At 41.0% G+C, this 72,089-nt stretch overlaps 2 protein-coding genes and 1 long non-coding RNA gene across 4 annotated transcripts in view; 2 read left to right on the top strand and 1 right to left on the bottom strand.

The window, feature by feature from the left end:
* YAE1 (YAE1 maturation factor of ABCE1) overlaps nucleotides 1-3,246 on the top strand; it is a 5,369-nt gene extending 2,123 nt beyond the window's left edge. For both annotated transcript variants that reach the window (XM_084896424.1, XM_084896423.1), the window contains exon 3: nucleotides 2,643-3,246. In XM_084896424.1, coding sequence (XP_084752550.1) covers nucleotides 2,643-3,072 — 430 coding nt within the window. In that variant the 3' untranslated portion in view covers nucleotides 3,073-3,246. The remainder of the gene's footprint in view (nucleotides 1-2,642) is intronic.
* Nucleotides 3,247-21,117: 17,871 nt separating this feature from the next.
* On the top strand, nucleotides 21,118-51,143 carry RALA (RAS like proto-oncogene A). The gene is made up of 5 exons (XM_084896430.1): nucleotides 21,118-21,408; nucleotides 34,219-34,367; nucleotides 40,100-40,308; nucleotides 46,144-46,318; nucleotides 49,018-51,143. The coding sequence occupies exons 2-5, from the start codon at nucleotides 34,254-34,256 to the stop codon at nucleotides 49,138-49,140; spliced, it is 621 nt and encodes a 206-aa protein (XP_084752556.1). The 5' UTR covers nucleotides 21,118-21,408; nucleotides 34,219-34,253; the 3' UTR covers nucleotides 49,141-51,143.
* A 2,503-nt stretch (nucleotides 51,144-53,646) lies between these two features.
* On the bottom strand, nucleotides 53,647-57,495 carry LOC311628778. Its single transcript, XR_014796068.1, has 3 exons — nucleotides 57,361-57,495; nucleotides 54,368-54,444; nucleotides 53,647-53,964 (listed from the first exon to the last, which is right to left on the bottom strand). It is a non-coding gene; the product is annotated as an uncharacterized lncRNA (long non-coding RNA).
* Nucleotides 57,496-72,089: the final 14,594 nt, after the last annotated feature.

Raw genomic sequence — 72,089 nt, 5'->3', positions numbered from 1 at the left:
GCAAAGAGAGCCTTCAAAAAGTCAAGATTGCCCTAGCTGGTTTGGCTCTATGTATGGAGCGTCGGCCTGCCGACTAAAGGGTCCCGGGTTCGATTCCCGTCAGGGACATGTACCTTGGTTGTGGGCACATCCCCAGTAAGGGTTGTGCGAGAGGCAGTTGATCGATGTTTCTCTCTCATCGATGTTTCCAACTCTATCCTTTCCCCTTCCTCTCTGTAAAAAAAAAAAAAAAAAAAAAAAAAAATCAATAAAATATATATTTTTTTTTAAAAAGTCAAGATTATCAGTTCATCCACTTTAATATGTGACCCGGTCTCCTTTATAGCAAAGAAAAGATAGGAAGGTGTGTATTTTTTACTACCTGAACTATCACCAGTCTACACTATGTGCCCATATTATTATGATCTCTGAATGCATAATAATCTGGCCACTCAGTGTGTGTATATATGTGGTGTGTGTGTGTGTGTGTGTGTGTGTGTGTGTGTGTGTGTGTATTTGAGGCCCGGTGCATGAATTTGTGCATGGGTGGGGTCCAGCCAGCCTGCCAGGGGAAGGGGACATGGGCAGTTGGCCAGCCTTGTCTGCTGGTCAAACTCCTAGTCAAAAGGACAATTTGCATATTAGCCTTTTATTATATAGGATAAACACTGAGTGGCCAGATTATTATGCATTCAGAGATCATAATAATCTGGCCACTCAGTGTATATAATGCAAACATTGGACAAAAAAACTAATAAAGCTTGTATGTTAGCTAAAACCGGTTTGGCTCAGTGGTAGAGCATCGGTCTGCAGACTGAAAGGTCCCAGGTTCGATTCCGGTCAGGGGCATGTACATTGGTTGCGGGCACATCCCCGGTAGAGGGTGTGCAAGAGGCAGCTGGTCGATGTTTTTCTCTCATCGACGTTTCTAGCTCTCTATCTCTCTCCTTTCCTCTCTGTAAAAAATCGATAAAATATATATTTTTTTAAAAAAAACTTATATGTTAGTTTATCAATATATCAGCCAGTAAAGTAGACCTTAATACAAATAGTATTAGAGGTAATATATATGTGATATATATAATACATGCATAAACCTAGCATAAACATGCTATATATTACACTGAGTGGCCAGATTATTATGCGTTCAGAGATCATCATAATCTGGCCACTCAGTGTATATCTAAAGGTCATTTAAAAGATCTTCAGGTTTTGAATAAAGCTTTTAGTCTTGCACATGTGGCAAAACACAGCATGACAGAAGTCTATACTAGAAGTACATAATGAAAATTATAGCTGGTAATAGAGAAAAATGATCCCATTTACTTTAGTCCTGAACATCTAATACTTGTCAAGATTCCACAGCAGTAATGGCATATTTCAGAGCCAAGTGGCCAAATGGCACATGGAGCTTAATTGCCCTCAATAGAGAAAATGCTGCAAAGAATGGTTTTAAAAAGGGTAGAAAATAAGCTATCAAAACAACAAAAAATGTATTGTGTTTAAGGTTTTAGAAAATTCAGTGGTAAGAATCAGAATATGTAGTCTACTACCATAGGAAAATGATCATCTTCATCTTTACATCAGGTTAAATCTTTTATAAGCTAAGAAAGCTTATTGCTAAATCTTTTTCATCAATTGATTCCATTTTAAAATATCATTACTTTTCACAACCATTTTATGCCATGATTATCTGAACAATCTGAACTATCAAAAAACAAAAGTACTATCTGTACTAGAAAAGTAAAGAAAAATATTTCTTGCCCTAACTGGTTTGGTTCAGTGGATAGAGCGTCAGCCTATGGACTCAAGGGTCCCAGGTTCAATTCCGGTCAAGGGTATGTACCGTGGTTGCAGGCACATCCCCAGTAGGAGGTGTGTAGGAAGCAGCTGATTGATGTTTCTCTCTCATCGGTGTTTCTAACTCTCTATCCCTCTCCCTTCCTCTTGTAAAAAATCAATAAAAAATATAGCTTTAAAAATATATCTATTTCTTAGGAATAGAATGATTTTTACCTTCTTCAAGAAAATCATTAGTTAGCTCAGCAAACAGTGTGATTCTCAACCTTGGCTGCACCTTGATATCAGCTAGGCAGCTTTAAAAAATAATACCCCTAGAGATTCTGGTTTAATTGGTCTGGGGTATGACCTAGATCTTGATAGTTTCAAGAGCTCGCTACATTATTCTAATGTGCATCCAAGATTGAGAATCACTAGTTTAGAAGCTGTTTGATGTCTTTAAAGGAAAAACTAATTTTCCTGGTCTCTCTGTCTCTCTCTCCCTCCCTCCTTTCCTTTCTTTCCCCCCGCCCCCCCGCCCCCCCGCCCACGCTCTCTCTCTCTCTGTTGTATCCCTCTTCAACATAAGCTACACAGTCATAAGGGGAAAATCTAAAATGAGGAGAAGTGGATGTAGATCTGTGAAGGAGGGGTTATGATATAGAAAAGTTTATATGATTAAGCCCATTTGTTTAATTTCTGTTGAAAGATATATTTTTCAATCCTATTTTGCCATTATTACTTTCTTTATTTTGACTTGCATTATTTTTATTAATTCACTTTGCATGGTGTTATCTAGAAAAGAAAACGTAGCATAAAAAGTTCTAAAAGCCTATGATTGCTTAATTTTTCCCTATTTAACTCTTGTTTATATTTTCATTCAGTGCTTTGCTCTCCTGGTGTCACCTTCATGATAATAGCTCGGCTTTGATCAGTAAAATAAATAATCTTCTGGATGCAGTTGGCCATTGTGAAGAGTATGTGCTCAAACATCTGAAATCAATCACCCCACAGCCGAATGTTGTAGATTTATTGGACTCCATTCAGGACATGGACCTTTGTCATGTTTCTCCAGCTGAGAAAAAGATTTATGAAGCTGAAGATGAAAGACTCTGTGAAAATAATGCTGAGTTTAACAAAAGCTGTAGCAATAGTCTTAGCGGAGTAGGTTGTCCATCTTTAGAATGTTGTGGAACACAGGAGCATACACATTCTGAAAACCCAAGCCTCACTTGGATTTTAGAACAGACAGCTAGTTTGGTAAAACAGCTGGGAATATCGGTAGACATATTACAGCACCTCAAACGACTATGAAAATTATCTTCACTTTTCTGGTGAAAATAATGTTCAGGACATTCCTCTGGGCATTTTGTTTCTTAACAAGTTTACCGAAATTTGTACTGGTTTCTCCATTGAACACTTCGCCAGCCTTCGTGGAAGTTTGAAACGTCTTCAGAATTAACACTATTAAATGTAATATAAGCCTTTTTTTCTCTGTCACTGGTAATTTTTACAAAGTTTATTATATGATTAGAAATTCCAGTTATCATTGTCATTTCCAAATTTCTGATCAAAACCATTTTCAGACTCACTAGCAAAAGGGAATCAAACATTTGGTAAGGACCTAATCCTATTCTCTGCACTGTCGCCATCAGCTAGGACCTCATTTCCAACTAGTCAGATCAAGGTTACCAAATATAATGGCTAACATCATAAATAGATAAACACACAAAGATATGTAGATAATATATTGAAAATAAGAGGTCATAAGCTTAAGAAACTAAAGACATGTTTATACTGATGATTAAAACATGGAATAAATACTAAAATCGATTTTAATTTAATGTTAATTAAAAGTAAAAACAATACTGAAAAATACAGAAAATACATTTCATGCTCAAGTACTACTTAGTCTTTACAAGTATTTGGGAGTTAGTTTTGCCTATCAAATGTGGCAGAGGCTCTACTTTATATCCTCTTAGGAATAAAACACTGGAATCTCTGACTTGTAACAATATTCTTAGTCTGGCATAGATAAAATTATATTCAAACTTTTGTTCCATGACCTAAGCGTATAAAATTATGAGAAGGTTTTTCATCACTTGGTTGCCTGAAACATTTATGTGAGATACCTGACTTCAGAGACACCCAAACAATTGCCCATCCTGATAGCCTTCATTGTTTTTTCACTAAAATGTTTATCTGCAATCTACTCTAAAAAACAGACATCCTGGGATAGTAAGAGAAATTGATAAAATATGTCTTTTAACAGATTAAGAAAATGTACTACTGTGTTCTTACAACCTCCAAAGTTCACAGAACAGTAAGGAATTGAAACAAATTTGAAATCAGAACATCATACTGTTTTTCAGGATTTAAACATTTTATTGATTTTTTAGAGAGGAAGAGAGAGGGATAGAGAGCTAAAAGCATCGATGAGAGAGAAACATCAATCAGCTTCCTCCTGCACACCTATTGGGGATGTGCCCGCAACCAAGGTACATGCCCTTGACCGGAATCAAACCCGGGACCCTTGAGTCCGCAGACCGAGGCTCTATCCACTGAACCAAACCAGTTAGGGTGACAGCTGGTTTTTTAAAAGCATGTTTATCTCCAAATGTAGGCAATATTTCAAAGATTTACTAATTTTTTTCACATATAGATGCAGCAAAAATCTTAAACCTTCATGGAATATTTATTATAATCAGTTTCTAAAGTCATCATGTTGCTCTGCCCTGAGTATTAGATATGAAATATCTGGTAATACATCTCAAGAAAGACAGAGTAAAAAAATGTCATGAGTGTATCCAATTTTGAGATTTTAAAGGGTTCATTCTGATAAGATTCTCTGAAGATAACAGCCCTTGCCACCATTGGAAATGTGTTTTTGTGTAGATGTTCATAGGAAAAATCAAGAAAATTAGTTGAGTTGACGGGGCTTTTGGATTGAAAATATCCCTTAAACTTACTTTGCCTTTTAAAAAGCACAGAAGTTCCTGGAGTGCAAAAGAATATTAGTGGTATGCTCATTATTCCTATATTCTATGAATGTGAGGCTCTGCTATTTTTCCCCCTTTCTTTTTTTGTTTGTTCATTTTCCTTTTGTGTTTTTGTTTCTTTGATTACCGTATTTTCCAGCGTATAACATGACCGGGTGTATAAGACGACCCCCTAATTTTACAGTTAAAACATAGGTTTAGGCCTATATTCGCTGTATAAGACTACCCACCACTTCCGAGGCAACACCAGTTCTTTTTTTAATAGACCGCCTCTCTGACTCTGACCAATCTGAGCAGGCTTTTTACTAGAACACAGTGTAGCTTCGGATACAGGTAGTCTTATACAGCGAATATAGGCCTAAACCTATGTTTTAACTGTAAAATTAGGGGGTCGTCTTATACGCCGGAAAATACGGTATGTGAACCTCCTTTAGGACCAACCAGAGGGAGGGAAAGAAACCTTGCTCACCTTGTGTGTTGCTCTGTCTCACATGTAGGCCTGACAAGTTTTGCCGGAAAAGAGCCCTGACTGATCATAAATGCAAGGCAAAATTGCCTCAGGACAGGCAGCCAGAGTTTCAAGGCATGGGACACAGTCATTAGGTCTGGTTGATAGAGCTCCCTTAAAAACAGAACTTTCAGCCGGGACCGGTTTGGCTCAGTGGATAGAGTGTCAGCCTGCTGACTGAAAGGTCCCAGGTTTGATTCCAGTCGAGGGCATGTACCTTGGTTGCGGGCACATCCCAGTAGGGGGTGTGCAAGAGGCAGCTGATCGATGATTCTCTCTCATCGATGTTTCTAACTCTATCCCTCTCTCTTCCTCTCTGTGAAAAATCAATAAAATATATTTTTTTAAAAATTTCATCTCACGTATATTATTTCTAGATGCTGATATATCTGGCATTTTGTTGTTTTTCTAAAGGTGAGGGTGAAGAAGCCCATAATTCTAGGCTTTTCTGGCATTTCATTTGCTAGAGCTGCTGAGGCCGCCAAACTTTTTTGTGATTGACAGGAATTGGGCGACTAAATTCACCTACCTGAATCTTTATTTCATTTATATCCTAACCCTGCTTATTAACTGCTTGTGGTAAACCAAAATGAAAGCTTTGAACCAAATCCAAGTTGCGGTCCTCACCCATCTTCAAACAAAGGTTTGTGTTCTAGTCTAAGGGACTGAAGATATATTGATATATATAGAAATAGAGTCTAACTTAATTCTAAGTCATTCTTAATTTTAGACCAATGAAGTGAATATCATATGCTATGTTAATAAACTATCAACCAGACTTCTTGCACACCAGAAATTCTCAAAGCTCCATCATAAAGGTACTTCACAATCAGTTGGCTCTCTACTGCCTTTCCCCAGCAACTTACTCCTCTTCCTCATTCCTGGCTGTGCTGCCCAGAATACTAGGAAAGGAGTCTTGTCACTGTCTCAACTTGTTTTCTTCCCGTGCATATTCCTCAGCTTCCCATTCATATTGCTTCTGGCTATGGTCACTGGTGGCTAAAGTCACACCACTGCCCCTGACTTACTTTAGTTCTATCACATGTCTCCATCACTGGGCATGAACCATCTCTACTTTCATAATCCTTCCTTCTACAGCATTTTTTCTTACTATTATTACTACTTATTTCTACTGGACCAGTTATACACTTGAGTTTTTTTAGGCCCAAGCAACATTGTCATTCTGATCTCATCTTGCCTCCTGCTCCCTGATACACACCACACTTCATTATGGATGATAATGCAATTTGGATAATTCCCAACTTGCAATATTACTCATTTCTGACTACCATGCCCAGAATACTTTTCCACATCCCTCCTTACCAGAAAAGTCCTATTTATCCTTCAATTACAGCTCAAATTTCAACTGAGTGATTACTCTTCCCAGTGTTCCCTCTGCATTATTTTGAGAATCTCAGACTTCAGTTTTGTTTTGTTTTTGTTTTGTTTTTTTCAAGAAAGTGCCTTATTAATTGTTACATCACCAGTAGTACTTAGCACCATACCCTGTACATAGATGCATAGGTTGTATTTGGTGAGATAAAAACATATTTAAGTGCATCTACCAATGAAAATAAAAAATTTAAGATTCCAAAATACATCATGTTATATTTTTTACTTTAAAAAACAAAACATTTTGTTGCCTTTTTTTAAATGTTTATTTTCATTTTGCATGTTAATGAAAGTCCACTTCTACAAATTGTGTTTTATACCAGGCTAAATTATAACAGGCAATCGTATTTATCAATCACTAAAAGAATTGCACTAATGAATAATAATAATACAACAAATATGTAAAGATACAAAATTATGCTTATAATACAGTTTTACATAATAAAGAACAGAAGGAAACTTAAAAAAAAAAACCTGAAAGAACACCCAAAAATATTATTTTTTATCAGAATGTCTGGTGCATAGTATCTAATAACTGTAAGAAGGAGTTGGAAGAAATAGAAGAATGGAAAAGTAATAGCTAACACATGGTGTTAACAATATGCAGGCGCTATTCTGAAAACTTTACATATATTAATTTGCTTAATCCTCAGAACCCTATCAGCATAACTATTACGTATCCCCATCCTAGAGATGAGGAAACCGGGACACCGAGGAGACTGGGTAACTTGTCCATTTCACAGCCACCAAATGGTCCAGTTGAGATTTAAAGCAAGACAAATCTAGCTCCACAGTTTGCTCAGGATAGAGGCACACAAAATAGTGACAGTAGCAGTCCTTGTGTTTAGTAGAGGGACTATGAACTATATTTTCCCCTTGTTAATTTCTACTTTTGTGCACTTTTCAAATCTAACTCAGCCACAAGTATTGTTTATAATGTGTATATTAATCAGCAGCTACAAAGGACAAAAAAATTTACCAGGAGTTTGTTTACTATCCATTTAGAAAAAGAAATACCATTCCCTATTGGAAGGAGAGAATCTTTGTCATCTAGGAAGTGATATAGAAAGGTGTCTTGAGCTTATACAGAAGCCAAATTCTCCTTGGATGCCTTAGACTTGCCATACTCTTGGTGAAGAGGATAATTTGTGTCACTCATTTTGTGATGCTTCTTAGCTCTCATAAACTATTTAACTTTCAAAAACAGACGTTAGCTCATTACTTACAAAGATATGCATTGCCAAAAAGAGCCAAAAGTCCTTAACATAACCAAACTCCATTTTCTTGTCCTATAAACTGTCTGATCTTTCCATAAAGTAGGATAACAAAGTAAGATCAGAACTACCGACAATGGATTCAATTCTGCAAAAGTTAAATCCTGGTGCTTTCATGCATGCCTATGTAATACACCATCCAGAAAGGCGCTGGACTTCTGGGTCATATTGCCGAGGAGCTGCTAAATTCCTTCAAGGCCACTGGGTGGTGCTGGTGCATCCTGATTTGTAATGTGCTCTTTGCTGAGTTTTCATGGTCACAAAGACAAAGGCCAGTGATTATCCCTAAAACTGTGCCAAACAGTCATTTGTCAGGTTGGGTGGGTGAGGAGTTTTCTGAGGTACGTCCAAAAACTCAGGAAATTAGGGTACCCTTCATTTTTTAATTCTGGGATGAGAATTTTTCTAAAGCAAAGTAACCAATGATAAGGAAACCCATTCACAAAAAAAAAAAAAAAAAACACAAACCCTGAGGCCTAAAAATAAACACCTAGAATCCAAAGTATACAGCCTTTAATCAGAAATAACATAAAATTATAATTCCATATGCTTGAAGCATCTTTGTCAGGCAGGACTGTACCTAAAACTAAAAATCAGTCTCTCTCTCTCCTCTCTCTCTCTCTCCCTCTCTCTCTCCACTCTCCCTCTTTCTCTCATCTTCAGAAAACTAGATCAAAACTCAGCACAGCCTAGCCCATGTAGTTCAGTGGTTGAGTGTCAACCCATGAACAAGAGGTCTTCATATCTTTAAATTAGTTACAATTTAAAGATATGAAGAGACAAGTTATCTTGGAAACATATTAAATATTTCATAACCCTTCTATTTTAGTCTACAAATAGGTTTGCCTCACATCAAATACAACTCATTCCAACTAATATTTAAGCCTATTTCCCTATGAATTGCATAATCACCATTATATAATATTGCCTTGTTATTTATAAAATAATTATATGATTCTGTAAGGAATTTTTAAACAAATGATTTATCAAATCCCTTGTAATAATAAGAGAAATTTACAACAATAGTACTGACAGTTCTTGGCAATAGATGAAACTGGACTGAAATGAGGGTATACTGTAAATAACCTGAAAATAAAATACCTTTCTTTTTCTTATTTGGGGGCATTGCAAAATACGTGTGTGTGTTTTTAAATCAGATCCTAAAATAATCAGGAACTCTAATTTGTGGTTATAAACTATACTGTGAAACATCACATTATACTTAGGAACCTTCACTGATGAAATCATTTATTTGTTAAAAACTAACCATAGAAAATTTAATTTGTTAGCTGTACTAGAAATTACTGATATTGAGTTAATATGGAAGGAAAACTCATTTAATGAATTTAGACATTTAAATTTCAAGTGGGAGCCAATTAAACTATGTTAATTTGAAATCACATCACTTTGCTATTCAAGGTGCCAAATAATATATTGTTAGTCTGTGTTTTGTCATCTTATAGGCCTGTGTGAGGTTCAGATGATAGCTGGAATCTGGCACAGTGTTCATTATCACCCCATTTGTTCATTTCTTCCAGTATGCTAACACGGGCCTGCGCTCAGCAGCAGTGAGGTCAGAGATATGAGCCACGTTCACTCAATTGCTCACAGGCTCTGCCTCTTCACTGTGAACCTGAGACTTCTCACCTCATCACAGTTTACTGTTGTCTCCAAGGAGGTAGCCGAGGGATAACTGGAAAAAGTCAGGTAGAGTAAGTGGCCATTGACAAACGTTCAAAGTTGATGGAACGAATGAGCAGAGATGCTGACAAAGAAGAACCTTGATATAGCTTTTGGTCTGCTACAGCAACGTATGTATCAAATCAAAGATATCCCAAGAAATTTTATCTAAGGAAATAAATAGTTGATAAACACTTTTATGCATGGATTGACCCTCAAGTTGGCTGACTCTGAGGCTCAACCTTGACCATCACATGAGAGCTTTTGTGCAGATGCTGACCACCTAAAGCAGAATTTACCTTACCTGTGTTTGGTGCCTCCTGATATCACCCTTTAGAAATATTGCTTGTAAAGCTAATTAGATTCTGCTCTGATGTTATCTGATGCTGGCCACTGGGTGTGTTGGTTCTGGGTCTCTTGGGAAGGAATCTGGTGCAGGCAAATGTAAGATGCTGTCTGTGACTAGCCCTAGGCAACCTGTTTCTAGCTACAAGTGATCCAGAGTTTGTGGCTACCTCTTCAAGGTCTGAGTGTGTGAAGGAGGGAAGGATGAAGCTACACTGGCTTTTACCAGCACCAAGCTCAGGGAAAGGTCAGTAAAAATCTCAAGGCACTCAGAGATCTGCCTCTGCTGGCCTTCACCTACTTGCTGCTCTTAGGCTCAGTCACTAAGAGCCGCTGGCAGTACTCATATTGCTTGAGGTAGGTTCACAATGAGTCACCAGGTTGGGGGCAAGTGTTTGTTCTGTAAGGGGGAATGCTGGGCAGGCATCTGGGAAGATTGTGTTGTGGCCTCCAGGCAGATACTACTCATAGGGGAGTGTCCCACCCAAGAAAGATGGCATCTGAGGTATAGAAAAATGATTCAGCACAGGGATCCTGGTGCCTGTCCCTTCAGCTCTCTCTCTCTCTCTCTTTTTTTTTTTTAAACTCAAAGTCTTTATATATATATATTTTAATTGATTTTTTTACACAGAGGAGGAGAGAGGGATAGAGAGCTAGAAATGTCGATGAGAGAGTAACATCGACCAGCTGCCTCTTGCACACCCCCTACCAGGGATGTGCCTGCAACCAAGGTACATGCCCTTGACCGGAGTCGAACCTGGGACCTTTCAGTCCACAGACCGATGCTCTACCACTGAGCCAAACTGGTTTGGGCCCTTCATCTCTCTTGCCAGAAACACAAGCCCCAGACCCTGCTCATGCAAATCTAGTCTGCTCCACTCCTTTGCAGGAGCCCAAGGTGAGTGGCTGTGAGTGAAATTTTGTGTGTCAGCCTTTTGAGAGGGCACCTGTATCTCTAGTGGACTCTCATATCTCCTTGATGAACAGAACCACTAATTTTCACAGCCAGATGTTATGTGGGTACCTCTTCCTGGTGCTCTGGACTGGGAGCCCGGCTTAGAGTCTAGACTCCATGCTTCTCAGGGGGAATCCCCTTAGCTGAAATATTGCTCCAGAACTTCAGCCACTTCCCATGAAAACAGGGCCAGTCCTTTTTATGACTCTGTTCTTCCTATCAGTCTATATATGGCTTCTTCTGTGAGAGCTCTCTTCAGCTAGTCTTCAGTTGGTTACTCAGGATGATGATTCTTTAATTTGGTTGTAATTCCAGTTTGGTTTTGGGAGAAGGTAAGTGTAGCTTCTACCTATTCCACTGCCATCTTGATCTCTTGTAAGTGAATATTTTAATCAATTCCTTATTTTTTTAAATATATTTATTATTGAGAGTATAATTCATTTTTTAAATCTCCCAACTTCTCATGCTATTTATATGTTTATCATGCTTTTAATAAAAATAAAACTATTAAAAATATGTTTTCAACATTCTCGTAAATAATACATTTTTTAAAAGTAAATTGGGCCTTTCAGTCTGTTATATGATCTGAACATTGTTTTTAAAATGTGAGGCTAAATCTTCTATATTTAAATTTTTATTTCTCTTATTTACTGAAAATAAGAGGATAATCAATTTTGATCATTAATTCTGTTGTGAGCCTTTTTGTTTTCCATAATTAAAGGTAATTTACTAAAGTGCCTGACGTCTCTATAACAAAATGCCCTCCTGTTTGCCAGGATGCCTACCAAGGGTAATTTCAGAAATGTGAGTGGCAGCATCTACATCAGTAACAAAGCTACTGCGATCAGCCAGCATTTAGGGAACTGCAGCCTTGTTTCAGGAAGCTCTGCTTGGAGGCAGTAGGCAGATGAAAAGGTCACGTATCACCACAAGACATAAGACAATGACTCACCAAAATCCCCTTTCCAAACCTTGGAATTTAGAGACAGATAACACCTGACATTTGTCACTAGTAAAATATCTATGTGATTATAGAAGCAGGAGGTTCCAAACACAAAGGAATATAATTTCAGTACAGCTCACCCCATCAATGTGAAAATTTGTGTATATAAATGAATTATTAATGAATATATACTATGTAAGTTTTTAGTATTTTAAGTATTTATAATGACACTGTATTAAGTACTGTAACCATAATAGCATAGTTAACATCATAGTCAATCAAACATAACTTAAATGTTAATCATTTTATTTACTGGAGATATTTTTTTAAATATATTCTATTGATTTTTTACAGGAAGGAAGGGAGAGGGATAGAGAGCTAGAAACATTGATCAGTTACCTCCTGCAAACCCCCTACTAGGGATGTGCCCTCAACCAAGGTATATATGCCCTTGACCGGAATCGAACCTGGGACCCGTTAGTTCGCAGGCCAACGCTCTATCTACTGAGCCAAACTGGTTAGGGCACTGGAGATATTTTTAAAGAAATCATCATTTACATGATCTGAGTTGTCATGAAATTAAATGATAAAATAATGGTGCTTACTGAGCACTTAAAATGTGTCAAATACTGGCTAAGGGTTTTACATAGACTGTTATTTTATTCTTATTAAGAGATAATATTATTCCTATTTTCCAGATAAATAGCCAGTAAGATTGAACCCATATCTGCCAGACTCCAAAGCTTGTCCTCTTAATTACTATGATCTTTAGAAATATCCTCTCGGGTCTTTACAGTGGAGTGCCCACTTTGGCTGTTTACAGAGCTTAATATATCACTTGCATTGGCTGCCTTTCTTTCCCCTTCTTCTCTCCCTACTTCTCTACTGTTAAGCAAAAAAAAAATTTAACTTGCTGAACTGAAAGTCTTTTAAAAAATAAGGGTTAGGTCATTGCTAGCAAAACAAAAACAAAAAAATACCGGTCCTGAGTCATGGAGTCTAAACTACCAGCAGTTTGGCTAGGTAGGAAAGACATGTCCAACATCCAAGAGTTTTGCAAGCACTTTGATGCACAAAGTCATTCAGGAGGAATTTACGATGGCTGCTGGGGGTGGGAGACGGTGAGGCAGGGCTAGCTCTGCAGCAGTCTGCAGCACAATGAAGTAAGTTCAGGTGTGAAGATGTGGAGCTCCTGGAGTTTCCAAGGGCCTGGCTGTTCCCTCTTTTGTGTAATTGCAGACATAACCACCTGGAAATTAATCTTAAATTCCAACAGATATATATGTCCGTGAAAGACTGTTGTCAGAGTTGGCCCACAGCTGTTAACAGGCTAACAGGAAGGTGACGGTATCGGGAAGTACAGATTAGTTCTTAGGAAATAGTCATGGAGATGTAAAGTACGGTACAGGAAATATGGTCATTAATAACAATATTAATAACTAGAGGCCCGATGCACAAAATTTGTGCGCTCAGTGGAGGGGTGGGGTTCCTCAGCCTGGCCTGTGCCCTCTTGCAATCCGGGAGCCCTCGGAGGATATCTGATGGACCTAAACCGGCAATAGGACATTCTTAGCGCTGCCACGGAGGCGGGAGAGACTCCAGCCACCGCCACTGCACTTGCCAGCCGTAAGCCTGGCTCGGGGCTTCCGGCTGAGCGGTGTTCCCCCTGCGGGAGTGCACTGACCACCAGGGGGCAGCTCCTGCATGGAGCGTCTGCCCCTGGTGATCAGTGCACATCATAGCAACTGGTGGTTCTGCTGTTAGGTCTGTTTGCATATTAATCTTTCGTTGTATATGATAACCTTTGGGTACTGAAAATATCAGGGGAATATTGTAACGAATATGTCTAACCACTTTGTTCTATACCTGAAACTAATACAAGATAATATTGAATGTAAACTGTAAAAAAAAAAAAAAAAAAAAAAAGATTAAAATATAATCTGAAAGTCCAAGAGCACCTTGATAACAAATTATATAAGCAAAACAAGGCAGGTATATGAAGACAAACAAGTGTTTAAAAAAGGAAATGCAACCACAGTTCTCTGTTTGGCTCTATAATGAACAATATTTACATCATCATAATGATATAAACATTCATTATTGGTTTATTAAGAATAAGGATGTTACCAAATTGGAAGGAAGGGAAAAAGTGGAGGGGGTTGTTTATAACAGAGCCAAATCAATATCTGAAAGTCAACAGATAATGTTTACAGCTGATAAGAAATGACAGTGCGAGCCCATTATTGAGAAACATGAAGATAAATACTGGGGAGGGGGGGAAACAGTATAAAAGTTAAAAAGGGATTTCAATATTATTTTATCTTTTTATTTACAGTGTGTGTATCAGTTTGATAATGATTTATTGTGGTAGGCTGAATACTGCCCACACCCAAAGATGTTCATGTCCTAAAATTTTGGAACCTGTGAATATGTTATTTCATATGGCAAAAAAAAACAAAACAAACAAACAAAAAAAAAAAACTTGGTAGATGTGATTAAGTTAAGGATATTTAAATTGAGAAATTATCCTAGATTTTCTCATAAACCCAGTGTAATCATAAAAATTCTTATAAGAGGGAGGCAAGAGGGGCAGAGTCAAAGAGGAAATGTGATAAATCAGAGGTTGGAGTGATACAATTGCTGACTTTGAAGATCGAAGAGAACCATGAGCCAAAGAATGTGAGTGGACACTCTTTGCTGGAAAAAGCAAAGAATCGGATTCTTTCCTAAAGTCTGTAGTAGTAACACAGGCCTGCCAACAATCCACGTGACACTTCTGAGCTTTAGAACTGTAAAATAATAAATTTGTCTGCTTTAAGTCACTAAAGTTGCAGTAATTGTTACAGCAGCATGAGAAAACAAATACATTTATTTAGAAAATAGATAAAATAGAACATGCTAAGACATGAATTATAGAAACTTACCAGCTACTGGCAAAAGTTCAAAATGAAGGAATAAATTAATCTGAATTAGAAAGGGATCATTTGAATATGATTACATGATCACTTGTTATGCATTAGGACAAGGTTAGGAAACTAAAGGATAGTCATATGTGAGTCAATGCTTAGCCACATTCTAATATTCTTTCCCGTATATATTTTTCATTATTCCTCCTTCCTTTTTTTCTTCCCCACTCCCTATGTATCTTCTTTCTTCCTGTCACTGATATACAGTTGAGATAGCTGTCTGGCACCCAGTCCAGTGATTCTATCATATCCTGAAATGGTCCCTCTATCAGTCAGGGTTTTCCAGAGGAACAGAACCAATTACATAGAGAGAAATTTATTTTAATGAATTGGCTCACGTAATCGTGGGTGCTGACAAGCCCCAAATCCATATACTCATTGGGCAGGCTGGGAACTCAGCAGACGTTGCCATTGCAGACTTGAAACACAATTTTCTCTTTTCCAGGAAATCTTTTTGTTCTCAAAGCCTTCAAATTCAACCCACATTATCAAGAGTAATCTCTTTTACTTATCTTGATTAACATAGAGGGCACTTTCCCTCATAATTTTTTTGGCCATGATTCATTCATTTAAAAATAATATTGATCTAATATAGGGCCATTACAGTACACAAAACAGATCTAATTCCTGCTTTCCTAAGAATTACAATCCCAATAAAGTGTGATATGTGCCAAGAAAAGTACTGAGCACAAAGGGAGCTCAAGCTTCTGTCACCTATCACTTGTGGGAAGTTGAGGAGAAGTTTCCTGGATGAGGTGATAAAAAGATGAATGAAGGGGAAGTAGGGGGTTGAAGGGAGAGGAGTATGAGATTTTCCTCCAGGCAGAAAAAACAGCAGGGATAAGAGCACAGCAAGGTGGCATTGGACTTTACACATTAATCTCCTCCTTTCCCACCCTCTACTTTTTCTAGGCTGAATTGGGATCACAACACATCCACTGATAAAAAGTGAAGCTGTTATTACATAGTGGTAATTGTCAATGAATAATCTAACTTCAAAGTAATGCCACCTTTGCACTACATTATTTGTGCAATTATTTAAATATTTTCTGCATTTGAACTTAATATTTTACAAAACTTAATGAGAAAATTATAGTGCTGCTAACAACAGTATAGTTGAGACAAAGGCCAAAAAAAAAAAAAAAAAAAAAAATCATTAGGTTGGCTTAAAGTTGTGAATCTTTAGCCTAAATCAGATGCTTCTTGGACTTGAAATTGATTAAGAATATGTAAAAGAACTACATTAAAGAACATTTGGGAAATACTAGACAATTGTGTCTAAGACATACAATACAGTGACAAAAGAGATGGAAGGATCATTAAAATTATCAATTGATAATTACATCCATAAATATTCCAAAACTTAAACATAGAAAGAACATAGGATAAATGAAAATAGGGTTGCAACTTACTAAGGAATCTATCAACAGAAAGCAGGAATTCAAATTTTTCAGTAATTTTTCAAAGTTTATATAATAGGACATTGGAATGGGGGTTTGAGGACAAATAAGTGATACCTTAATCAATAAAGAAATTTTTAAAAAATATGGTAAATATATGCAATAAAAATATTACTCAGCCATGGGGGGGGGGGGAAAGACAGTAACAGAAATGGCACTCAATACTGCAAAATCTACATTATCAACTTCTTTCCAATGTGAAAATAAATTTCGTCTATTAAATGTCACCACAAATGAGACCATAATGTGAGTAAAGAAATTAATTTATGATATTTTATGTTTAATCTATGTTTTAAATATATATGTATACACATGGAAGGGATTAAAAACTAAAACTGTTTTAAGTATGTTTTTATTGAATTCAGAGACAGAGAGAGGAAGACAGAGATAGAAACATCAATGATGAGAATCATAAATCAGATGCCTCCTGCGCACCCCTTACTGGGAATCAACCCTGCAACCCAGGCATGTGCCCTGACTGGGAATTGAACCGTGACCTCCCAATTCATGGGTCGATACTCAACTACTGGGCAACACCAGCCAGGTAAAACTGAAGCTTAAAAACAAACAAACAAAAAAACAAAACAAAAAAAGATAAAGAAACAAAACAAGAGTGGGTAAAAAAGAAAAATAAAAAATAAACAAAAAACAACACATCTAAAACTTTTATACAATTGGGAATTTTAGAATTTTTATATCTTTATAATCTTTAAAACCTAGCTTTTAATCATTTAACTTTCATTTTTTGGACTGTAATATGTACAGAAGCAGGCACCTATATTTTTGGAGCCAGGTGTGTGTGTGTGTGTGTGTGTGTGTGTGTGTGTAGTGAGGGAAACAATGACCAGAGATGGGACTACAAAAAGAAACAAAAATTAGATTGTAGGAATACAGACTATCTTGAGATTAATGGAAGTAATGAAAGAGTTTAGGCAGAGAAGATAGATGATCCTATTTGCCTTCCAGAAAGATCATGATGCTTTCAGTATGAATGTTGGATTTAGAGGAGGAAAAGGCTGAACCCACTGGAGATCTATCTATACTGCAGTAACCATAAGCAGGTAATAAATAATAACTTGAATTAGGGAAGTAGTAGTAGTAGTTGAAATGGAATGGGATGGATGATTCGAAAACATAATAAGGAGGAAGTTTGTTTGTTTGTTTTTAAATATATTTTATTGATTTTTTACAGAGAGGAAGGGAAAGAGATAGTTAGAAACACCGATGAGAGAGGATCATCCATCAGCTGCCTCTTGCACACCCCCTACTGGGGATGTGCCTGCAACCAAGGTAGAGCATTGGCCTGTGGAATGAAAGGTTTGACTCTGGTCAAGGGCATATGCCCTGATTGTGGGCTCAATCCCCTGTAGGGGGCATGCAGAAGGCAACCAATCAATGATGCTCTCTCATCACTGATGTTTCGATCTCTCTCTCCATCTCCTTTCCTCTCTGAAATCAATAAAAATATATTTAAAAAAAAACAAGCATAAAAGGAACTCACGCTCAAGATCATCTAGGTTTATTAATATACCTAAATACAGGGTGTCCCAAAAAATGTATACACAATTTGAATAATTATAAAGGCAGGGTTTCTAAAAATACATTTCATTTTCAAAATTGAGCTATCAGCTCCTAAGGTGTGGATACATTTTGGGGGGATACCCTGTATATTTCTACTCTAGGAAAATTAAAAATAATGTACTTAAATAATCTAAGAACTGAAAGTGAGAGTTCCTCATTTTTTGTTTCAATGAGCTCTATAGGAATATAAAATAGGACCTAATAATCTTAGACACTGTAGCTATTATTTAAAGGGCTTTTGCTATTTGTGGTTTTCTGAAGCCTCTGCTCAGAATGATCCATACTGTTTCTGAAGACTTTAAGACAGGCTAGCACAGCGGTGAACACCCCCGACAGCTGAGACAGGCTAATGACTTCAAAGTTGCCTTTCGTTGTGTACCCATTGCTCACTCGTAAAGTCATCCTCCTCCTCTTCTCCATTCAGCAGTTACTTGCACAATCTGCCATCCTCAATCCTTCATCTGTGGCCAGCTTAACTGAGCAGTCCAATGTCAATGACCAAATTTAAAACACCTTTTCATTGAAATAACATTTCATTTGACAAGTGTTTGATGTTATTCTGTTGCCACTGTCATATTCAGTTCCCTGTAAGCCTTACCTTTATGATCCTCAGACCATTAAGCATTTAGGTATTAAGTCTATAGATGTGCAGAAATCATCTCATGGAGGGGGGTTGGGGGGGGTGTAACATTTCAGCGATTTTCCCAAGAAAACATAGGAAGAAAGGAGAAGCGGTTTTGAAACTGCTCCATGAAGTGAGACTGCCGTCTGCCCGGATGTGGGCATACAATACCTGGGGTTTTTCTAAATTCAGCCTAGATCCTCCCCAGAGCTCTAGATCCATATTGCAACTGCCATTTGACCACACCACTGCGATGTGTGGTTAATGGCAGTTCAGACTCATCAAGTCCAAAATGGCACTCATTTGCTGCACCCCGCCCCCATCTGGTTGCCACCCTTACTTATCTCATCTGGTAAAATCTACCTGGATCCTCCCCACGAAACCAGAACAGCATCATTGCCACACCCCTCCTCTTACCCTGCACCTGGCCCCAGCAGTCAATTACCAAAATCGGTTGATTTGGCCTCCTGAATATTTTTGGAATTTCTCTTGGCATGATCACTAATACTCACCTAATGATCCTTTCATCCTTGATCTCTGCTCTACAAGTACCCTTCTTGCCCTGCTCCTCCCAACTAACCTGCCCCTCACCCACAGCTGGTACAAGTATCCGCCATCATTACTCTAGTCATTCCCTCCTCGCCATGGTAGGGAAGACACAGTTCTCATGGTTTGTCTTCTGGCTGCTTATTCCAGCCTCATCTTTTTTTCTTTTTTCTTTTTCTTTCTTTCCCCCCCACTGCAGAAATTCAGGGCTGAAGTGAATTTCTCAACACATCATTTGTCCCTTGTGCTGCATGGCTTTTCTGTTAGGATCTGGATTTGCATCCCATCCCCCATTTTTGAGCTGGGAAACCCGCATTTGTCTTTAAAATCTTTTTTTAAATATATATTTTATTGATTTTTTTTACAGAGAGAAAGGGAGAGGGATAGAGCCAGAAACATCAATGAGAGAAACATCAATCAGCTGCCTCCTGTACACCCCCTACTGGGGATGTGCCCGCAACCAAGGTACATGCCCTTGATCGAAATCGAACCTGGGACCCTTGAGTCCTCAGGCCGATGCTCTATCCACTGAGCCAAACCGGTTTGGGCCATCCTTGATCTCTGGTCTACAAGTACTCTTCTTGCCCTGCTCCTCCCAACTAGCCTTCCCTCACCCACAGCTGGTACGAGTAACATTGCCTCGCCATGGTAGGGAAGACACAGTTCTCATGGTTTGTCTTCTGGCTGCTTATTCCAGCTTCATCCTTTTTTTTTTTTTTTTTTCTTTCTTTCCCCCCCAGAAATTCAGGGCTGAAGTGAATTTCTCAACACATCATTTCTCCCTTGTGCTGCATGGCTTTTCTGTTAGGATCTGAATTTGCATCCCATCCCCCATTTTTGGGCTGGGAAACCGCATTTGTCTTTAAAATCTAACTGCAGAGTTGTCAAGTCACTTATTGTTCCTCCGTAAACCTTGGTAGACCACCCTTCCCATCATAATGACATGCTTTCATGTCTTCCTGCCTACTGAATGGGCCCGCCCATCACTGAGTTGGTACTCAGTTTGGAAGCAGGGAGCAAAGATAAGAGAACAAATACCAGTTGAGAGAGAGAGAGAGAGAGAGAGAGAGAGAGAGAGAGAGAGAGAGAGAGAGAGAGAGAAAGAGAGAGAGCCGAAACCGGTTTGGCTCAGTGGATAGAGCGTCAGCCTGCGGACTGAAAGGTCCCAGGTTGGATTCCGGTCAAGGGCATGTACCTTGGTTGCGGACACATCCCCAGTAAGGGGTGTGCAGGAGGCAGCTGATCGATGATTCTCTCTCATCCATGTTTCTAACTCTCCATCCCTCGCTCTACCTCTCTGTAAAAAATAAATAAAAATTTAAAAAATCAATAAAATATATATGAGAGAGAGAAGGTTCTGAGGTTCTGTAATTACTAACAAATGTTCAGCAAATGACCTATGTTGAACCTGTGGCTGGACTTTAACACAGCAACCGACACAGTGGACATAACGTCTAACAGGCAGGCTACCAAAGGGTGGAGCTCAGCGCCGCACCGCACCTGCAGGGTCAGGGAGGTGGGGAGGGGGGGGGCTCGAACCCCTCACACAAGGCTCTAAGCGTCTCGACCCGCCAAGCAGACGGCCTCTCCACGGGCCGGCGGCCCATTTCCTAGGACTCCCCCCGCCACCAGCCGCGGCGCTGGCTCCGCTGCGGCAACCCCGGCCGGAGGGGCCTCCATCTAGCACGGCCCCCCCCCTCCCCATCCCCTCCCCCCCCAGAGAAGGGGCTGCTCCCTAGCAGCAAGATGGCGTCCTTCGGTCTTCCCTCTCTCCTCCAAGAACCCCCTCTTCTTGGCCCCCATAACAGAGAGAGAGAGAGACGTCGCGGCGCCAGCGCAGAGATCCGGGAAACCCCACGAGCCTGCGGCCACTCCCAGGCCCCCGGGAGGTGATTTCATCTCCTCGGGCCCCGGGAGCTGGGGGTGGGGACGTCCCAACTGCAGCCCGGCCGGCCGCAGCCCGCACCCCCCGACCCCACCCCACCCCACCCCACCCCCGCAAGCTATTGTTCTCCGGCTCCGGCCCCCGACCGCCCAGGCGCCGCCACAGGAGCGGAAGTCCCGCCCCCTCCGGCCGGCTCCACCCCCAGCGCCCCGGAAGTGCTCTGCGGCGGCTGCAGCGGAGCGGGCTGGAGGAGGGTGGGTCTGTCGAGAGCAGGGCGTCTCTCGTCCTCCTCCTCCCCCTCCTCCTCCTCCTCCTCCTCCTCCTCCTCATCCTTCCCCTGCCGCCCAGCCTCCGCCGCCGCCGCCCGCCGGACTCCTCCTCCCGCTGCTCGCGGCGCAGAGCCTCCGGGACGAGGACCGAGTGCTCTTCTCCGCCGGCGCCAGCCCCGCCGCGGCTTCCGGGGCCCGTGGGGCGGCGGACGGTGTGCGGTGCAGGTGAGCGGGCCCGCCGGGCCCCTCGGAGGGGCGGCGGGGGCGGCCGGAGGGGCGGCGGGGGCGTGTCCGGTTGGCAGCGGGCCGAGGCCCCGGCGCCGGGCCCGGCGCGGAGATTGCACCGCCCGCGTTCTGCCCGGGGCGAGCCCGCGATGGAATCCGGGCGCCGTGTTCGCCTCCCCGGAGCCCGGGGCGGGCGCGCCTCCGCGGGCGGGCGGGCGGCGGCGGGAGGTCCCCCGCTCCCGACACCCGCTCCAAGTTTTCTGGGTCGGAAGGTCACCCCGCATCTCTGGCCCTCCGCGCGGAGGACCCGGCCTGGGCGGTGCCCGCGATCGGGGGGACCCGCCGCCGCCGCTACCCAAGACTCTGCGCCTCAGACCGCTCCTCTCCCCTCCATCCTTTCAGCCCCTGGCCTGTGCTAGAGCGGCTCAAGGAAAGGTTTTGGGGTGTTTTTTTGTTTGGTTGGTTGTGTGTGTGTGTGTGTGTGTGTGTGTGTGTGTGTGTGTGTGTGTGTGTTCAGAAGGGTTATTAGATTTTACGCACTGAACTCAATAAGCCGGTTCTGGGCTCTTGCACAGGTTTGGCCCATATTCGGGTAATTCCGCCCCTAGAACGAGGAAGACAATATAAGTAGTATTTTGAGCGAAGGGTAGTCCGCCCCTGTAGGTTTTCCAGAAGTGGCAGATGTGATGTGTGCGCGTTAGGCTGGTACATATGTGCCTGTGTCTAAGGAGGCGGGGCCGCCTGTGTTTTAAGGTTTAGGGAGAACTAAGGAGTTAACTGGCCCTTGCCCGGGAACCAGAATGGCCAGACTTGTGAGAGCTCATCCAAGTGCCATGGAGGTTGTGTGAGAACTCCAGTGCCACACCCAGCGTGTCAACCTGAAAAACACCTAAGTTACACATTCTGTCTGGTGATGGTGGTGGGGGGAAGCTATACAGCATGTGTCATAGGTGAAATCTTGTCCTTCATTACAACTTGAATCATGTTCCAAAAATGGGGTGTAACAAATTTTCTCAGTGAACTCACAGGAGAAGGCATTTTATTTAGCTTATGTTTCATTTGGTTTATGTATTTATTTAAATACAGCGTTATTATAAAATGACTGCAACTCTAAAACATTTTTAGACTTATAATTTCTTCAGGGCAGAAGCCATGTCTTTACCCGTCTGTTTCCCTGTGATGGGCCTAGAACCTAGACATTATTCATTCATTTCTTCATTGAATGAATGAAAGTGTAAGTGAGCTCACAGTTGCCTTCCAGGAGTCATTTATTTTATTGGGCTGGGTTTGGTGTGGGTGTGGGTGTGGGTGTGTGTGAGTGTGTTCCAGTTTCTTGACAAATACAGACTTCGCTTTGCCCGTCTGTTCTTTAGCACCATCAAAGAACAATTCAAGAGGAATCCCTCGCTCTCCTTCCAAAACTCTGTCCTCCCTTGAAAGGTTAACATTATATTTGGGGAATTGTGGCGAGGAATTATAATAGTTTGTATCCCAGAGTTAAAGGTTTACTACTTGAGCATGTTTGTCCAAGAGATTTCCTGGTGATAGTAAGTTTAAGTGTAGTGCTGATAGCCGTACCCGGTCTTAATAAAAAGAGGAAATTGGGAGCTGCTATTGTTTGGAAAACATGGTGCATCTCAGAATTGGGCTTATAGCGGCTCATTTTTCCCGTGGATGCATGAAATCCTGTGACGTCCAATATGACCTTGGCATCATTTACCAATAGCCACATTCACACCTCTTTTCAGAGACGCTGCTCTCTAGTGTGTCTGCTGAGGGTGCAGTCCTCTGTATCATCTATTTTGAAGCAGTTCTTTAACACTTTCTTTGAAGGACTTTCAGGTGGAAAATGGCCAATGATAGGAAAGACCCTTGCCTACCATGAGTGTGGGGGGTAATGTTTGTCTGAAGGTAGTTGGGTTATTTTCACTTTAGGAAGGTCCAAATAAAAAAGGTGCTGATATCCTCTTTCCTTTCCAAATATCCGGTGGTGGTTCTACACTGGTTTCCTAAGCTCCGCTTCTGAATAAATATACCACTGTCATTTCTTCTATATGTGCATATCAGTGTACTATGTACTAGTAACCCTTACTAGTTGGATGGCAAGGACAATCACTTTTAAAATACTAGAATAAGAGTCTGTTAGTGAGGGAAAAGATTTATGATTTTGAAGAAGTAGGGAGACAGTATATGGTTCCCATTGTTTTATAAAACGTTTTAATTTTTAGACGCTAAGGAGAGGAAGGAAGCCTGCAATTTATTACCTCATTGTCATTATCACTGTACAGTGGTCAGATTTCCCCTTTTGAATGTAATCAACCCTCCTGATAATAACATTCCTCATACATTGATTGCCTGCCAAGTCCTGTGATAAGAGCTTTACGTACCTTATTTCAAATCTCTGCCAGATAGGTAGTTTTCCTGCTCTTTACTCAGTGAAGCCATTTGCCAGTGGCTAGGCAGCTAGTGCGTAGTAAAGTCTGAATATTAAAGTTATGACTTCTTAAAGCTTGGGTATTGCAATTAATCCTAAGAGGCTGAGGAATGAGATTCGGGAAAGCAAGATACTGATCTCAGCACACGGTTGGCTAGTGGGGCCTGGGGCTACGTACTAGCAACCCTGGTCAAGTAGCTGGCAGTGCAGTGGCAGTTAATCTCTCTTGTTAATCTCCAGTGTATATACAAATGCAGCGTTATCCCCTTTTATAGGTGCTGTGATGAAAAAAATGGTTGGGCCATATTCATATAAGTGTCCTGAAAAAATAGAGTACATTATTAGGAACTCAGCTAATGGTGTTGGATGACTGCTTTTTACCTCTGAAGTATTTGAAATTTGAGAGGATTTTTTGAAACCTATTTATAGTAATCTTTCCTTAAGGCATGCTGTTCTTTCTTTCACTAAAAGAGATTGAAGGAGGAGAGGTTGTAGGGGAATGGGAAGAATGGTAAAAGAAGCAAAGGTGTACTGAGTGTATTTTTGCCGTTTTAAACCACATGCCATTTTCTTTTTGGTTTTAATATGGAGGCTTAAAGTGGGCTGAACTCTTGTAAGGGGCTAATTGCTATTCAGTGCTAGAAGAATTCCCTTCACTCTCTCTAAGCCTGTGCAGTTTAAAAAAAGAAAAAAAAAATCAGCTTTAAATGGGCTTAAGACAAATGTGTTCATCTTTTGGTTTTAAAAAAAAAAAAGGTACATAGCTCTATGTAAAAAAAACTCATTATCTAGCCCTCATTAGTAACAATTATTTTTTATTTCTTTTTAGCTCTAAGACACCTTATCGTACTCATTAGGATTTGGTTATAATATATTGAAAGTACAATCAAAGCTTTGAGTTTTTAAAGGACTTGTGAGTAAATTTTAGAAGAGAATTTTTATCTTTGATTTAATTATACCTGAAGGTGAAGACTTAATTTCTCAATGTCAAGAAGGTAGTCTGTACAAGCCAAAAAAGCAAATTTCCATAAAATATTATAATACTATCCTGAAGGGCTTTCCCAGCTAGAATCCTATATTAGATTCAGTAGATATAACCTTTGACACAAGTAATCTCTTTGAAATGTGGGATCCAATTTCACTGCTGAGTTCACTTATTGAAGCTAAATATCAGGGTTTGACAGTGTCATCGTGAAGAATAAAGCAGCAAGATTGTGAACTGACTTCTACTCCCAAATGCATTATGAAGGTGAGGCAAAGATCATGATTGTCGTCACCGAACCCACAGGATCTCTGCTTCTGTGTTAAGCAGGTGAATAGCTAGCATAGTAGTGCATTGAAAGTGGAGGTTGCCACACCGCTGAGTGATGGCAAATGCTTTGGTTCAGCTGCTCTGTCTAGATCTGCTCTGGATTACTGCAGCCGCCTTTTAGCCTCTGGTTGCTCCCCACCACCAACTCCTCTTTCCTCCCCGTGTTGTTAGAGCAATCATGATACTTCCCTGCTTAAAACCCTTTTGCAACTCCTCTTTTCCCATTAAAATAAATTCTAGACTCCTTTTATCCTCAATCACATATACAAAACCTTCAAGATCCTCCTTCCTGACCTCAGAGCGTCATCTTTTTTTCTCCAGGAGATTCAGCTTCAGCAATGCCAAGCTTCTGGAATCCAGCATTTTCTCAGTCCTTCATTTTTCTCTTCCTGTCATTTTAGCCACTCCTTCCCGCCAGTCTAGTATACTTCTACTGGTCCTTCAGAACTCAGCTTAGACTATGTCTCCAAAATTTGCATCTTGATTAGTTTCTTTCTCTTAACACCATTTCTGGTGGAAGAATGGGGAGACAGACAAAAAACAACTTTCAAGATGACTAGTTATGTGCCATCATAAAAATATAGCTCTTATACTATGGACAGACAGTGCCTTCATTAGCCTATTGTAAATTTTGTTAACCACTCCACAGTAACCTCGTAACTACGTACACATACACTCTTAAAAGCCTTCACAGGCCTTTATCCGAAGTTCCCAAACTTTCTCAGTTTATGGCAGCCTATTATAAGTCAGTAAGTTTTTTATAGCATCCTTAGGTCAAAAGAAACACGTAATGGTTTCATTTCTTACACTAGCAGCCCTGTGCACGAATCTGTGCTAGTAGCTCTTCGCTTGCTGCCCTGCCCCCTCCTGGCTCTCCACCGCGCCTGCTGGTAGCCAGTAGCTCACTGCCACCCTCCTATAGCTCCCTCCACCCCCCAATAGGTCGCTGCCAAGGCCCCTCCGCTGCCCGCTTGTAGCTTGCTGCCCCACCCTCCTACTGATCCATGATCCGGTTGTTACTCGGTGGGTCGTTATGTTTCATAGCATAATGGGCATTTGCACATGACATCTTTATTACATGGGATAGTTAGAAACAACTTAATATATACATTTATGTCCCAGCAATTTAGAAGCTGTTTGAAAAACTGATACACATAAATAACTTTCCTTCTAAACTACATAGAGCTACTTTGTGTACACAAAGGTTTATTCAACCATTCACTTGTACTTGGACGTTTAAGTATTTACCAATATTTTTCTATTACAAATTACCTATAATCTATAATAATAAAAGCATAACATGCTACTCAGAATAGACGACCTTCCAGACGAAGCCGGTGCTGCGAGGAAAGCCCAGGTTCTGGGTGCCTGCCGGTGGCTGGAGGGAGGGAAGCCTGGTCCTGGGTGCCAGAGGGAAGCCAGTGCCAGCAGCTGGGGGAAAGAGGCCTACTCTTGCACAAATTTGGTGCATCAGGCCTCTAGTATTACAATGAAAAACTGTTTATATGTATTTTTGTACTGTTGGAGGTATATCTTCAAGATAAATTCTCGTATAAGCTTTATTAGATATTGCTAAATTCCTCCCCCTATGCAGTTTATTATTTTGAATTTCCATCAGTAGTGTATAAAAGCGCCAGTCTCTGTACCCACACTTTTCCCTTTCCTCTGCCCTGCTGACCCCTCCTCCCCCAGGTGCATTATCTTTGTCTTTTTCTCCCTTAAGCTCCAAGGACCCTTCTTTTGCCTCTATAACTTGTTTCTTTAGCCCATTTCTTCTACGGCTCACTTTTACTACCTCTGTAACTTTCTAAATGAACGTTCTCTTAATAACTTGAGTTCCTGGTTCTGAATTCTTTCTTTTCCGAACTTAAGTACTGAGATTAATAATACATCATCCGTATATTGTATTGTTTGTTCACGACCCCAAGTCAAGTCTCCATCCATCACCATTTATCCCCTCTATACCCTATTCTTTTTGTGTATAAGTTTTAATTCACCCCAAACTTAACTACTGAAAGCCTACTGTTAACTGGAAGCCTTATCAATAACTTAAACAATCAATTAACATATTTTGTATGTTATATACAAATCTACCTAATAAAAGTAACGTGCTAACCTTCGTGATGCCCACCAGCCAATCAGAAGTGAGCATGCAAATTAACACAACAAACATGGCAGGTTAATATGCATATGCAGGCACCAAATGGCTCGGGGCATTCCACCCCACCCCAGCCGCTCTGGGCGTCTGGGTAGCGAGGAAAGGCAGAAAGGCTGCTTCTGTCCGGAGCAGAAAGGCAGCTCCAGCCAGAGCGAAGGCAGTGCCGGCAGCCAAGGAAAGGAAGGCCCAACCTTGCATGACTCTTCGTGCATGGGGCCTCTAGTAACATATATTCTTACCATGAAGTAAGCTAGAGAAAAGAAAATGTCATTAAGAAAGTCATGAAAAAATGTACAGCATTGTACATATTTATTGGCAAAAACCCACGTATAAGTGGACCTGTGCATTTCAAACCTGTGTTATTCAAGGGTCAACTGTACTTAATCTACTTCCATCTGTACAGATTTGCCTATTTGGAAATTTCTGGACTCCATAAATGGAATCAGACAATATGTAGTCTTTTTTAAGTGCTATGTAATTTACATCTAACATCATATTAGTATCACGTGTACAACATAATGATTTGCTATTAGTATATATTGAGAAATCATTACCACAGTAAATCTAGTTAAACATCCATTACAAAAATATTTTTTTTTCCTTATGAGAACTTTTAAAATTACCCTCTTGGCAACTTTCAACTAAGTCAGTAGTAGTATTAACTATAGTCACCATGCTATATATTAAAGCCCCTTGACTTATTTTTTTCACTAGAGGTTTGTACTTTTTGGTCCCCTTCACCCATTTTGCCCTCCCTCTGGGATATACCAGTCAGGTCTCTGTAATTATGAGCTTGTTTTTTTTTCTTTTCTTTTCTTTCTTGTTTTATTTTTCAGACCCACATGTAAGTGAGATCATACTAGATTTGTCTTTCTCTTGACAATGTAAGAAACATTCAAACCTATAGAGAATTTTTGTGAGTTTATTTGAGCCAAACTTTCAACAATTGCAGAGAAGCAAAATCTCATCAGATTAAGATGGTGCTTCAGCGAGCTACTGGCATACAGATTCGTGCACAGGGCTACTAGTGTAAGAATAAAACCATTACTTGTTTCTTTTGACCTAGGGATGCTATAAAAAACTTACTGACTTTATTTTATACAGTACAGTCAAGAGAGAAGACAAAAGTGAGTTACATGAAGTCCATTGGTGATAGATAAGGGAGACGGGAGAAAGCAGAGTGGGGGTTGGATTAAAAGTAAAATGATAGACATATACATCTTTTACATAGGTGGGTGCAGGATAGTTAATAGTCAACAATTAGCATGATAATAGCAATGAGAGGAATTATGTTCTCCCTGGGGTGCATTGGTTGTGCCCTGAGAGGTCTGGGGAAAAGGAGAGTTGCCCTGACATTCCAAAGGTATGTTATGGTAGGTGCAAAAGACAGTAGGCTAAGTTAAGGTAACGATTGACTTTAGTCAGGGAAGACTCTAGCCGAGGACATGACTACCCACCGTCAACTGCCTTTAGTTAAAAAGTTTTACTTTCAGATCATCCTTTGTGGTTACTTTAGGTCTCTGAGTTTGCAAGGCCCCCACACACAGGCTTTCCCTGAGCTTGTCAGGTAGCATGTGACCCCTTTAGTCCACACGTCCCCTTTTGGTCATAAATCATTCCAAAGGATGCATTGATGACCAACTTTTTGGTTGGATAATGAGGTCTGGTGGTGCTAGGGAGGCTCATTCCTAGAAAGTTTCAGTGTTAGCCTTTGTCTTCCTGAACAGTGGACCATTGGGAATGGGACAAGACCATAAGCTTGGATGGAAGTCAAGGCTGAATTTTTTTTTTTTTTTTTTTTTCTCCAAAGTGAAAAGCAGGTTCAAGCAAGGCAGTCAGGTTTTATGGGCCTTTATTAAGGAAAACATTTTGGATTACTTCTAACCTATCAGCTGTTATGGTGTATGTGTGTGTTTTTGCCGGTCTATATTTTGTATCTACTATAGCATTCACTTATAGTTTGAGGGCATTGCATACACCTTTCAGTTTTTATAATCTGACCATGAAATGAGTTTCAATTTACTATTTTACTTCCAATTGGAAACATTTAGGTGCTATTAATAATTTGATTTCTGCTATAATAGTTGTGCAATTGGAAGCTGTCCTCTTATGTGTGTGTTTTTAATTGGGGCCAAGATTGCAAGAACATAATGCTATAAATTACAATTACTATTTAAAATTCCAGAAGCCAGGAGGACAGAAGAGTTTCATAAGTAAATTTGCTGTGCCTTAGCAGCAGTTATAGAGGGCCATGTTTTTATAGCCATTGCAGCTTCTATTGGAATTAGTACAACTAGATGCTTTTCTTGGGTTAGGATGGTAAACACATTTTCATAGGTTTTGGCGTTTATATATAAAATTCCTTTGTTACTATTTCTTTTTTACTAACTTTTTGCAATAGCATTTTTTTCTAAATTTCAAGAGAAACCACAAAAAGTATTATTGATAACACAGAAGGTTATCTTATACACCTTTAGTAATTATTAACAGTTAGGCAATATACATCGGGTTTAAGAAAAGCCTAAAGAATATGTATAATTATTCTTATTAATATTAGCAGTAACATTAATTTGTAGGTATACAGGCCTTTTGATCTCATGGTATGGCTGCCTATACACTAATATATTGGTTGGGCTTCTCGTTCTTGAAAAGTTTTAGATCCTCATGGTAGATAGAGGTAAGTGTCAGATACAGGAACAGATGTCCATTTGTGGTTAGGCACCTGATAAGGTAAGGTCCCTTCCAACACCATTGAAGAGAGCCTTTAATTAGTGTTTTTCCCAATGGATAAGAATCTCCTAGTTGTATGTCGTGGTCTTGGAAGTCTACATCTCCAGGAGCACCTGGGAAATGAAAGTTACTAATTTATCAGTGCCTATAACTTGGTTAATGAGCCATTGGTAATAATGCAGAATGCCTTCTTTTATTTTAATTTATTAATTTTAAAATATATTTTATTGATATTTTTACAGAGAGGAAGGGAGAAAGAGAGTTGAGAAGCATCGATCAGATGCCTCCTGCACACTCCCTACTGGGAGTGTATGTGCCCACAACCAAGGTACATGTCCTTGATTGGAATCAAACCTGGGACCTTTGAGTCCGCAGGCCGATGCTCTATCCACTGAGCCAAACTGGTTAGGACCAGAATGTCTTCTTTTAATTTCCTTATATTTAGAAAACAAAATGATTTAAAAATCAATAACATTTAAAACAAAGTCATAAGAATAATAATCCTCAGTTAATTTATTCTCAGCATTTTTTTTACCCTGATTATTTGCCAGTATTTTCATGAATTCAGTTATTCTCTATAAACCTTCATCTAATTCAAAGATATAATCTGCTTAGAAACCTGTAATTTAGAGTAAGTCAGAGTCCTTTTCATGGATTTTTCTAAGTAAAAACAATGACTGTCTATAAATGACAAAACAAAGTGGTATGGCTATAGATTTTATTATACTGCAATTGATTTAAAAAATTTTTGTTAGATATAACATTCCAAGATAACAATTTCTTGGTAAATACTAATTATCGTAAAACTAGAGGCCCGGTGCAGTTTCGTGCACATTGAAAGGAAAGTAATTAGAATTCCTGGGACGGCATGGTGCCGCAGCTCAAAGGACATCTGTGGGGTGGGGAAGAGGGAGGGAAGAAAACTCACGTTCAGGTCTTTCAGCTTGAGGTGCTAGCTTTGGTGCAGGGACTAATGCAGGTGGCGGCTGGTAGTGAGATGGGCTGGACATGCCTTGGAGCCAACCTCCCATGGTCCCTCCCCAGCGGGCCACACCTAGGGCAGTGCCAAGCCTCAAAAAGCATCTGTCGAGTGAGCGGGTTCCTTCTGGCAGGAGGGGCCCCTCGGCCTGGCCTGTGGGGATGGGGCTGAAACTGGCTCTCTGACATCCCCCGAGGGGCCCCAGAGTGCAAGAGGGCACTCTGCAAAGGTGCTGTCGTACAGAGTGTGGAATGCAAATGCAAGTGTGCAGTAAACTAGATTTGGGGCCAACAGTGCTCCAGGAACAACTTAATGCACGGCCAAAGGTGGAATTGCGTGGCCCCGCTAGGAATTGGGCTCCCTCTTCTCTGGTTCCGGGTGCGAACTGCTGCTGCCAAGTCACTGCAGCTCGGCAGCTCCTGTGTTGAGCATCTGCCCCGTGGTGGTCAGTGCATGTCATAGGTACTGGCCCGTCGGACAGTCACTTAGAGACACACACACACACACACACACACACACACACACTAGATAAATAGATAGACAGATAGATGGCATTGTGAGTAATATAAAGTCCATCGGGTATGTCTTTATCCTACAAAGAAAGTAGCAAAGTTGCTGGGTTAAGACTGTTAATCCAGCTTACGTGCAATTAGGTGCAGAAGGCAAGAACAAGTCAGCTGGCAGAAATTTTGAATGTATTGAGATTTAATAGAATGGGGAATATAAACAAAGAAGAACCCATAACTATCTTTTGTTTGCTTGTTTGCATAGCATGTTTGTAGTAGAAATACCTGTCATGCAGGCCTATAGGTCTATGATGATCCTATATATTTTGAGTTATGACTCACACTGGCAATTTAAAACAAACGTCGACTCGCACATGTGCCCATCTGACACTGGCCTCCCATTTAAATTAATTCAAAGACAGTTTCCCGTGATGCCAACATTTGCAATGACTACTAATAAATCACAAGAGACTCTCTAGACAGAGTAGGAATATTCCTACCTGAAGTTATTTTCGGACATGGTCAGTTTTACGTTGCTTTCTCTCAAGTTCGAAGAGCATGTGACGTTAAAGTTGTAAATAATTCATCACAGTGGAGATTAGTGAAGCACTCTGAAAGTGTTTTTACTCTTAATGTGGTATACAGAGACATTAGAATAATAAATTTAATCAATTTACCAGTCATTGTTTTTATCAATGTTGTTATATCATGTTTTTATTGTTTTTATATCATGTCTTTGGTTGTTATATCATGTTATTGTTTATTAATCAATTTATATGTTATTTTAATATACATTACTAATTTTCTTTCATCTCTGACACTTTCATTATAGAGAAAGGGTAATAGCGATATTAAAATATTTCTTCTAATTAATTTCCTTTCGATGTGCATGAATCTGTGCATCAGGCCACTAGTAGGTCTATGATGATCTATATATTTGAGTTAAAATTTGTATAATTCAGGTATCCCAGAGTGGAAGCTTTAAATAATTCTTTAGAGACTTTATATCTTGTTTCCTTTTTGGGTTCCACAAAATTGGGTCATGTCAATTTGATTTTAGTAAGACATACAGAGGCTGGGCCTTTAATGAAAAATTTGAAACCTAGTGTGATAATATTCAATCAAACCCAGGGATCTTCTAAGCTGCTTTCTTGTTTGTTTGGTTTTTGCTTGTTTGTTTGTATGAGGAAAAGATGGAATTCTTCTGAGTCTTTCAAAGTTAATTAGTAGCCCATCTTTAGATATTAGATAACCAAAGTATTTGACCTGAGGTAAATAGAACCAGGTTTGTTCTTATATATCTATGTCCCTTTATAGCTAGCTATTGTAATTGGTATATTGCGACCTTCTGAGAGTCTAATAATTTTCTAGAGCATAAAACTAAATCACCCACATGTAGGGTAAGAGTGTAATATCTAGAAAATTTAATATCATTTAAATCTGCTTTTAGTATCTAATAAGAGGGACTTTTTGTATATTCCTGGGGCATTATTGTCCAAGTAAACTTGTAATCTTCCCAGGTGAAAGCAAAGAAATATTGACTATCTTTTTCTACTATCTTTACTGAAAAATATTGACAGTCACAGGAATGTCTGATAATAAGGTGTGTGGGTTTGGAACCACAGGATGTTTGGGAATAACTAGATTATTTATAACTCTGAGATTTTGTACAGATCTCTATTTTTTGACATTTGGCTACTTTACTGGAAGGAAAGGAGAATTACAGGGGCTCCTACATGGAATTATAACTGGTAACTATTAAAGGAGAAGGGGAAATACCGTCTCGTCCGCAGAGCAGCCCAGTGAGCGGCGACTTGGGAAAGCTGTATCTGTGGCCAAAATGAGTCGGAGAGATGCTCAGAAGGAAGGGTACAGTCCCCAGGTCTTCTGATAAGATAAACTCTTCTTGTTTGGTCCTCCGCACAGACTCCGTGTTTGTGTGACTTCATGGCCTCCCTTTCCTTAGAAAAGGTACCCTGGCCAAAGGGAACGGGATGTCATTGATGTACCTCACCAGCACAGCTTCTGAAGGAACCTGGCCTTTCCGCACTGAGCAATGCATGTAGTAAACAAATATGCATGTTCCGTGGAAGGACACAAGATCCAGGCCTTCAAACATTTGTTTATTAGCCATTTAACCAACATTCTAGTGCTAGGATACTCTAGAGTTGGGGTAGATGGTGTTGGATTGTATTGATAATTTTACCACCAAATTGCTGGGATGTGGTGCTTTTCTAAACTGAAAATAAGCCTGTCAGTTGGCAGTCTTCTTTTGTTGTCCATTTTCTTACTGGAACTAGAAAAATATGTCTTCAGTTATTGCTAATTATTGTTAATATGAAAACAAAGTAATCATTTAACTGGTTTTTATAATCTATGCGATTATATTCTCATACGACTCTTATTATCGTCAACATGTGGTTGAACTGGGATATTTTCACTTTTGGTCACAGCTCATTACTGAAAACTATTATAAGAGAAATGCCCTTGAGTTATGTATTTGTTTTATTGGCATGGTGTCCTCTGATAAGTGGTTTTTCCCTTAAATGAGCACACTTCATTTGCCATCTGTTTCAAATCACTGCAGGATGAAAACTAGTATCTTGAAGCATAAGAACATAATATTTCTTTCCTTTACTGGATTCTGAAGAAGAACATACTGAGCATTATTTACTCTCTCATTCTTTTTAGATTCTCCTTACTCCTTTGGTGAAAACTGACATAAGATGGCCACAAATAAGCCCAAGGGTCAGAATTCTTTGGCCTTACACAAAGTCATCATGGTGGGCAGTGGTGGTGTTGGCAAGTCTGCTCTGACTCTGCAGTTCATGTATGATGAGGTAAGTGCTAATTTTATAATGGATATCAAAGTTTGGGCTTTCAGAGAATATTTCTCTAGCTTAGTTGGTGTTGTTTTGGATTAATTCCTTGAATCTTTGAAAATTATTAATCTTTTTTTTTCCTTTTTAAATTCAGAGCCAACATTTATATACAGATTTATATACCAAGTCAAGAACTCAAGGTTCACAAAAACCTTATCCTTTAAAAAACAAAACAGATCTAGAAACAGTACCTATTTTTAAGCAATCTAACTTGAGCCTTTATTTTTAGAGTTTTAATGGCAATTTTTACCTTGAATTAATAGAACTGATGAATATAGTACCTAATTGAGACTTGAGGTTAACATACATAAGGTGTCCTATAATAACTCCACTTAAAAGATTCTTTATTGTGTATTTGGCATGATATTACCTTCACCATTAAACAGGTAAAGGCTGTATCCCTAAAATGTAATTACTAGACAGTTTATCAGATTTGTGTGCATATAATATATCAGACTTTATCGATCCAGATTTTTTTCCCTGGAAGACTATTATCAAGTCTTAAATAATTTAAGACTTGGTCACCTAATTTAAACATTTATCCTCAATTCTTCTTCTAATAGAAGCAGGGTTTTGTGGTTACTCTTTCTTACCTATTCCTCATAACAGTCCTGCATGGTAGGTAGTGGTATTCCCATTTTACAGATGAGAAAACAAACCCTCAGATAGGTTATTCAACCTGCTTAAATTGGTCTCTTGAAAAAAATCTTGCAGATTTCTACCACCCCTTGTCTCCTTCTATTCATCCTTCTGTACCATATTTTTCATACACACAAACATCTTAAATCCATCAGTTGTCCCACTTGTCAGTGACTATAATAATTTGAACAGAGGGAAATTTGAAATAGTACTTTAAATGAAATTACTAATTTTATCTGTTCAATTCTGTTGTCCATACTATTCATTTTAACAGCTACTTTTCTTTTTTTTTTAATTTATTTTTTATTGATTTCATAGAGGAAGGACAAGCGAGAGATAGAAACATCATTGATGAGAGGGCATCATTGATTGGTCGCCCCCTGCACACCCTCCAGTGGGGATCGAGGCTGCAACCCGGGCATGTATGTGCCTTTGATCAGAATTAAATCTAGGACCCTTCAGTCCACAGGCCAATACTCTACCCACTGAGCTAAATGGGCTAGGGCTCTTCTTTCTTTTTTTTTAAAAAAACCAAAGTGTACAAACTATTTACTTTTGTCAAGTGATAAGAATAATGGTTTCCTTTTTCAAAAATTATGGCTCATAAGACATTTTTCCACAAAGGACTTGCTTTAGGGTCCTAGTTAATATTTTCTTTTTCTTTTTAAAAATCATTGTAATCTTTTAAAAAATTTTATAATTCATCCTTCGATTATAGCTGATACACAGTATTATATTACTTTCACATGTATACCATAGTGAGTAGACATTTAAATAACTTATGAAGTGATCACCCTGATAAGTCTAGTACACCATACATAGTTATTAAAATATTACTGAGTATATTCCCTATGCTGTACTTTACATCCCCATAACTATTTTTGTAACTGGTAATTTGTACTTCTCAATTCCTTTCACATTTTCACCCATTCCACAAACCCCTCTCTGATATAGAAACCATTAATTTGTTCTCTGTATATCTATGTTTGTGTCTGTGGTGTTTGCTCATTTATTTTTTTTATGTTTCGCATATAAGTAAAATCATATAGTATTTGTCTTTCTCTCTCTGACTTCACTTAGAATATTAATCTAAGTGAAGGGTGTTATGTTGTTGCAAATGGCAAGATTTTATTCTCTTTTACGGCTAATATTCTATTATATACTTTATATATATAGATATATATATATATGTATCTATATCTATCTATCTATCTATACACACACACACCACTTCTTTTATCTATTCATCTATCAGTAGACACCTTGGTTGCTTCCATATCTTGGATATTGTAAGTAATGCTGCAGTGAACATTGGGGTACATAGGTCTATTCAAATTAGTGGTTTAGATTTCTTCAGATAGCCAAAACCGGTTTGGCTCAGTGGATAGAGCGTTGGCCTGCAGACTGAAAGGTCCCGGGTTCGATTCCGGTCAAGGGCATGTACCTTGGTTGCGGGCACATCCCCAATGGGGGGTGTGCAAGAGGCAGCTGGTCGATGTTTCTCTCTCATCGACGTTTCTAGCTCTCTATCCCTCTCAATTCCTCTTTGTGTAAAATCAATAATATATATATATATTTTTTTAAAATAGATTTCTTCAGATAAATAACCAGAAATGGAATTGCTGAGGCGTGTGGTAGTTCTATTTTTAGTTTTTTGAGGAATCACCTCCATACTGTTTTCCACAGTTGCTGTACCAATTTAGAATCCTATAACACCAATGCGTGAAGGTTTTCTTTTCTACACAACTTATTGTTTGCTGATTTATAGATGATAGACTTTCTGACAGGTGTGAGGTTGTATTTCCTTCTGGCTTTAATTTGTATTTCTCTGATAATTAGTGACATTAAACATTTTTTTCTTACGTGTGTTGGCTATCTGTATGACCTCTTGAAAAAATATCTGCCCATTTTTTAATTGGATTGTTTGTTTTTTTGGTGAAAAGTTGTTTGAATTTTCATGAATTTTGCATATTAACCCCTTATTGAATGCATCACTGGTCAATATCTTCTCCCATTCAGTAAGTTTTCTTTTTGTTTTCTTAATTTTCTACTAATAATTTTAGTTTGATATAGTCCATTTTTTATTTTGTTTCTCTTGCTTGAGGAGTCATAGCCCCCAAAAATATTCCTAGGACAGATGTCAAAGAGTTTAATGCTTATTATTTTTCTTCTAAGAATGTCATGATTTCAGGTTTCATATTTAAGTCTTTAGCCCATTTTACTTTTGTTTATAGTTTAAGAAAGTGGTCTAGTTTTTGTTTTTTTTCCATGTGTTTGTCATTTTCCTAACATCTATTATTTTTAAAAAATATATATTTTATTGATTTTTTTACAGAGAGGAAGGGAGAGGGATAGAGAGCTAGGAACATCAATGAGAGAGAAACATCGACCAGCTGCCTCCTGCACAGCCCCCACTGGGGATGTGCCCGCAACCAAGATACATGCCCTTGACCGGAATCGAACCCTGGACCTTCCAGTCCGCAGGCCGCTCTATCTACTGAGCCAAATCGGATCTGACCTAGCATCTATTATTGAATGCACTATTTTTACTCCATTATATATCCTTGCCTCCTTTCTCATATATTAGTTGACCATAGAAGCATGGCTGGGCTCTCTATTCTGTTAAATTAATTTTCATGTCTGTTTTTAATGCCAGTACCATGTTGTTTTGATTACAAAAGCCTTGTAGTGTAGTTTGATAACAAGTGGCATGATACCTCAGACTTCGTTCTTTCTCCATATTGCTTTGGCTATATAGGGTTTATTGTGAATCCACATAAATTTTAGGATTCTTAGGTCTAATTCTGTGAAAAATGCCATTGGTATTTTGATAAGGATTTCATAGAATTTGTAGATTGCTTTGGTTGGTATGAATATTTTTAACAGTGTTAACTCTTCCAATCCATGGGCACAGAATATCCTTCCATTTGTTTTTATCTTCTTTTATTCTTTCAGTATCTTCTAGTTTTCCAAGTAGAGGTCTGTTACCTCCTTGGTTGCATTTATTTCTAGATATTTTATTCTTTTCAATGCAATTGTAAATTGTATTGTTTTCTTAATTTCTTTGACAATTTATTATTGATGTATAAATATGCAACCAGTTTCTGAATATTAATTTTGTGTCCTACTTTATGGAATTCATTTGGATGCCTTTTTTTTTCCCTTATCTGATTGCTATGGTTAAAGTTATGGTAATTGTGGGTTTGTCATATATGATCTTTATTATGTTAAGATTTGCTCCCCCTATCCTCATTCATGAGAGTTTCTATCATGAATGAATGTTGAATTCTGTCAAATGCTTTTGTACCTATTGAAGTGATCATATGATTTTTATCTTCCTTTTTGTCTTTTTTAATCCTCACTGGAGGATTTTTTCCCCATTATATTTAGAGAGAGTAGAAGGGAGGAAAAGAGACACAGAAAGAAAAACATTGATATGAGAGACACATCAATTGGTTGCCTCTCACATACACTCTAACCAAGGCCAGGGATGGAGCTGCAACCAAGATACATACCCTTGACAGAATTGAACCTTGGTCTCTACAGTCTGAAGGCCAACACTCTATCCACTGAGCCAAACCAAACAGGGCTTTCATTTTATTTATGTGATGTTATCTATCATGTTAATTGATTTGTTCCATTGAACCAACCTTGCATCCTGAGAATATATTCCACTTGATCACAGTGTCTGGTCTTTTTAATGTATTGCAGAATTCAACTTGCTAATACATTGTTGAGAATTTTCTTCTATGTTCATTAGGATATTGGCCTAGAATTTTCTTGGTCTAATTTTTTCAGAGTATACTGGCCTGGTAAAATGAGTTTGGGAGTCTTTCCTCATCTTTGATTTTTTGGGATAGGTTAAGAAAGATAAATGTTAATTCTTCTTTGAACGTTTGGTAAAGCCATCTGTTCCAGGACTTTTGTTTGTTGGGTGGATTTTGAGTACTGATTTGATTTCATCAGATTTTTTGTTCTTTCCTGATTCAACCTTGGAGGATTGTATGTTTCTAGGAATTTTTACTTCTTCCGGGTTGTCCAATTTGTTGGCATACAAATTTGTTGTTCATAGTATTTTCTTACAGTTCTTTATATTTCTGTGGCGTCAGTTATTGGTTCTCTTTTATTTCTGATTTTAATAATTTTAGTCTCGGTTTTTTCGTGATGAGTCTGGCTAAAGGCTTATTAGTTTTGTTTATGTTTTCAGGGAACCAGTTCTTGCTTTCATAGATCTTTTAATAAAAATTTTCTGCTCTGATCTTATATTTTCTACCCCTTGGTGGTCAGTGCATATCATAGCGAGCAGTTGAGCAGGCTTAGAATATCATTAGCATATTATGCTTTGATTGGTTAAATGGTCGACTGGAAAACCAGATGCTTAGCATATTAGACTTTTATTATAAAGGATATATATAAAAAGTTTGAGGAGAAATCTCAAAATTCGACTTGATTCATTTTGGAGTAAGAAAAGATTTAATGGTACTTTCAGTGTTTACCTAAATATAGACTTACTTTCAAGTTATTTCTTTATTTCCACAATTCTGGCATGAAAATTGATATTTAGAGTCACATAGAAAGGGATTCTTACACATTTAATAAAATACTGGCATACATCTTTTTATAGCATCACGCTTTTCTGCGCTTCACAGGTTTTATGTTTCCCAAATTGTAGGCAAGACCCTTTCCACCAACAGAAAGATTACAACTTGCTTTATTGTGGTTGTCTAGAGCCAAACTTTCAATATCTCTAAGGTATGCCTATACTTATGTAATAGTGTTTGCAGGTAGTGTTTTAAGGGAGAAAAGAGGTACACATTTAAAGCTGTAAACAGCCTAGAATTGATAACTCACCACTCATTTTTTTATAAATGAGGAAGCTGCCAAATTGTCTGACATGAAAACTTAAATTAATACCATCTTTACCATTGGGGAAAACTGAGGGTACAGGACCTCTCTCTATTATTTTGGAAACTTCATGTGAATTTATATTTCAAAATAAGTTTTGAAAAGTAAAGCTAATTTTTAAATGGATTTTTCATTTTTTTTTTTAGTTTGTGGAGGACTATGAGCCTACCAAAGCAGACAGCTATCGGAAAAAGGTAGTGCTGGATGGGGAGGAAGTACAGATCGATATATTGGATACAGCTGGGCAGGAGGACTACGCTGCCATTAGAGACAACTACTTCCGGAGCGGGGAAGGTTTCCTCTGTGTGTTCTCTATCACGGAAATGGAATCGTTTGCAGCCACAGCTGACTTCAGGTATGTCAGGGAGTAATGTTGTCGCTCTGATTGTGTAACAGTTTCTTCCCCAGAAGCAAGTGGACAACGAGAGGTTCTTACTTGGTAGCTTTCACTCTAAATCTGTTTATTCCCTCTTTGAAATGTGGCTCTGTCCACTATATACTTACACTCAGATGCTATCTCAGTTCCAGCTGTATTGGACCTTGAGTTTGTGACAGCCTCGCTATCCAACATTATAGTAGTCTCTTCCTGCATTATAGTAGTATTTCTCTTTGGAATAGAATATTACTACTGCCATAATAGTTAACGTTTGGATCACATAATGGATTTCTGACCCACATTTTAAATTTTTTTTCGTTAGTCACTGTTTTCTCAGGACCTGTGTAGAGTGCTCAGCAGGCATATTGCCATCCTCCTCACACTATAGATATCCTGACAGCATGAAATGAGATTTTTAATAGAAATAATAATACTGTAGATTGGCACACTAGATTATTTTGTATATCTTTTATATCTTATTTACCATTTGCTTAATCAAAATCTGACACCAGTTTGGTTTGATGGAGAGGGGAGTATAGAGGAGAGGGGTTCTCTTTATATCCAAGAGAAATGTAACATAAATAAGCTCCTGAGTAGTCTCATAAATACTATATGCATAATCAAAAGTATTCTTTAATTATATGTTTTTATTTCTGTGTTAAGTACCTGCTTTGGTATGGGGGACACAAAAGAAGTATGTCTTGTTTTTAAGATTCATACAGCTTAGTTGAGTAAGACATGAAACCAAAACCAAGTTAGTGACAAGTAGGAGACATGAACAGTCATCATTACAGAGGATCCAGGAAAGGCCTTCATGAAATAGATGAGCCTGGAAGACAAGAAGGATTTCCACAGTTGAGGAAAGAAATTATTTCAGATGGCTGAGTAAAGAACTGAACCTGGGCCTATACAAAGCATTCCTTTTTATGTACACTTGAAAGTCTCAAGAACTTAAAGGACTCTAGAAAAACATTCTTTACAAAAGCATATCATTGAGAACCTTTTAAAATAATGTGTTTATTTGTAAAATTAAGTTTGTTGATTTCCATAAGGAAGCAGTTTTGTATGCGATAAGGTGCAAAGGATGGCAGATACCGGTAGCTTGTAACTTTGGAAGACAGGTTGAAAGTTACATAAATGTCAGTGCTTACTCATTCAGCAAATATTTGAGTGCTTATTGTGTCATAGCAGGTTCTATTGTAAGTAATGGAATAAATTTTATCATCATAGTTATCAAAGCCAAAGTGGTATTTCAAGGAAATAAGGTATTTTTATGCCAAGAGAAAGACTCTTGGGCTTATGGCTATTACAGTGAATCATTCATTACTCCTCTGTTGTACCTCCAATATGTTGCCCTTCTCTTAAATAACAGTGTCTTAATGACAGACCAGCCATTATTGAAAGGGGATTTTGAGACTGTCAGTAGTCCACAGGATCAAATCTGCAAAGTACACCTTTGTCAGCTCCTTTGTTTAATCTTTGGTCCTCCCCCTACCAAGGTGGAATCCATTGTTTCTTTATCTCTGTTTGTGATGTATTTTCCCCAACTCCAATAGCACTTATACTGAGCTTGATTTATAGGTAAAGATTCTTGAGAGCAGAACTCATTTCTTACCCATGTCTGTGTTCTTAGCACCTGTATTTGGCACAGTTGCTAGCATATCTTTACTAATAAAAGGGTAATATGCTAATTAGAGCAGATGTCTTCTGGACGACTATCCAGATGTCCTTCCGGACAAAGCCATGGCGGTTGTTGCAAGGGCTGGGCCCAGGCTCAGGTAGCTGCAGGTGACTGCGAAGGGCCAGGTTCAGGCCGGCAGTGGCAGCAGCGGAGTAATGGGAGCGGCACCTTCCCCTCATCCACCAGGTCGCCTCCTGCAGAGGGAGGCTAGACTGCGGCTTAGGCCAGGGGCTGAGGCAGATGTGGTTAAGGTTGATCAAGCCAGCAGGGGAGCAAGTTAGGGATGATCAGGCCAGCAGGAGACCAAGTTAGGGTCAATCAGGCTGGCAGGCAGAGGCATTTAGGGGTGATCAGGCAGGTAGGCGAGCAGTTAGGAGCCAGCGGTCCCAGATTTCGAGAAGGATGTCCCACATTGGAGAAGGTGCAGGCTGGGCTGAGGAAACCCAACACCACCACCCACATGCACAAATTTCCTGCACTGGGCCTCTAGGCTATAATAATAAAAGTGTAATATGCTAATCAGATTGGACATCGTTCCAGACAACCTTCCGGACAAAACTGGGGCTGCAAGGGAAGTCCGGGTCCCAGGTGCAGAGGGAACTGGTGCTGGCAGCCGGTGGAAGGAAGGCCTACCCTTGCATGAATTTCATGCATTGGGCCTCTAATAACATACAATGTTTGGTAAATGATAGAAATGTTAGAAGACTCTCTTGTTTTTTTTATTCTCATTTTTCCTGTGTCATAAATGAAGAAGTTGGACCAGTTTGTAAAGGTTCTTTCTTATTCTAAAGTCTCTTTAACTATTTAAAGAGAGCATCACAGTAAGCAAATGTGTATGAATGTTAGACACAGCAATATCTTTCTCTGACATTCAGGAAAGTAGCTAATAAAACCAAATTATTAATAACTTCAAAGAATATTGTCTTCTCACCTCTGAACCCATTATGTCCAAGTTTTCCATGGCCATGTTTCTGAAAGCATTAATCACATTGTAATTTCAATACCAGGTCTTCCTGAAACACCTGACTCATAGTAGCTTTGTAGGTATTTATTAAGAAATAAATTGTTGATTATATATAATATGACCAGAAGTGCTAGAGTCACAAATTAGAGTTACTCTTACAGTCCTGGTGGTTAGTGAAACTGAGTCATAAGTCAGTTATTATTAACACCTTAGTTTAGGCTTTTGTTCACAAAGGAAACTGGGTAAGAAAGTAACAGCAAATTGGTGTTACCAGCACTGGGAAAGATTGTGATTGGCTGAAATCCTCTTCACAGATCCATCAGAAATTTTATATCAGTAATGCTGAGTGTTGAGATGCTTTTTGCAAGAAATCATGTGAGTGGTAGGAAACGGCACTCTAGAACTGTGCAGCTCTGCCTGTCACCCAGATACGGTACTCCATCAATGTTTTTACTTTCCAAAAGGATGTTTAAGGTAACTACAAATCAGTGAAGGATGGAGGTGACTGTATGTGTGGTCCATAGTTTATTCACACTAGAAAAACTAATAATTCGGATCCAAAGAGTGTCCTGCAAGCATTGAGTCGGTGTTTATCACTTCATCAGTAATCAGGTGAATGTAGTACTAATGATGCTAAGACACACACTTTTTACATTTTGTCATCTAAAATCAGGGCTGCGTCATATTGTATGACATCTTAATTGCAGCAATTTTTCTTAGTAGTGCATGAAGTAAATAATGCGTATCATTAGTGACTTCTTAAATGTGCGTGTGTCTGTGTGTTAAGTATTACCCAAATTTATAAATGAAGAAACTGAAGCACACAAAGGCTCAGTGACCTCCTACCTGGTCGTGCAGTTAGGAGTGGCAATGCAGTTAAAAGCCAGGAGGTCCCTATTCTTGCTTTTAAAAACTACAATACTGGCTCTTGTTAAACAAATAATGCCTCTTTTATCACAACATATGGCCATCCCATTTCATATTGTTAAAATGGAATATGGCGAATTTTCTTTATAAAATGCAGCCCTACCCTGACTGGTTTGGCTCAGTGGATAGAACGTTGGCCTGTGGACTCAAGGGTCCTAGGTTCGATTCCAGTCAAGGGCATGTACATTGGTTGCTCATCCCCAGTGTGGAGTGTGCAGGAGGCAGCTGATTGATGTCTCTTTCATCGATGTTTCTGGCTCTCTATCCCTTTCTCTTCCTCTCTGTAGAAAAACCAGTGAAAATATATTTTAAAAAATAAAATATTTATAAAAATAAAATAAAATGCAGTCCTTTTCCTTCCTGTGTATTTTTTAATGTATTAAACATTTTTTTGTAAAGCATTGTTTTTAAACTATGTAATTAAAGTATTTTATGACATCATATTGTATCACTCGTTATCTTGTTACTACCAATCCTAACCGTCAGTTGAAACAACTAATTGAAAACATTTTTTCAGAAAGGTAAATGTCTTTATATGATCAACACTTTTTCTCCCACCTTTCTTTTACCTCATCTTCTCCCACAGGTTTGCTCTGATGACTATAACTAGAATAAAGAGGTTTCCCTCTGCCAGTTTGTAGTTTTGCCATGCAGGGGAAATGTCCTGTAACGTGGAGACCCTCACCATAATGCCCAGTGGACACCTTGGTGTTCATTCCATATCAGAGGTAGGGGTCTCTTGTGATGAATAACTTTTGGGAACTAAACCTTTTTGAACAGGGTTTGTTCCGCTAGACTTTCCATTATGGGAGGCCCCATAGTATCTAGTGTAGAAGTTGTGTGTTAGATTTCTCAAACTCATATGCTCCTTCTACTTAACTGCGACTCAGCAAATAACATAAGTTCTCTGTGCCTCATTTTTCTTATCTGTAGTAGGATGACAATACTAGTGCTAACTGTAGGTTAGGGGTGAGGATTAAATGAGATAATATATGTGAACCATTTAAAACATTTAAAGCACCTGCTCCATTGTGAGCACTCAAAATTATTTAGCAGATGCTAAGAGGCACAAAATAAACTAATCTGAAAATAAACCATAACAAAGATTGATGCTGTCAAACATCACGGTAAGATTCCTACAAAATCAGATGCATGTGCTACTCTGTCATTCTAATAATCCTACAAAATCAGATGCATGTGCTGCTCTGACATTCTAATAATCGCCTTAATTTTCTGATTTTCTCTTAATCTATTTACATTTCTATAGTTTCAATGTCTCTTGATTTCAAAGGAGAAGCATCTGTAAGATAGTAAGCTAGTAAATCTAGGTCTCACAAATTTCTTTTGTTTGTTGATTTAACAAGAAAATACCTTTCTCTAATTGATTAATAATAATCCATAAGAGTAGCTAGCATTTACTGAATATTTACTGTCTGCCAGCACAATTCTAATCACTGTATGTTTAATTCTCACAGCAATTGTATAAAGAAGATATCATTGTAGTCCTACTTTACCAATGAGAAAACTGAGGCAAAAAAAAAAAAGGGCTGTGTTCAGAGTCGCATGACTAGGAAGGGCAGAGCCGTGATATCTTTAAAATTGGCGGTGGTGGCACTTTCAAAGCTGAAAACTTATCTCTCAATGCAAAATCTATACCCAGGAGCTGGCTTCCAGATATTCCCAGCTTGTGTGGGGCTTTAAAAACATTTAGTTGGACCTTTGATATGGTGTGATAACAATGGCACTCTCTCCATTTGTGTCCTCCTCCAAAATCCCATGACCCCAGTTTAATCATTTGAAAAGCATCAGACAAATCCTAACATATTTTTCTACAAATTACCTAACCAGCGCTCTTCAAAACTGTGAAGGTCATCAAAAACAAGGAAGGTCTGAGAACTGTCACGGCCACGTGGAAGCTGAGGAGATAGGATGACAAAAGGTCACGTATCCTAGATGGGTTTCTGGAAAGCGTTCAGGGAGAAGTTGCATTTGATACTTCCATTTCATACCTCATCTGCCATATTGTATACTGTCTTCCTTGGGGTATTTTTCCTTTTTTCAGTTAAGTTGAATGTGTAACTTAAATGGTTGATGGTAGAATAAGGAAGAAGTGTTGCACACTTTCTACCATAGAATAAATGAGCTGATTGTTATTATGCAGAAACAAATAAGTGCCAAAAGCAGGTGGTATTTTAGCTATTTTAACAAGTACAGTTAATGTTTCTCATTTTCTCTCATCCAGGGAGCAGATTTTAAGAGTAAAAGAAGATGAGAATGTTCCGTTTCTGCTGGTTGGTAATAAATCAGATTTAGAAGATAAAAGGCAGGTTTCTGTAGAAGAGGCGAAAAACAGAGCTGATCAGTGGAATGTTAACTATGTGGAAACATCTGCTAAGACACGAGCTAATGTTGACAAGGTAAAGGTGGCTTGCTGTACTGCATGTTAAAAATAGGTTGATTTTATTTCACTCTGCTCCATTTTGTCCAGAAATTCTGAGACCTTCAAATCACAATTTAATATGTGTTGATTTTCTTGTCGGCCCTGAATGCTCGAGTGCAACATGTTAGGGATCTCTTACTTCCCTTTGTCCCTTGGTTTCCAAGAGACATTACAACAGAAGACACCATAGTAAATGTATTTTTTGTTGTTGTCGCACTGCTAGGATTCCTGGCTTGAATTCTTGCCTTTTTTTTTTTTTTTTTTTTCTTTCTTTTTTCCCTTAATTGGCTGGATGATTTAGAAGGAATTGTATAAGTCCACCTGTCTGGCCCCATTTAAGTGTCAAAAATGAAGGAGCACTAGATTAGAGGATCTTTAAATCCTTGTATAACTCTATTTCCCATCCTCAACCTCTGTTTTGCCCTGAGGGGAAAGGGAAACCACCTACCTTCTTTCCTTATAGTCCCACTTTGTTCAGACTGGTCTTTCCTGGAGACTAGGTGAGGAACTCCGTACCTGGTTTCTAGGAGCCCTCCCAGGGGCATTTCATCCTGCTGCCAGCGATTGTCTCCAGTATTTAGGCAAACTGCCTGTTGGGCTGAGGCAGTACAGGTTTTAGAGCCCTTTTCCAGCCACCATCTAGGCCCCACCAGTGCCTACAGCACTTGATAAACAGATTCTGCCCTAGCTGGTTTGGCTCAGTGAATAGAGCGTCAGCCTATGGACTGAAGGGTCCCTGGTTCAGTTCTGGTCAGGGGCACAAGCCCAGGTTTGGGCTCCATCCCCAGCAGAAGGCGTGCAAGAGGCAGCTGATCAAGGATTCTCTCATCATTTATGTTTCTCTCTCCCCCCCTTTCTAAAATAAATAAAGATAAATATATTTAAAAACATAGATCTCGGGGAGATAAGAGATCAACCAAAGGACTTGTATACATGCATATAAGTACAACCAATGGACACAAAACTCTGGGGAGGGAGGGTATGTATGGGGGGGGGCAATGTTAAAATATGTACACAGATAATTTAATAAAAACATAGATTCCTGGTTCTTACACACACACACACACACACACACACACACACACACACACACACCCCAGGGATTTTGATTGCTCTGGTTCAGGGTGGAACCTTGGGTTTACATACTGGTTGTCTCCCAGGTGGTGCAGACTGGACTGTCTGAGAACAGCGCTGCTCTAGATGGCCCATGTTCTAGGGAACTCTGCTTGTGCTTGTAGAGTCACAGCCCCGATTCAGAATTCAGAAGGTTAAAAACATTAGATGTTTTTGTTCATTTATTGTAGGTCTTAAGACAGTGTCATTACTGTCTCAAGCTGATCAAAATTTTTTAGTCACATGGTGAGATTCCTATAGATCCAAGATATGTGTACAAAATGAATGCTATAAAATTTCTACTCAGTATACAAGTTTTCTCTAAAGTTATGGCCAATGTTTTTTAAAATATTAATGAAAATAGGTTTTAAGGTGGTATGTTTGGGGTTTTGAAAGGCAGTATTGCACACTATCATAGCATTAGTGTAGTATACCTTGTTTTCTCCTCACTGATGTTTTGAGCAGGTTGTAGAACATACTCTAAACCGTATTGTCTGGTTAAGTGAAAAAGTATCATGACTTGTCACAAAAAAACAGATGCTGTCTCCCTACAAATCGCCTGTCCTCATCTGGTTTCCAAATGGACCATTGAGTAGATGCTTCCAAGAGGCAGATTTTAAACTCTCCATGTGAATCCACCCTGTGAAAAGCTTCCTGACCATCGGAGTTGTTGAGCTAGAGCCTGGCCTGATCCAGGAGGCTCTGCCTGTGACAGAGGAATTTAGAGGACCCTCTGACAGACCTGCTTGTGTGCCAACTGGGTGCCAGGTTCATCTGAGGACATTCTTAATACCCTTCTAGCTAAAGGCTTTGCCTTTTTAATATTATTTTTTCATTGTACATGAACATGCTTATTGTGCAAAAAAAAATTCATAATTTGGACGGAGAAATATGAGGGAAAAGTGGTCGCTCTTCACCCAGATTCTATCCTCTCCCCTTCCTGTGGGTAACCACTGCCAACATGTATGTATCTCTCCAGACGTTTGCTTGCATTTGTAGGCCAGCATACAGAGTCTAAGGGAGAGGGTGTTCGCTTGCTTTTCCCCATATAAATAGGGTTTTTACAGTATGTAGTAAATAAGTGTATAGTGTGCTTATATATTGTATGTATAGCATTTCTGTGTATGAAGATAGACAATTTCTGTGGTTTGTTTTTAAATTGTACGACAGATAGGGCTTGTAGTTCTGTCCATGTCATTATATATAAATGTACTACATTCTTTTTAGATCTTCAAAGTGTTCCATAATTAGGCTTTTTCATAATTCAGATGTAATCCATTGAGTTTTATCTTTGGAGCTGTCGTCACTTTTATCTTAAAAATTGGAATGGAAAGATAAGGTTATATTATGTGAACATTTTTACCAAAAAGTGTAATTCAGAAAATTTTCCAGTTTTTACATTTTCCCAATATATGTAGAGAAGTAGACTTTAGTTTTCCTCTTCCTATGCTCCCCAAACAGCCCTTAAATATTTATTCTTAGATTATGTCTAAGGGTTACTGCTGTGATCCTGAGAAGTAACAAGCTCATACTGTTTGATTTACTTTTTTTTCTTCTTTCTAGGTATTTTTTGATTTAATGAGGGAAATTCGAGCCAGGAAGATGGAAGATAGCAAAGAAAAGAATGGGAAAAAGAAAAGGAAAAGTTTAGCCAAGAGAATCAGAGAAAGATGCTGCATTTTATAATCAAAGCCCAAACTCCTTTCTTATCTTGACCATACTAATAAATATAATTTATAAGCATTGCCATTGAAGGCTCAATTGACTGAAATTACTTTAACGTTTTGGAAATGGTTATGTATCACTAAAAGCATGAATTGGAACTGCACTGAAAGTCAGATTCGCTTTAAAAAGAAATTAAGGTGGCTTCTCAAGAAGCAAAGTTCAACTCCTTTCATAATTGCCTACATTATCACGATCCTGAATGGAACATATGAGCTTGTGTTTTGAGGGCAGTCTTTACTAAACTGTTAAAGGGGTGTGCTGGGGTGGAGAGTGGGAGGTAAAGCTATTTTATATCATTTTACTGCCTTGAAAATGACAATTGTGAATGATAGTTAAACTGTACCACTTTTTTTAACCATTATTATGCAAAATATAGAAGACAAGTTGTTGGCATGATTGTTGCATATAGTTATGAGAGTAATTTATCTGTGAACCTGCATTAATTACCTGGTGATTGACCTAGAAGAGTGGTGTAAACTTGCACATGGACATTTATTAATATGCCTTAATTTAGAAACTAAAAAACACCCAGTGACATCATTCTGGGTGTGTCCTCCTTGGTGCCATGGACCATTACCCATGTGTCCTGGTGAGAGATTCTATACCTGGTAAGGAAGACAAAGTTTCTTGAGAAATAACTGTCTGCTAGGTAGTCTGTTCAAATTTAAAATGTGTGCCATACTCTGGTTCTTCAAAGTAAGGTTCCGGAGCTCCTGAATGCTTTTAATTAACAATATGGGAGTTTAAAGCAAAGGGCCAGCATATTCCTATAAGATAATTTTAGACTATGAGGATTCAACACCAGTTATATTTTAGTGAACCCTCTTTTTCTTTAAGATGCTAGTTGCTGGAAATCCCTTTCTGCAGTGGTAAGCATGTTAAGGTTTTTATCTCCTTGGAGCAACCACAGGAAAAACATCAACAGTACTAACGCATTTTGCGCTAGAACTTTGGGGAAATATTCATGCTTGCCACCTGTAAATTTTTTTTTTCCATCCTCACCACAGGATATGTTTTTATTGATTTTTGGAGGAAAGAAGAGGGAGGGAGAACCATTGATGTGAGAGGAAAACATCCATCAGCTGCCTCCCATGTATGTCCTGACAGAGAATTGAACCTGCAACCTTTTGGTGTACAAGATGACACTCCGACCAACTGAGCCACCCACAGGGCACCACCTGTTAATTTTTAAATTTGTACTCATAAGATTACATTCTGGCTATATGGGCATTATTAGGTGTATTTGTCTCCTGTTTGTGTTCATAATGAAGAACTCTGTAGCTATATTTTCCTTCAAGTTAACATCAAGCAACCAAGCCTGAGTACAGTGCAGAAAAGCAGCATACACACAGGTTAAACCTTGGCCCATGTCACCATTATGTGTACACCCACTGGAAGAATTCTAGCATGCTATTTAGGAACATAATTTCAGTGGGAAATCTACCACTGTCAGATTTTTCTTTTATATTTTGAAACAGAGCTAAGACAATTGATTCACAGAGCTTTTTTCTCCTTTTTGTGTTCAGTCCTAATTTCAATAGTTCAGGCATTCCAGGTAACAGATGTGTAAGTAAAGTTAATGAAAATAGGCTTTTTAGAAACTCAGCTCTTTGGATATTGCACCTGGCTTGTTATGTTCAATATTTGTCCTTAAAGGGTTTGAGATGTACATCTTTTATTTGGTGTTTTTCATAGTCTATGCCATGTCCGAATTAAAGTACCAATGTAACACCGGCCCTGTGGGCCCTGCGCTCTCCATGTGTACTCATTGTGGTCTTATTTAACCAGGGGGCCTAACCACTAGCATTGTGACTTTGCTTTGAGACCTTCCCTCTCCTGGGTACTGAGGTGCTATGAAGCCAACCGACAGACATGTCACATGTCTCAGGCTGATGCCACTACCCAGTTGCTTTATTTGCAATTTGAGCCATTTAAAGACCAATAAACTTCCTTTTTTTAAAAAATGTTTGTGGTGTTACTTGATGTTTACAATATTACATGTAAAATACAGATTTATCAACCCCGGGTATCTTTACCAGAGATTTAGAAAACAGATCTTTTGAAGTATCTGTTTAGAGACTTTGTATAATACCAGATTTCCTAAATAAGTGTTATCCTTGCTCAGGTTTAATGAAGGCTCAGAAATGGAAGACTCCCACGTGCACAATTACATAGGAGATCCTCAAGCTGCCGTGAAATTCACTAAAGTGGGCATTAGTTTTAGAATACTTTAAACTCTAGAATGAATATAGTGACAGCTTCATTTTCCTGTGCAAATCAGACTGACCCCCAGAGACTATTTCCAAGTTGTTGCTGGAGTAACCACCCTGTTACCATTTCACCAAGCTTCTGGCCATTCTCACATTCGGCGTCTGGTGAGAGCTGGAGGCCTGTTAACTATCCAACAGCCAGTGGGTTAGAAATGATTGGTCCAATGTGGAGCACAGTCTTTCAAAATTCAGTTCACTTTATCACTTAAGCAGTGCCAGAACGAGCCCATGCAAGTTGTAATTGGCATAATTTTAACCTCACTGTATGGATTAATTTTTAACACCAATAAGGAGTCTGATGTTAAATGTGTACCAAAGGTTAGGTTAATTTAAGCTGAATCAAAATGTAATGTCTCACGTTTTTATAACAAGGACAGAAAACTTAAAAATTTGACAACTTTATATTACTACCTGACAAATACTATCAAAACATTTCCCAAAAGTTTTCAAAGTAATTTATTTAAGTACTAGAAATCTTTTAGCAGATACTTTGGAAGTCAGAAGGGGCAGGTCCATAAGAGGTCTTCGTGCCTTTAGTTTTGAGTATGTTTTTATGGACCACCTATTGTGGGCATTACTGGGAATCCAACAGGTCTGGTGAAGGACATGAGTCACGAGCCACATGCATTAGGAGAGAAAATGAAGGTAAGAGATTAAGTTTAGTTCTCACTATGGGCTAAACCCACTTCTTAGGATTTTCAACCCTAACAATAATGGCAGCAAACACAGTGCATCTAATATCAAGATTATTTACATACACTTAAATTTCATAACACTATGAAGTAGGTGCTATCGTTAACCCCTGTTTGGCAGGTGCAGAGCAGTTGAATAGCGTTCCCAGGGTTACAAAGCTAGTAGCAGCGGTTATTAACTGGAATTGGAAGCGAAGTAGTCTGGCCCTCACATTGCTCTTTACCACTGCAGAGTGGAGCCTAGAGTTAATTACGCAGCAGCCTGTACGAAGGTGGGAAATGCCCGATTTCCCCAAGGCTGCGACCACTTGTTCAGTGATTGTCTTCGAAGAGCTCGCAGAGGTTGCTTTGCAGGGAAGAGGCCTCTTGTGTGGACAGCCTGGTTGTGAACAGATCAGATGCTGGGCTGGTGCAGAGCTCAAATGTAGAGCCGGGCCTTGCCGCGACTTTTCCATGATCTCAGTAAAGAGGCGGCATTCCCCTGGCAGGCCAGCAGCTTTCATCCCATTTTTAACTGCGGAATAACTTCCTGTTCCTAGCCTTTGCCCCAGCAGTCCTGCCTGCAGCTGTGGTGGACTACTGATGCATGGCAAGTGGGATGGGAGGAAGGTTAGTCATCTGCATTCTCCATCTTTACAGAAACTCCATTTCTGGGGTTAGAGAGGGGGCAGGGCACTGCACCTCTGTTTAAAAGAGGCTGCAAGACCTGTGATTCACTTGCATCGTTAATATGGCAGTGTTTCCCAAACTTCTCTCATGATGAGAATCACCTGGTGGAGTTGTTAAAACACAGATTCCTGAATCCCAACTAAGAAGTGCTAAACTAGGATTTTTGGGAACATATAGGTAAAATTGCATACCTAACTTAGTGCTCTGTATATAACATGTGTCTTAGAGCACTATTGGAGGGTTGGTGTAAAGATTTGTTAAAAAAAAAAAAAAAGGGGGGGGGGTGGTGGTGGTGGCATAAGAAGCCTTCAAACCAGAAAAGAGAGACAGATTCTGTGAATAGTGTAAGGCCACATAGGAAGTGCTATCACGGTGTGAAAAAGCCCTGTCAGGACTGACTCCTCAAAAAGCGGGGAGTCACTGAGTCATGCCCATGGAGCAATGTTACCCATGTAGCTTTTTACTAGAGAAAATGTAGTTATTCATAAGAGTAAAGAAAGCGATAGTATAATAGACCCCACCGTGTACCTTTCATCCAGTTTCAATAGGTTTTCATATTTTCCCAAATGTTTTCATCTTTTCCCCCAACTATACTTTTCCTTGAGTATTGCAAAGCATCTCCAAGGAATTATATCACTTTACCCATAATTACTGGCATCATTTCACCTATAAATACTTCAGTATGCACCTTCAAAAGGTCAAGATGATTTTTGTTCATAAACATATCACATCTAACAAAATTAATATTTTTAATATTCTCAAATACCCAATCTATATTCAAGTTACTAATGTTTTCTCAAAATATATATATATATAGTTTGAATCAGGGTCCAAATATATCCACATGTATTTTATTACATGTTTAAGTTTTTTAAATAAGTTTTTGTGTTAGAATTTTAGATTTACAGAAAAGTTGCAAAAAATATACTACTGTTAACACACTCAGGGCACGCTTATCACAACTAATAAATTAACATTTGTACAAAAGACAATTAGTTAAACCACAGATGTTATTAACATTCACCAGTTTTTCCAGAAAATTTTTTCTGTTTTGCAGTCCAATCCAGAGTCCGCATTGAACTTAGTCTTCATATCTCTGTAGATTCCGCCGGTCAATGACTATTCCTAGCAGAGATGAACTGAAAGCATGTGGCCTGGGACACAGAGACAGTAAGTGTGAAAGGCCTGCCCACCTTACCCTCAGCAGCTACATGCCTAAATCCCACTCCTGCCCACCTCAAACACCCCTCCTCTTTGCAGTTGTAGGCAATTGAAATACAAAAAAAGTGGGTCTTATATTCAAAAGCTATGCAGTTGTTGGCCATTGTACGGGAAACACACATCTTGTTGGGCACTTTGGCAGGATCTATGAAAATATAAAAAGCATATACCTTCATGCACAACATTTACTTTTTCTTGTCTCTCTAAAGCAGCGGTATGGGACTTTGTTTTTTCTGCCAAGGGCCATTTGGATATTTATAACATCATTCGTGAGCCGTACAAAATTATCAGCTTAAAAATTAGCCTGCTATTTGGTCAGGCTTCTAATTCACTCACCCCTGATGCCTTGGGCAGGGCCAGACTAAAGGATTTCTCGGGGCCTTCTGCAGCCACGGGCCACACGTTCCTCACCCCTGCTTTAAAGAAACAATTGCAGAGTCATGTACAAGGTGTGGTTCATTGTAGCAGGTTCCTAGAGGAACACTAGCCACTCCCTCGGTGCCTAGCAACAAAGGAATGACTAAGCAGAATGTATCATAGTCATACAATGAATTACTGACTGTGCAAGTAGTTTAAAGATGACTAAAGATGTTTATCAGCATAGGAGAGCACTTTTCAACCTGGGTGCGACAAGAAGTTTTAAAACATGAAATAACTGACTGTTTAGTCAGGGTGCTGACCTCTCTTCCATGAGATCATCATATTTAAAAATGACAACAGTCAACAATGGCCACCCAATGTGAATGAATCAAAGTTATACCTTTTTTTGTCAGATTAGCAAAAAATATATTTTTTGGTGTGCTACAGAATTTTAGTAGTTTATGTATGCCATGAGAAGGGTCCCATGTTTGATTCCAGTCAAGGGTATGGACCTTGGTTGCGGGCACATCCCCAGATGGGGGGTGTGCAGGAGGAAGCTGATTGATGTTTCTAACTCTCTATCCCTCTCCCTTCCTCTCTGGAAAAAAAAAAATCAGTAAAATATATATATTTTTTTAAAATGAAGCATCAATGATGGGAGAGAATCACTGATCGGCTGTCTCCTGCATCGGCCCCACACTGGGAATCAAGCCCACAACCTGGGGCATTAATTTCCCAACTGGAAATTAATCTGTGACCTTCTGGTTCATAGGTCAATGCTCAATCTCTGCCCTATCAGCTAGGGCAGTCAACTGACTTTTGACAAAGGAGCACAGGCAATCTGATGGAGGGAAGAGAGTCTCACCCTGGCCGGGTAGCTTAGTTCAGTGGTCAGCCACCTGCTGCTCACAGTTTGTAATATAAATGAGCCAAAGATGACCTGACCTCCCTAGGTTGTTCATTTCTTCACTGTGGACCAAGACCCACTAGCTCAAAAGCCTGCCAACGCGTGTAACTCAAATTTTTATACATCAAACTACTTTTAAAATAGTTCCCCCAAAACAGATGTTAGCCATTTAGAGCCTTCCTGCTTTGTGCATCCTGAGAAAAGTGGCTCACCTCATGTCTGCCAGCCATAAATATGAGAGAGCCTAGTAGTTAGAAGACCCCAAGCTGCCCTCTGCCCCAGAGACTCCTCATGCTGCTGAGAAACTCCTCCCAGCCATGCGAGCCCCTCTCCATGTCCCCTATGCCCCGGGATTCCCTTGCCTTCCTCCCCTTTCGGATGGTGGCCACCATTCTGGTGGTCTCACGCTATGGGTCTGTACGATGGGGACTTCCTTTCCCATGCAACCCTGTTCAAGCACAACCTTGCTAAAGCGTGTGTGTTATCACTTATGATGGTCATTTTTTTTTTACCAGCCCCCCAAAATCCCTGGAACCTCCACACTCTGTCCCTGCCCATGCCCCACTTCCTCCTTCCTGGGACTGCAGCTCAGGACAGGGTGAGGGGCCTCCTCAAACCCAGCCCTGGTCTTCCGGGTGAATCCTTTGGTCCATCGGAGACAGCAGAGGAGGGAACACACTGAGAGGAGGGGGGAACACACGGAGAAGAGGGGGTGGGATGGATACCTCGCTGGGGCTTGGGGAGACAGCCCTACGGCCTCAGATCCTAGCGCTTGGAAGAGACAGTTTTGGGGAAATGGTCAGGGTGTTATTAAGAAAGGATATCCTCTTGATGAAATAAGCCAGACAGAGAAAGACAAATATGGCACGGTATGACTCATATGTACAATCTTTAAAACACACACACACACACACACACACACATGCACATCGAACTCATAGAAACAGAGAGTAGCAACGTGGTTGCCGGAGTCTGGAAGAGGGTGAGATAGGGAAAGGTTGGTTAAAGGGTACAAACTTCAATGATACGGTGAGTAGGAGGCTCTAATGTAAAACATGGTGACTGTTGCCGAAAACCCTGTATTGTTTCATTGAAATTTACAGAGAGTGAAAAGACAAATATGTGGGGTGATGGATGCATTGATTAGCTAGATAGGGGCGTCTTTTCACAACGCGTATGTATGTCAAACCACCGTGATGTGCGTGTGAAATAGACTGCAATTTGATGTGCCAATTTACCGCAGTAAAGCTGGAATTTAGGGCCACATCTGGCCCCATCTGTTCCCTGTGCTCAGCACAGAGGCTGCGGGGTAGAGCCTAGGATCCAGGTTCTCCTGCATCCGGGAACACAGCCTCCCGAGGGCTGGGACCTCGCTGTCTCATTCATTCCTGTATCTTCAGCACTTGGCACGGGGCCTGGCTCAGAGCTGGCCCTTCTTCATACAAAGAAAGGAAGGAAGGAAGGGAGGCCTGACCTCTTTTCAGGGCCCCTCCCCCACGCTGGGCTGAGCCAGGTTCTATTTCCATCCGAGGAAAACACCTCGGCCTTCTGGGCCCGAAGAGTACTTGATACAGACACTGCCCTCCCCGCCGCCCTGCCCTCCAGAAATCCCTGCGGACAGATGCCTGCCGTGCAGGAATGCCCAGCCTGCCTCTGGCTGCAGACCCACATTTCTCCCTGTCTGCTGGCCATCTCCACGGGCCCGCGGAGCCAGCCTGGCATTCAGCCTCCCTATAAGTTCCACTCTGGCCAAGCCCCCCTCCCCTAGGCACACCTCGGTTGGTTGAACCGACTTCTTGGTTTTCCAGGGAAAAGCCCTCCCCAGCCTTTCCTCTCTTTGCCGCCTGAAGCCCACGCATCCTTCCCAGCAGAATCCAAAGCCAGATCCCTCAGCGGGGCCTTCTCCCCCCCTGCCCCTCTTCGCCCTGCCCCACGCACAGCCACCGCAGCTAGTGTGCACGGCTGGGCCCGCTTTGAAACCGAATTCAGGAGGGGGTGGTGCCTCAGCCAGGCGCTTACATATGGTCACCCCTCTGGGCACTGGCCTAAGCTCACGTCTCACCTCAAGTGCCATCGCTGCAGATAGTTTCCAAGTCTCTGGTGCCAGCCCGGACCTCTCCTGACCTGGGCACTGGATGGTGTGATGTCCTCCTTCTTTCACTCAAGAAAACGGGCCTCTCCACTCCTCGGAGGGGGTCTCAGGGAGAATAAACCAGTGAGAGACAAGCCCCCACTTCTAACCTGTCAGCCTGGAGGGTGGCAGACCAGCCTGCCCACCTCCCCCAGCAGGAATGGGAATGTGCTGAGTGACAACCGAGCCCCTTAAAGTGAATGGTCCAGGTGAAGCTTTGAGACCCACGAGTCGCTACGTTCCCGCCTCAGGGAAGAGCTGAAAGAGGACCCCAGAGCAGTAGGCCGTGGTCCGGGAGGACTCCATCTGGGAGGTGGCTTAGAGAAACCGTCTGACACCCTCTTTTCTCCTTCCTTTTTCTTTTCTTTCTTTCTTTTTTTTTTTTTTAAATAAATCTTTATTGTTCCCTTTATTACAAATGTTCCTCTTTTTTTTTTTTTTCCCCTTCCATTGCTCCCCTCCACCAGGTTCCCACCCCACCCTCTGCCCTTTCCCCACCCCCCATTGTCCTCATCCATAGGTGCACAGTTTATGTACAGTCTTTTCCCACACCACCCACTCCCCCTTTCCCCTAGAATTGTCAGTTAACTCCCCTCCCATACCTCTGATTCTACTGTTGGAGCTAATTTAGGCCTTCTGGACCCCAGAGTTCACAAACCACTGTATGAAAGGCTTACCTCTCCACACTCATCTCTCATGGCACCCTTTCTCTTCAACGTCTCCCTCCAAGTCTTTGCACATGCTGTGTCCTCTGTCCAGAACATCCTCTCTGCTCCTTGTCCAGCCCTGCCACCCACACTTCCACCAGGCTGTTTGCTACCCGTCCTTCTCATCTCAGCCTAGATGTCATTTCCTCTAGGAAGCCTTCCTGAACCTCAAAAATTGGTTAAATATTCTTTACAGATGCATAGTAAAGGATGTAGGAATGAAAGTGACACATTGACTAGAGTTTGATTTAAAATACAGAAAGAAAGAAGATAAATAATTATCAAGGCTGACCAAATTCTGATACTTATTGAAATTAGAATGTTATAAGAGCATCTACTATGCTATTCTTTTTACCTTTGCATATATTTGAAATTTTGCCAATTACAAAAAAGAAGAAAAGCATATAAATACACACACACACACACACACACACACACACACACAATCTTGGGTAGGAGTGACAAGGCCAGACCAGACACTTCCACTTTTGCTTCTGGCCAATGTCCTGTTCTTTGTCTAATATAAATGATTAGCTAAGATTAGAACCATTTGTCCCCCTGAAACCAGCTAGACTCAGAGATAAACATTTCCTCTTTAGCTGACTGAGACTTTTCCTGATTGCAAAACAACCCCAACAGTAAATCCCCACACCTGCAGCTTGTCTATGTCTCCCTGTGAATGTCTGAGGCAAAACCACACTGCCCAGACTCTCCCATCCTCAGATCCCGGGGCTCTCCCGAGTGCAATAAATAGAAGAAAATTCTTTACTTCCTTGTCTGGACTTTGTCTTTAACTGGAGTCCCTTCTATGGTTTCCATAGAAATCCTCTCCATCAGAGCTATCTGGATGAACTGTAATTGCCTGTCTGTCGTCTTCCCCCGCATCAAGCACAATGCCTGGCATAAAGTAGATACTCAATCATTATTTATTGAAAGTTTTAAAAATAGTCAATCTGTGACTCTTTTTGTCTGGTAATAATGACCTAGCAGACAGCCTTCCTAGTGGGAAAGAATAATGCATACCGTATGTTTATTGCAAAATGCTTATCTTTCTGTTCTCTGTATCAAGAAGATGGAACTGATCCCATGTAGAAGTCTTATACTTTTCATAAACAAACTGAAAGGAGGGGAGCGTAGAGCATAGCGCTGTGTTGGGTTTGCCGGCAATTCAGTTCGAAGATTGTGTCCATGGAAGTCTGGCTCCCCCTTTTGCGGTGACAGACGGCTAACAGCGGTTCTCCACCTTAGCTCACTGAGAGTCTTCTGCCGAAACCAGTTTGGCTCAGTAGATAGAGCGTTGGCCTGCAGACTGAAGGGTCTCAGGTTCGATTCCGGTCAAGGGCATGTACCTTGGTTGCGGGCACGTCCCCAGTAGGGGGTGTGCAGGGGGCAGCAGATCGATGGTTCTCTCTCATGGATGTTTCTGACTCTCTATCCCTCTCTCTTCCTCTCTGTAAAAAATCAATAAAATATATATATTTTTTAAAATGCTACCTGGGCCCCACCCCTAAAGATTTAGATGCAATTGGTCCAGAGGGTGGCCTGGCTACAGAGTCTTAAAATGTCCCCAGTCATTCCAATATGCAGCCACAGTGAGGGTCACTGTTACACGAAGGCAGAGTACCATCGTGTCCCCTCCCGGCAGCATCATGGGACAATGGAGCAAGTCTCCACTCGGTGGCACCTCCCTGGGGTTGGCAATCGGACTGGCAGTGCTGCCAGCAATCTCAGCGATGGCACCTCTCGACAGCCGCAGACACCCCAGCGGTGCAATCTGGACCGGTGGCAGGAAGCCATGTCTGGGGCGGATCAAGGTCTGGCAGCTCTGATCTCATTCCCCAGAGGCCCGGACAGGGGACACTGGTCTGTAGCCAGCCCGAAAAAGCTGCTGGACGAGCTGGATGATGGCAAGGCTGGCGCTGGCCAGGGTTTGCCTGGATGACAACCTCGGTGTCTGTAAATGGGTGCTACCAACACTGCCCGCCTCCTAAGCAGTTCCGGGAATAAATGAGTTCCTGGGCAGGAAGTGTCGCTACGTGGTGTGTAGGGCTTCCCTGTTGTTATACTTGTGTGCAGAGGTGAGGAAGCAGGCGGCTGTGTCCGGGGGTGAAACAGGAAGGCTTTTCACGCACATCTCTTTCCTCCCCGCGTGGCCTCTTCATGGGAAGGTGCTCGCCGTTTACTTTGTTTTTAGCTCCTGTCGTCATGAGAACACTTGCGGTGGTTGCACTGCCTCCGTGTAAACCAGTGTTTCCCAAACTTCTCTCATGATGAGAATCACCTGGTGGAGTTGTTAAAACACAGATTCCTGAATCCCAACTAAGAAGTGCTAAACTAGAATTTTTGGGAACATATAGGTAAAATTGTATACTTAACTAGTGCTCTAAGACAGATGTTATATACAGAGCACTAAGTTAGGTATGCAATTTTACCTATATGTTCTCAAAAATTCTAGTTTAGCACTTCTTAGTTGGGATTCAGGAATCTGTGTTTTAACAACTCCACCAGGTGATTCTCATCATGAGAGAAGTTTGGGAAACACTGGTGTAAACGAAGTTCTGTTTTGTAAGCCATGTCTTTTTCATGCACGGACTTGATGTGTGTCCTGGCAGACTTCATTGCCTTTTCCTCCTTTAGAGCAAGCAGCAAGACGCTGGGGTGTATCCCCGCACTTGTCACGTTGGGGAAGTGATTGGGAGGGACCTCACGTCCATCTCTACCACCAACCTCTGTGCCTTTACCGGCAGCCTGACCTCCTGAATCAGCTTCTTGGGAACAAAAGACACTGAGGAGGCTGACACTCTGAAGCCAGGGACAGTTAGGTCTGAATAGAGGGGTGCAGGGAAGGAGCCCACCTGATGCTCTTCATACCCACGCAGGTTCAGGTCTGTGGTATCAACAGAGCTCCTCCTAAGCCCTTGGGGTGTTGACCTCTCAAATTTGAGCACAAGCACCGCAATTCCACCTGCGGACAAACAGGCTTAAACAAGAGAATTCAACCCTCCCCTAGCGGTCCCATTATTGGTTTTGTCCTCCTGAAGAAAAAAATAAAGGCCCAGGAATTGTCAACAATTTTAACCAACTGACATAGGGGTTTGGGGGTGGGGAGAATACTGTGTTAGAACAAGAGGGACTGTAGACTATTATCCAATACTCTGGAAAACCAGGCATCTTTTGAAATGATTTGTATCTGAAATTCAAATTCTAAATTTAAGTACCTTGAACCTATCAAAAGCAGCTCAGTGACATTCATTGGAGTCCTTTGTATGTCAGTCAATGACAAATGCTTTATATATGTTTAATCCTTTAAAATCCTCTTAACAAAACGAATGCAAAGATAGCCCAGAAATTCTGAAAAGGAAAATAATAGATGGGAGACTTGCCCCTGCTTCAAACACTCATAGAAGACGTGGACGAGAATTTTCATAGTGGCATTATTGACAATAGCCAAGAATTAGATAATGCCCAAATTCCCATCCACAGTAGAATGGATAAATGAATTGTTGTATATTCATAGAATGATGCTGCATAAGGAATGAACTCCTGCTACACTCAACAATGAGGGTGAATCTGATAGATACAATGATGAGTGAAAAAAGCCAGTCTTCAAAGAGTGCACACTGTATGATCTGTTTACATACAAAGTTCAAAAATCAAGGCTGATAGGAACTGGGAGAGAGGTTACCTATGGGGTGTGAAAAAGAATAAACTGAGCCACTTCAAAAGGCAGTTGGAGCCACCATTCCAGAGGAACTGTTTTTGCATGTCTTACTCCTCAAACCTTTTTAATGTTAAAACTAGGCGAAATAACCTTTGGAGTGGGCCTAAAGCAGCATTGTATTCTAAAACTTTCTTATTTTATTTATTTTTTTTATTGAGAGAGAGAGAGAGAGAGAGAGAGAGAGAGAGAGAGAGAGATTTATAGTTCCACCTATTTATGCATTCTGTGGTTGACTCGACAGATTGAAAAAATGCTCCAGAGAATGGCAGTTCCGCACCTTATTTTATGTCACAATCAAAAGAGGAGGTGTGAATGGTTTGCATGAGATCAGTTGGTGAGAGGTTAGGTAGGCGGTAGAAAGGAAAGTTGGTAAAATGAAAGCCTGGCCGGTGTAGTTCAGTGGTTGAACCCAGAGGTCACTGATTCAATTCCCAGTCAGGGCACATGCCCAGGTTTCGGGCTTGATCCCCAGTAGGGGGCGTGCAGAGGCAGCTAATCAATGATGTTTCTCCCTCATCGATGTTTCTGTCTTTCTACCCCTCTTCCTTTCTTTCCCTCTTAAAAAAAAAAATAAATAAAAATAAATAAATAAATAAATAAATGAAAACATTAAAAAAAAAAAAAAGTAAAAAACCATCTTTTGCAGAGGTGGGTACAGGATAGTAAACAGTCACCAATTCACACAATAACGGTAACAGTGAGGGTATCTGTGGGCTATGCTCTGGTGTGATCGCTGTGCCTAGAGAGGTCCCGAAAAGGGGAGGTACCTTCACGTTCCAAAGGCATGTTATTGCAGATGCAAAAAGACAATAGGCAGGCTTCACTGAGGCAGAGACCTTCTTTCGTCGGGGAAGATTCTGGCCTACGGCATGACTACCCACCATAAACTGCTTTTAGTTAAAGAGTTTCCATTTCGGACCATCTGAGTTTGTAAGGCCACCAGGCAGGCCTCCCCTGAGCTTGTCAGGTTTGGTGTGAGGCCCCCTCATCTCCATCCCGGTCACCCTGCCTGCTGGGCACCCACAGGGCTGCTCCACGTACCAGGAACCCAGATGCACGGAGCACTGACCTCAGCCTGTGAAACACTCATTCCGTCTCACCAGAAATCAAACACTCCTTCCATCTAACGAGCATTTGCTGATGCCCGCCTTAGGGCTAGGAACAGTCAGTCATAAATCTTGGGAACCCAAACTGAATTCCAGGAGAGTAAATAAAGACATAATTCAGCGAGGTAAATGCTGTACGGTGAGCTCCAAGTCGTGGCTGGCTTCCCCTGGAAAGGGAAGGGGGTGGGTACCAGGAAAGCTGCCACGGAGGAGCTGCTGCAGCCTGGAGCCTGGAGCCTGGCTCTGCAGAGAAGAGGAGGTATCAGATATCTCCATGCGGGAGGCAGGGAATTCTCAGCTTTCAGGAGCCAATCAGCCGTGATGAATAGTTCCTGTGAGACAGCAGCGGGCCCCAGGCGGGCAGATGACAAAAGGATGACAGGGTCTTGAGGATGGGGCTGGTGCTCCTTCCTCTGAGGGACAGCTTCCACCAGGACCTGGGCTCAGGCTGGGCCTGCAGCTCAGAGGCCTCTAGACAGCCTTCGGGAAGGAAGGGCAGGTCTGAGAATCAGAGAGGCTTTTATAAAGTTTATCTGACACTAGATAAACTTCCTGGGGAGAGAGGTCGAAATATGGACAGAGGGTGGCCATGCAGAGAAGCGGCAACAAGAGGCAACCCCCCAGGCACTGGTTTAGGTGTGCCTAGAGGACAACCTGTAGGGACAGGGCTGCCCTTGCTCACCTCTCCAAGCCCCTTCGCTCTCCATGATTTTCCCCAACTGCAGGCTGTGCTCAGGGTGCTCAGGGTGTGGTGGAGAGCTAAACACGGAGGAGGCTGCCCTGGCCGGTAGCTCGGTGGTTAGTGAGCATCATCCTGAGAAGCCAAGGTCATGGGTTTGATCTCCAGTCAGGGCACATACAAGGATCAAGCAACTACAAAGCTCTCTCTCTCTCTCTCTCCCTCTCTCTCTTATACAACAATGAGAATGAGAATGACAATTAGATTTGTCTGCTTGAGGTAACCTCCTGGTTCTCAAGCTTTAGCATCCCCTGGGAGGGCTGTTAAAACAGAGATTTCTGGGTCCTGGTCCAGAATCTTTTGAGTCCATAGAGGTGGGGTACCCCAAGTTGCACTTTTAACAAGCTTCCAGTTATCTGACTCTCGTGTTTTGAGAGCCACCTCGGTAACCCATGTCTCTGCTTGTTCTGACCGGAGAGGCTGTCTGGGCCTGAGGAGAGGGCATGGGATTTGCAGACAGGCAGCCCTGGATATGGGGTTTGACTCCTCAGGGTAATTCTGAGTCTCAACTACGACCTCGGTTGCAAGCCCATTTGTAAACAGAGAGGTAAGATTCGCCGTCAGTTATTATCGTACCCAAACACAGAGCTGTAAAATGTGCTTTCTTCTCCCAAAATAACTATAGCCGTGACCTAAGAATCACACTCCTTTGTCACTCCTTTTCTCCGCTTGGGTTCATCAGACCCTCCGTCTGTTCAGAACATGTTCAATGTCAGAAGGAAATGCGATTCTCTTACATTTGAGAAATGTAGTCCCTTTAACTGTCTCAGCTCCTTGTGATGTTCCTGCTCCAGTGTTTTGGAATGAGTTAGCCAGAGAAGGAGGTTCAGGCATTTTGTTTGCCAAAGAGAAATGCAGACTGGGTAAGTCTCTTCTTCCTGGAGTGGAATCATTTCTTTTTCTTTCTTTTTATAAAATATATTTTATTGATTTATTACAAAGAGGAAGGGAGAGGAATAGAGAGTTAGAATCATCAATGAGAGAGAAACAGCCATCAGCTGCCTCCTGCACACCCCCTACTGGGGATGTGCTGCAACCAATGTACATGCCCTTGACCGGAATCGAACCTGGGACCCCTTGAGTCCGCAGGCCCACGCTCTACCCACTGAGCCAAACCGGTTTCGGCTGGAATCACTTCTTTGAGGGACCACACCTCCTGGAGGCGGGGCTTAGCGCACAGCCGCCAGCTGCAGCCCCTGCAGGGCGCTGCGGTGTGAACCTGTGTGCAGCTAGCGGATTCTCTCTTTCCGAGGCTCACTTCAGCAGCGTGAGTTTTCCGTGTTCATCCAGCTTTTCTTGCAGAAGAAATCAAGTTCCCTCATGTATCAATTCACCCTGAAACAAACGTGTATTTTCTAGCAGCAAAACTGACCATTCTGCCGGAAGACTGTAATGCAGTCCTTAAGAAGGTGCTGATAGGGAAATAGCTCTAAAGTAAATTGTAAGGTTAAAAAAAAAAAAAAAAAAGGTAAAAAAAAAAATAATACCACATCTCTGTAGTCTGGCAGGGAAAGTGTTTGTGGGTTTAGAATACCCAACTAACAACCCGAGACTTCCTCTGAGCTTTCTGCTGAATCGCCTGGTGCCACGTCATCACGGCATCCTGGAGCTGGAGGACATATGAGAGCTGTTCTTCCCATCTGCAGTGTGTATGCTCAGCACACGGTGACTGGCACAAGATAAACCAGGATACAGTAAGATTTGAAGAGCTTATCTGACCCAAGATCAGTTTGGATCAGGCTGTACCCATCCAAAAAGTAGCGATGAGCCCTTCATCAACGGGTGTGAGGAGAGCGATGTTTATAGAGAAGATGCCAACACAAATCAAATAAACTACTTGGTTGGCTGTAGCTTGAGCATTGCCTTATTTAGGAAATCCTAAATTGGCTGTTTGTTCTTAAAGTCTGTTTTCTGGGATGCAAGTGCACTGGCTCTAGTGTAGGCTGCGGTTTGTTTACATACGCTGCCAAGGCATTGGAGCCACCCCGGTCCATAGTTTACACTAGGGTTTACGCTCTGTGTAGTACATGCTATGGACACATTTATAATGACGGGTATCCATCATCATAGTGTCATCCAGAGCAGTTTCACTGCCTAAAAAATCCTCTACATTCCATTTCTCCATCCCTTCCTCCTCTCTAACACCTGGCCACCACCAGCCTTTGTATTGTTTCCATAGTCTTGCCTTTTCAAGAATGCCAGATTGGGTTATTTCACTTAGTATATAGCAAAATGCATCTATACTAAGCCTGTCCTTTCATGGCTTAGTAGCTCATTTCATTTTTTTAAAATTTCTTTATTAAAGTGTTACCCATGTGTCCTTATTCCCCCATCACCCTCCACCCCCCCAACTCATACACTCACCTCCCTGTTGTCTGTGTCTATTGGTTAGGCTTATATGCATGCATGCAAGTCCTTTGGTTGATCTCTCCCCCTTCCCCCCACCCTTTCATACCTTCCCTCCAAGGATTGATGGTCTGATCCATGTTTCTCTGTCTCTGGATCTGTTTTTGTTCATCAGTTTATGTTGTTCATTATATTCCATAAATGAGTGAGATCGTGTGATATTTATCTTTCTCTGACTGGCTTATTGTAGCTCATTTCATTTTAGTGCTAAATAATATTTCATTGTCTGGATGTAACACAGTTTATTTATCCATTCACCTCCTGAAGATTCCAAAAACCTTTTATCTTTTATGAGTAAAAGGAAGCCCCATACTCATGAAATACTCACTCCCCATTCCCTTCTCTACGCACCCCCTGGCAGCTACTAATCGACTTTTGGTCTCTATGGATTTGGCTATTCTGGACATTTCCTATAAATGGAATCTCATTAATTCTTTTACCTTCCTTACACTTCAGTCTTTCATTCATTTGCTCATTTTCCACTCCTCATCCCTAGATGCTCAACATTCTCCTGCTACAAAGTATGACAGGGTGAATTAACTTCCCTTGGCGTATTTGCATTTTAATTCCATTTTAATTCCATATGAATATAGCAGGCATAAAAAAAAAAAAGTCATATTTCAGGGGCAGGTGATTCCCCTCACCTGGTTCATCCTCAGAGTCACCTGGAGAATTTAATGAAATTCAGATTCCACCTGCCCATGAGAGAAGTCTTACGTAAGGTGTCTGGCATGGCTTCAAAATTCATCTTTTGTTCCTGTGCACTCTGGGCAGGGCTGGAAGCAGAGGAACAGCGAGCCCTGGGCACAACATGAGGGTAGCACTCATGCTACCCCCTTTGCTCCACCCCAGTCGGAGGGAGGTCTCCTAAAATTGTGTGGGGAAAATAGGTGCCTCTAGCTGGTTGGAGCCAGCAGCGTGGCTCAGAAAATACACAGGTGATAATGGCATGGGTTTTCACTGTTACCCTTTGAAAGATGGTATCTTTAATTAGTGGCCACAACCACAGGGCAAGAGATGCCTGAGGACTATTTATCATTGGTGACGTTGACTTGTCTCAAATGGAAGCGTTCTGAGACAAGTATTAGTCTTGTCTTAGTATTAGCTGTATTAGTCTCCTAGGGCTGCTGTAACAACTATCGAAACCTGGTGGCGTGGAACAGCAACTCATTCTCTTCCAATGTCAGAGGCCTGAAGTCTGAAACCAAGGCGCTGGCAGGGCCATGCTCCCTCTGAAACTTATAGGGGAGAATCCTTTCTTTGCTTTTCCTGGCTTCTGGTATGTGCTGGCAAACCTTGGCCTTCCTCGGCTTGCAACTGCATCACTCTAATCCCTTCCTCCATGGTCACATGACCTTATCCTCTCCTTGTCTGTGTCTGTATCTCTGCCTCGAAATCTCCCTCTCCTAGTAAGGTCACTGATCATTGAGTTTAGGCAACTCTCATCCAGTATGATGTCATCCTAACTGGATTATATCTGCAAAAAAAAACCTGTTTCCAAGTAAGGTCACATTCATAGGTGACGGATGAGCAATTATTTTCACGGGGTGGTTGGAGATACTATTCAACCCAGAATAGGTAGCTCTTCCATTTGATCTGGACTGTTCTCTTCACTTAGCTCGAAATAAGCTAGGGTCTTTTGTAAGGATTTTAATGGGTGTTGCCAACTGTTTAGCACCAATTTAAAAAGAACAGAAAAGGATATTCTCACACATGAATCGGCACATCAAAGTCATCGTGTGCTCTGCCCCCCTATAGAAACGCACATTTATAAGGGAGCATCCTTTAGGGTTTCGCCGCCTTGTACATCCCCAAATATAGCTAGTCTCAGTTTGTAGTCAATTGAGCCCGAGGGAGGCTAAGTGATTTTCTAAATTCACACAGTTCATCAATCACCTACAAAATGTTTATTAATTCTCTACTACATATGCTAAGTAGTGTAGGGGCCCTTGACTTTAGATTGCTGGTCTCTCTCTCTTAAAAAAAAAAATATATATATATATATATATATATATATATATATATATATATATATATATATATATATTATTGATTTTTTTTACAGAGAGGAAGGGAAAGGAATAAAGTTAGAAACATCGATGAGAGAGAAACATCAATCAGCTGCCTCCTGCACACTCCGCACTGGGGATGTGCCCGCAACCAAGGTACATGCCCTTGACTGGAATCGAACCTGGAACCCTTCAGTCCACAAGCTGACGCTCTATCCACTGAGCCAAACCAGGTAGGGCAGCTGATTGCTGGTCTCTTGCTTTTTCCTGTCTAAAATGCTATTTCAGCCCTGGGTGGTTTGACTCAGTGGACAGAGCGTCAGCCTGTGGACAGAAGGGTGCAGGTTCTATCCTGGTCAAGGGCACATGCCCTGGTTGCTGGCTCGATCCTCAGTTGAGGCAGGGGCACGCAAGAGGCAATTGATCAATGTTTCTCTCTCATCATTGATGTTTCTATCTCTCTCTCCCTCTCCCTTCCTCTCTGAAATCAATAAAAATAGAAAAATAAAATAAAATAAAATGCTATTTCATCTCACAGCCTCAAATCACCTGCCTCTGAACACCAGCCATGATTCACCTTTTTCACGATGCTGACTGAGGGTGAAAAGCAGTGAGGTGAAATTGTTGGTGTTTCAGCGGCACCAAACTGTATTGTAGTCATTGCATTCTTTATCTCTGTGCACTGGCAACTTTGAAAAAGCCAGTAATGTTTAAGAATGTTCTTTCTGTTCGTTCCATTTGAGTTCTGGTTTTAAGGCGTGTACACTGGGGACTTACAGTCCCAGTGAGGGGCAGCAACAGAACACTTCCTATGATACAACTTGTTAACAGCAGGTCCCAGTGGCCTCACCCTTCAAGCCAACATGGGCATGGGTGGTAAGGAATATCGGCGTTGGCCTAACTCAGTACCTTCTGGGAGGTACCTGACCCTTTCTCCCACTCCTGGGCCCCAGCCAAAGAACATTCTTTTTTTTTTCTTTTTTTTTAATATATTTTATTAATTTTATACAGAGAGGAAGTGGGAGAGAGAGAGAGTTAGAAACATCGATGAGAGAGTCATCGATCAGCTGCCTCTTGCACACCCCCTACTGGGGATATGCCCGAAACCAAGGTACATGCCCTTGACCGGAATCGAACCCGGGACCTTTCAGTCCCCAAGCCGACGCTCTATCCATTGAGCCAAACCGGTCCTGGCAGAACATTCTTGATAAACCAGTGAAACGTCATTAATTTTTATTAAATCTTCATCTTTGCATTGACATCTTTTGAGCATCCTGAGCATGAAATAAGTGCAGGTAAAGCACTTTTGCTGCACACTGCAATACTGTGGTTGTCCGAAAAAGGCACCGGAGTTATTGTTCAAGTTGCAAATGGAGCTACCTGCATTTTTCATGGAACACCCTTTTTGCTTTCTAAAACAATACCTAGCAGACAAACCAGATTTACTGGTATTCACACTGGAGTATTCGGCAGGCATTTCTTAACAAGTGAATGAAGTGAGCATGCCACGTTAAGGAAAAATTATCAGCATTGTTGCCAATGATAATATTTGAGCTTTCGAGTAAAAATTAGAATTTTGGAAAACTTGTACCCACCACGATAGTGAGTGGGGATTGAGAAAGGGTTTCCCTGTGTGAGGGTAGGGGGCCCTCTTCTGTGATGACTATTCATTGATGCCTCAAATTGACCTTTCCTTTCAAATCATACATGCTCCTGCTTCAGGGTTAAATTATTCCTTTTCCTGGAATATGCTTAGTTGAGATCAGGGATTAAAGATCAGGGGTCAGCAAACATAACCAATAGTCTCTTTGTTATGCTGCGTCTGAACTAAGCACGTGTTTTGCATTTTAAAATGGTTAGAAAAAAATCAAAAGAAAAATACTATTTTGTGGCAGATGAAAAGTACAAGAAATTCAAATTTGCTGGAACCGGTTTGGCTCAGTGGATAGAGCATCCGCCTGTGGACCGAAGGGTCCCAGGTTCGATTCCGGTCGGGGGCATGTACATTGGTTGCAGGCACATCCCTGATGGGGTATGTGCAGGAGGCAGCTGGTCAATGTATCTCTCTCATCGATGTTTCTGGCTCTCCATCTCTCTCCCTTCCTCTCTGTGAAAAATTAATAAAATATATATTTTTTTAAAAATTCAAATTTCTTTTTTTTTTGTCTCTTCATTTTGACAGCCTCCCTGTGTTTGTTTCTGTGTATTAGATAGTTCTGCTATGTCTCCCAGTCTTTTTTTAAAAAACATATTTTATTGATTTTTTACAGAGAGGAAGGGAAAGGGATAGAGAGTCAGAAACATCGATGAGAGAGAATCATCGATCAGCTGCCTCCTGCACACCCTAATCCCTAATGGGGATGTGCCCACAACTAAGGTACATGCCCTTGACCGGTATCGAACCTGGGACCCTTCAGTCCGCAGACCAACGCTTTATCCACTGAGCCAAACCGGTTTCGGCTTCTAGTCTTGGTAGAGCTGCTATAATACATCTCACAGTCTTGGAAGAGGGGCCTTAGGTAGTAGCTGTCCTGTAGGGCCCAATGGCACAGCCTCCTTGGTCATCATAACTGGGCATTCCAGGTTAACCCCTAGGGAGGCTGTATGCACCCTCTTGTTCCAGTTGAGCCTTGATTCCCGTTTGCACAGCAGTGGAAAGATTTACCCCAGGGTGATCAGCTATGAGGAGTTGACCCTACGAAGCAGAATTTGCTTCAGCAGGGCTCTGGTGCTTGATGAGTCTGCCCCTTGAGTGTGTTGCTTGTGGAGGTGGTTGGGTGGTGTTTTGGCATGGTCTGAAGCTGGGCGTGCTGACTCTGGGACCTATTAGAAGGTCAAGGCCAAAGCCAGCTACAGTCTATGCCCTGCTGTGGGCCAGCTGGCATGAGCTACGGAGCCATTTGCAGATGGATGCTACTTGTGCTGGGCCTGGAGGTGCCCAGGAGAACCCAAGCTGTGAGCCGAGTACCAAGCCTGCACCCCCTTATCAGGAGATATGGGCCACCTCAAGGCCAGATGTTATTTTGGGAGTATTTGTGAATCTTTCAGAGATTTAGGCAAGACTGAAGCATGAGCTAAAACAGACCATTTGTATGGAAAAGTCACTAGAAACAGCTTGGGTGGGCCCACAATTTGGGTGGGCAGGGTCTCAGGGAATCAACTAATCAACTGGGGGGAGGGGGGGGAGGTGATCAGCATTAGCCAGGTTGATGGAAACTTGGATATGCCTGCCATATCTCTGTGGAGGGAGGGCTCAGCAATGGAACAATGGCCGCTGCCGGCACTTCTGTATGAAAGAAAGCTGCCCCTCCAGTCTTTGCCCTGAATCTAGATAATTCAGTTCCTCCATGTGTGTCCTGGCACCCTTTGAGCCTCTGTCCCAGCACCGGAGCTCAGAATGAGTCAGCCCGAGTAAGTCTGTGTGAAGGCCCTTTAAGAGGAACACCTGGGACTCCAGAAGCCCTCTGTCTCACTCAGGGACAGTCTCTGCTAATTTTCACAGCCAGAAGTTATGGGGACTTCTCTTTTTGACACTGGCACCCTGTGCTGGGGAGCCTGGTGTGGGCCTCAGGGGGACCTCTGCCACTAAGATATCCCTCTCAACTTTTAACCACCACACAGTGTGGGACCAGCCTGTTCTGGGTTTCCACCCCTCCTCCAATTTTGATGTGGCTTCTTCTGTATATCATTAGTTATGGGACTTTGGTTCAGCTAGATTTCAGGCAGTTTTGAATGATAATTGTTTGTTGTTCAGTTGTGATTTAAAAAAAAAAATATTTTTTTTTATTCCAGAGAGGAAAGGAGAGAGAAAGAGAGATAGAAACATCCATGATGAGAGAGATACATTGACCGGCTGCCTCCTGCACACCTCACACTGGGGATTGAGCACACAGCCTGGGCATGTGCCCTGACTGGGAATCAACCTATGACCTCCTGGTTCATAAGTTGATGTTCAACCACTGAGCCATGCCG

Source organism: Pipistrellus hanaki (assembly GCF_964339955.1).
Source record: "Pipistrellus hanaki genome assembly, chromosome: 10".
Taxonomy (NCBI): Eukaryota; Metazoa; Chordata; class Mammalia; order Chiroptera; family Vespertilionidae; genus Pipistrellus; species Pipistrellus hanaki.
This window is presented reverse-complemented; position numbering and strand designations above follow the sequence as displayed.

Excerpts from the sequence above, each read along its gene's own strand:
- RALA (XM_084896430.1), top strand. The coding sequence starts at position 34,254 with ATGGCCACAAATAAGCCCAAGGGTCAGAATTCTTTGGCCTTACACAAA. Across the intron at positions 34,368-40,099 it reads TGCAGTTCATGTATGATGAG|TTTGTGGAGGACTATGAGCC; the intron begins GTAAGTGCTAAT and ends TTTTTTTTTTAG. Across the intron at positions 40,309-46,143 it reads GCAGCCACAGCTGACTTCAG|GGAGCAGATTTTAAGAGTAA; the intron begins GTATGTCAGGGA and ends TCTCTCATCCAG.